This window comes from Trifolium pratense, linkage group LG5, assembly GCF_020283565.1.
Source record: "Trifolium pratense cultivar HEN17-A07 linkage group LG5, ARS_RC_1.1, whole genome shotgun sequence".
Taxonomy (NCBI): domain Eukaryota; kingdom Viridiplantae; phylum Streptophyta; class Magnoliopsida; order Fabales; family Fabaceae; genus Trifolium; species Trifolium pratense.
The window spans coordinates 51,053,394-51,120,848 of NC_060063.1; the positions used below are offsets into that span (position 1 = coordinate 51,053,394).

A 67,455-nucleotide genomic window follows, 5' to 3' on the forward strand; every position below is an offset into this window, starting at 1 on the left:
TTACATCAGCGACATTTTATTTTTTCCATCAGTGTCATGCTATTTTTCCATCGGGTCATTCTATTTCATAGAATTTAAAACAAAGTAGGCAGCAGGCTTTCTATTTTCATTCGAATAAGAGTCTCAATATCATCATCCAATTTATCGAACTGTATAGGTTCAAATACCATATATTTACCATCAGGTACATTCAATTTTTTCCATCTGGGTCATTCAATTTTTTCTATCAGGGACATTCTATTTTTTCCATCGGTCATTCTATTTCATAGAATTTATAACAAAGTAGGCTTTCTATTTTCATACGATTAAGGGTCACAGCAACACCATCCTCCCATTTATCGAACCGTATAGGTTCATATACCATATATTTTCCATCCATAACATTTTATTTTTTGCATCAGGGTTATGCTATTTTTCCAACGGGTCATTCTATTTCATAGAATTTAAAACAAAGTAAGCAGCAGGCTTTCTATTTTCATTCGATTAAGAGTCACAGTACCATCATCATCCCATTGATTGAACCGTATAGGTTCAAATACCATATATATTCCATCAACTACATTCTATTTTTTCCATCATGGTCATTCTTATTTTTCAATCGGGTCATTCTATTATATAGAATTTAAAACAATGTAGTCTTTCTATTTTTATTCGATTAAGGGTCACAGTACCATCATCCTACCGTTTATCGAACCATATAGGTTCTAATACCATATATTTTCCATCAGGGGCATTCTATATTTCCATCGGGTGATTCAATGTTATAGAATTTACGACAAAGTAGGCTTTCAATTTTCATTTCATTAAGGGTCACAGTATCATCATCCTCCAATTTATGGAACCGTATAGGTTCAAATACCATATATTTTCTATCAGGGACATCCTATTTTTTCCATCCGGTCATTCTATTATATAGAATTTAAAACAAAGTAGTCTTTATGTTTTCATTCGATTAAGGGTCACAGTACTATCATCGTACCATTTATCGAACCGTATAGGTTCAAATACCATATATTTTCCATCAGGGACATTCTATTTTTTCCATCAGGGTCATTCTATTTCATAGAATTTACAACAAAGTAGGCTTTCTATTTTCATTTGATTAAGGGTCACAACAACATCATCCTCCCATTTATCGAACCGTATAGGTTCACATACCATATATTTTACATCAGCGACATTTTATTTTTTCAATCAGGGTCATGCTATTTTTCCATCGGGTCATTCTATTTCATAGAATTTAAAACAAAGTAGGCAGCAGGCTTTCTATTTTTATTCGAATAAGAGTCACAGTACCATCATCCCATTTATCGAACCGTATAGGTTCAAATACCATATATATTCCATCAGGTACATTCTATTTTTTCTATCAGGGTCATTCTATTTTTTCCATCAGGTTCATTCTATTATATAGAATTTAAAACAATATAGTCTTTCTATTTTCATTCGATTAAGGGTCACAGTATCATAATCCTCCCATTTATCGAACCGTATAGGTTCAAATACCAAATATTTTCCATCAGCGACGTTCTATTTTTTCCATTAGGGTCATTCTATTTATTCCATTGGGTCATTCTATTTCATACAATTAAAAACAAAGTAGGCTTTCTATTTTCATTCGATCAAGTGTCACATTACAATCATATATTTTCCATCAGGGTCATTTTATTTTTTCCATCGGGTCATTCTAATTTATATAATTTAAAACAAAGTAGTCTTTCTATTTTCATTCGATTAAGGGTCACAGTACAATCATCCTACAATTTATCGAACCGTATAGGTTCAAATACCATATATTTTCCATCAGGGACATTGTTATTCTATTTTTTCCATCGGGTCGTTCTATATCATAGAATTTATAACAAAGTAGGCTTTCTATTTTCATTCGATTAAGGGTCACAGCAACATCATCCTCCAATTTATCGAACCGTATAGGTTCACATACCATATATTTTACATCAGCGACATTATATTTTTTCCATCAGTGTCATGCTATTTTTCCATCGGGTCATTCTATTTCATAGAATTTAAAACAAAGTAGGCAGCAGGCTTTCTATTTTCATTCGAATAAGAGTCACAATACCATCATCCTATTTATCGAACCGTATAGGTTCAAATACCATATTTTTTCCATCAGGTACATTCTATTTTTTCCATCAGGGTCATTTTATTTTTTCCATCAGGGACATTCTATTTTTTCCATCGGTCATTCGATTTCATAGAATTTATAACAAAGTAGGGTTTCTATTTTCATACGATTAAGGGTCACAGCAACATCATCCTCCCATTTATCGAACCGTATAGGTTCATATACCATATATTTTTCATCCATGACATTTTATTTTTTCCATCAGGGTTATGCTATTTTTCCAACGGGTCATTCTATTTCATAGAATTTAAAACAAAGTAAGCAGCAGGCTTTCTATTTTCATTCGATTAAGAGTCACAGTACCATCATCATCCCATTGATCGAACCATATAGGTTCAAATACCATATATATTCCATCAGCTACATTCTATTTTTTCCATCAAGGTCATTCTTCTTTTTCAATCGTGTCATTCTATTATATAGAATTTAAAACAAAGTAGTCTTTCTATTTTTATTCGATTAAGGGTCACAGTACCATCATCCTACCGTTTATCGAACCGTATAGGTTCTAATACCATATATTTTCCATCAGGGGCATTCTATTTTTTCCATCGGGTGATTCTATGTTATAGAATTTACAACAAAGTAGGGTTTCAATTTTCATTCCATTAAGGGTCACAATATCATCATCTTCCCATTTATCGAACCGTATAGGTTCAAATACCATATATTTTCCATCAGGGACATCCTATTTTTTCCATCCGGTCATTCTATTTTATAGAATTTAAAACAAAGTAGGCTTTCTTTTTTCATTCCATTAAGGGTCACGGTATCATCATCTTCCTATTTATCGAACCATATAGGTTCAAATACCATAGATTTTCCATCAGGGACATTCTATTTTTTCAATCAGGGTCATTCTATTTTTTCCATCAGGTCAGTCTATTTCATAGAATTTAAAACAAAGTAGGCTTTCTATTTTCATTTAAAAAAAATAAAAAATCATTTTCTTCAAATACCATTTCTTCATATATATGGAGCATGAGACACAATGTCAAGTTAAATAAATAGTGCTAACTTAACATTCATACCTGGTATAGATACGTCCGCAATTTCTTCGAGAGTCCTGCATACAGACGTTGCAGTACCATCCTCGCATTAGGCATCATAGGCAGCAAAGAAGGAAGATGCTGATTTTCTACATTTACATAAAGGTTCTCAATCAAAAAGTTATACTATTATATATACATTACTATATACAAAAAAAAGCTGATCTCACAGACCAGAAATCTCTAAGAACTTAATAAATAGAATACCAATCCATCAGATTTTAATCACATAATAATTACACATTTCATAAAACAATAGGTATTTAGTGTTTCTAAATCTAATGTAACACTAATTAATTTCAGTATATCAAATTATTTGAAGATAGCAGTTGTAAAAGAAATGATATCATACGTGAGTCATTTATAGAAGTTGAATAATAAAGAACACCTATTTAAATACTAAGTGTTCACCTTGTTGAGAACAACCACACGTGATTTGTTGGTAATCGCCATTTTATGCAAAAAGAGATTATCACGAGTAGAATAGAACTTTGGCTTTCCATTGCCCAATTCAGTAAATGCTGTAGCCAGTAATGAGTAATGAAGGAGAGAAAGAGATTATAAGTATATGCAATTCCAAAGCTTGCAAATTAAATTTCATTATTAAAATAACTAATAAATATCGATGATGTCATGATGATGTACTTTCCAACTAAACAGCAGCTTAGTAATATTATCACTCTTCCATCATTGAAGCTGTTCTGCTTTTTGATTGAATTGACGCTTAAAAGTAAAACTATAACTTTCTAACCATAATAATGCTGACCTGAAGGTGAATCACCACCAGGTCTCGCATTTGGCTGCACCCCAGGCCGAACCAATCCTTGAGCACCAAAGCTGGTTTGCATGTGAGGCGAGGAACCAGGACCGGAAGTTGAACCACCACTAGGCTGTAAATTTACATTGGGTGGAACCCCGGGATGGGATCTTTGAGCAAGAGGCCAGGAAGCGGTAGGCATAGCTGCGGACGCGTAGGCGGGCATAGTAGGATATGCACCATTTTGAACAGGATAAGCACCGGGAACAGGTACATAACCCGGTCTAACTGCATGCTGAGTTAGATCCCATGATGGCCCTTGTCCTCCAGGAACTTGAGTCTGAAAACCAGGGGAACTGGTTGGGTACATAGGTGCAGCCTGAGGATTTTGCCAAGATGTTACAGGAACTTGTGGTACTGTATAGTCTCTACTTTTGTCACTGAAAGCCTGAAACCAAAACATATTACAGTAAAATTAGAGTCAGTTTCATTCAATTGTCATAAACAAATTACCATAAAAGGTAAATCAAGTGTCAAGAAGCATACATCTAAGTATCAAATCTGTTTCCGATCAAGAAAGTGCCCACATTGCTTCTAAGAATATCTCTTAAATTTTTTTCCCTCATTAACATTAACCCAAAAACACATTTTTATACCTTTACATTGAGATCAGTATGACGAGAGTATGATAGATGAAACTTACAATAGCTACCATCATATATGCAATGCCCCTCTAAAGCTTCTCTAGCAGCTGCTGCCGTCGTAACATCTGCAAAAACAAAAAACAAAAACAATCTCAAAATCATAGAGAAATACCATAATTATTTCTATCCATCCATTAGCAACAAAAAAAACATCCACGTTCAACACTAAAGCAGAAGGAAAGCATTTGGTTAATGAAATAATCAATAAAAAGGACAAAATATGGAATAGAACTGATATAAAAAGGTCAAAACAACCGAAAAATAGACCATTGGTTATCAATCATTCAATCTAAACACTATTTTGCGAATACTAATTCTCGGCATTAAGCACACAAGGAACCACCAAATCGAAGGATAAGAAAATAGAGGAAAGAAAGTATGCATATATATATATACTAGAAATTGTATATAAAAATGGAACGTAGTGCACAAACTCAAGAACTAACAGACAAAAAGGATTGGTACCTGGGTACTGAATTAGTGCCTGAGTTTGACCATTCTTTTCGAACATGGCAATTTTCTGGACAGTACCAAATGCAGAAAAAACCTGTAAAGATAGACCAGCATTAGGGTATAATTCAAACACTAATTAGGAAGTTTTACTGAAATATATAAATTCTCACCGTGTTGATGACCTCAACAGTAACAGCATACTGCATATTTTCAATGGAAGCCAAAAGTACATTGCTCTCCGTTTCTCTCCTCTTTCCATCGGGACCAATAACTGGCTGAGGATTACAAATTGTTAACACATACTAAAATAGAAAAATCAAAAAGTTATTAAAGAATACAACAATAAAATACCTGTGCTGCCCCCTCAATAGCACTATGATTGACAGGAAGCATAGGATTTGTATAGTCCCTAAAAAATCATGGAAAAATTCAGTATTATTAACCATTGACAAGCTAACATCTAAAAGAGAAATATATAAATATAGCCATACACCTTAAAGGAAAAGATTATATTAAACAATCCAATCAAAGTTCGTCTAACTAGTATGCAGTTAATCGCAACAACAACAACAACAACAAAAAACTAGTTACAAAATTGTATGCAAATACAACACTACAACTACCATACCTCTAATGTAGCCAAACCTTTTGATACCAACTCAATCATCCTTGACCTTGTCTACAGGAACATAAAATACTGATAAGTAAAAGCTTCAAGAAGGTGTTGAAACAAACAATTATTAAATACACATATGTTTATTAGAAATGTTTCAAGAAACAAGAGATTTACAAAGAGTTAACCATCATCTATGTAAACAGGTTATTCAAAAAACAGAAAAAACACCCAATCTATTCTTAAGCTTCAACTTCAATCATCTTTAGATTTCAAGATATCATCAACAAGATTTAATTTTGCTAGATTATTATAACATGGCCATCTTATTTTCTCTTAATTTTTGGTTTTTTGAAACTACAAACAAACCAAACAAATTTGTGCTCGTACGTACCCAAGAAACAAGATGAACTTTTGGAACTACAAACACCCAAAGCTGTTGCCAAAAACCTAACATTTGAACAAGAAAATACACAGCAAAAAAAAAAAGGGTAAACATCCATGTTCGAAGAATTGATAATTGATTTTTCAAATTACCAAGAATTGATAGAAAAAGAAAAGGGGAAAAGGGATAATGACTTCACCAAAATTAAATTCGTCTGATTTCTTCACAAGCGGTGAGAGATTGAGCGATTTCTTTCGTGATTCGTGACGGTGGCAAGTTGATTCATTGAATCCTGTCCGTCACGGTGGAGAGGAGCTGAGTGTGACGGTGGGGAGAGGAGCTTGAGAGAGGCGGTGAATTGGAAACTATTGAGTTTCTCTCTCTTCTCTTAAAATTAAAACCAAGTCCCAACGGAAACTATTTTTTTGGATCGTATGCTACTAGTAAATATATGGAAAATATTATGTATACACATTTATTTGACAAAAATACAATAAATATATTTTTTTGATTTTTTTAATATTTTTTGCATATCTCATTTTGCGTGCTTGTGAGTGAAAAGAGAATTGTGTTAATTTTGTGTCTTAAAATTTGTGTTTGAATAACACACCTCTAAATATATACTACTAAGGGTCCCTTTTGCCTAATTTTTTTTTCCTTAAGTTTATGCAAATAGTTTATGCATTGTAAATTAAGTTTTATGAATTTATTTTATTTGTTCATACAAGTAAAAATTATAATTTTATAAGCTATTTTATCATAAATTACTTTGAAAAACTTATAATAATATATAAAAATTGCATATATTGTTTGTATAAGCTCAAAATAAGAGGAAAAAAGTCAGGTCAAATGGACCCTAAGTTGAATTTGATCGATATAAGTTGGTGTCTGAGATTAATTAAGTCATCTCAATTTAGTTAGTATTAGAAATAAAAACATCAATAAAAAAAAGAAATAAAAACATCAATTTGACAATTTAATCAACTAAATTTTGTTTATTAACCTCTAGTTTTTAAGGGAACAAGTCTCGTTAATCCAGAGTTCGATTACAAAGTAAGTAATATCTGGTCAAAAATTGTTATCACCAGAAATTGAACTCGAATTCTCCCAAACAATTCTTCTTAGAATGAATCCGTTAATCACTTAAACTCAAAATTTCTTGATTTAATGAACTCAACTTTGAATAATACAACTAGTGGCTTTGGCTTGCCAATAGAGAAAAATGACTTATTTAATCATTTCACACACTTTAAGAAAAATACATAAATAAAGGAGAGGAAATTGTACAATTACTAAATTGTCTTACCTTTTTCATTACTAGTAGTAATTATTCATTTGCTTGAGTATGCCACACATAAACAGAGGCTCACATAAAGGGTAAAATTGGGAAAAAAAATCAAAGTAAAAAAAATGTCATTACAAATTCACGTATTTGGTATCGACATGTGACACACGTGTTTTTTTTTAATCAAAAATAATAATCATTGGCCCATGCTGCGACCTTTGCGTTATTAGCACGACGCTCTAACCAACTGAGCTAATGGGTCACTCGTGTATATATTACATTTAATTATTGTATGTTCCTAAATTATTATTAGTTTCCACGTATCGTGATATTGAGATTATGTATCGTTGGAAATATAAATTCCGTGTAAATCTCAATGTAAAAATATAGACTCGTGTGTAAACTTTTTTTAAAAAAAAACCAAACAAACAAAAAAAAGTTAAATTCGATAGTAAAATAAATATGAAACAAAAATACCCCAAAGAAATTATCATAATATATCTTATATTAGTTAATTTTTACATCAATACTTCTTCAAAAAAAATTTCACATCAATATCCTCCGAATAAAATAAATATAGAACCTAGTATATATTATAAATAAAAAATATGTCTCTGTATTAATATAAGAACAAACATACGGTTCCTATAATAATATATTTTTTTGGTATTCGTTTATCAAAAATATATACTTTTTGGTATTTACCATCTTGTTCTTAGGGGGAGAATTCTCTGATAATTAATAGTTCGACCGCCATGTGCATATATATCCCCAAATAATACATGTGCAAAATTCTCACATAAATAAGAAAATAGATCATATATCTATATATATAAATCCTAGATAGTTGTCCAATTGTCTATCTAAACCCTAATCCACAAACCAATTAAAACCTTTCATTTAGCCACATCACTTACATCCATTTAATGTGTGGTACTAATTATAATTATAATTATAATTATTATAATAATAATAATAATAATAATAATAATAATAATTATTATTATTATTATTATTATTATTATTATTGTTTTGGGTTTTTATCCATTTTAATTTTTTTAAATTTTATTATTTTGTGTATTTTACTGTTTTTTTTTTCAAAATAGTTAATGTTCAAAATTTGTCTATTCTTTGTGTATTTAAGGAGTTGGTCGATTGTTAGGACTACTTCCTAATGTTAGTAAAAAAAAATACTAATGGTTGGTATGCACCGCATGATTTTTATCATATTCGATCTTGAGTATGAGTTAAGTTGGTTTATCGTTGCTCCAATGAGTTTCAAATTAATATAAATGACAAATTCAATAATAAAGTAGTTTATCCAACTCATAATCATGCCTTATTCAACGTCAATTATTTTTCATGGTCAATTATATGTTGTCATTTCCAAAGTTATTTTAAAGAATGAGTTAAAGATATTGCTGACAAATGTTAACGAAGAAAATACCAAAGTAACTTCAAATGTGATGTATAAATAAATAAGTTTTTTAAATGTATAAACACATATTTAACATCTATATCACATTTAGATAACTTTTAGTGTTACTATTACTTTAATAATACCAATTATTTCAATTTGAATTTTTTTTTGAATGATATTTCAATTTGAAATTACTACTTATACAAATAATTTTTTGACATTATAATATAAAATAGAGCATAAGACCCGTGCATCGCACGGGTAAGCGTCTAGTAAATAATAAAATAAAAAGAACACAGGCCACATAAAAATACAAAAAAAAAATAGGTCTATGTATTAATATATGAGTAAAAGTATAAAATCTCGTATAAATGTCTTAAAATAAAAGTATATAACCACGATAAAAAATATAACAAATAAAATAGATAAAAAAAATAGGGAAATTAATAAAAAATATGAGAATGTCTTAAAATCCCGTATAAATGTCTCAAAATAATTGGACAATTTTCCTCCTTTTTTTTTGAACAATTCTCTTCCTCCTCTTTATTATTGGTCTTCTCTTTTCTTTTTCTTTTTTGGTACAAATTATTGGTCTTCTCTAAATAAATAAAAAATTAATACAGAAAATAATCTTAAACTAATCAAATAAATTTAATCCACTCTAAGAAAAGAATATCATTAATCCCGTCAAGTTCTATCGCAACCAACTTGGTTTTAATTCATTCATTTCATAGTCTTTCTATACATCTGCAAATAAAATATAATAAATGATTAAATCCAATATAAAACATCGCTTTGGATATTTTTACGGTACAATAAATATAATAAAATTAATGTTTGCAATATAAAGAATATTCCTTAACGATGTGAATTTTTTGTACAACTATTAATAGAATGTTGCATCGCCTATTTCATTATAGAATGTTTTTTAATAACGTCCAATTTTGCATATTATTAGTATTAATGGTACAGCTATAAATTATCAATTGTCTATGTAGAATTTGAATTTTTGGTTTCTCATGTGAATTATGTGAATTAATTGTCAAAGCCATATGAGAAGAGAAACTTTTTGGACATGCCATGTGTACAAAATTCTTTGAAAAAAAGGACTCAAATCACGGGTATAAACGTGTTTGTAAACTCTTTTTCCCATGAAACTTATTTCAAGTAAAACACAAAAATTCATTTTTAAATTATTCTATTTTACTTTTCTTAATAAGTATGAATTTTTTTATTTATTTATAATATAAGACAGGGGAAAATTTCAATACTACTACGAATTCTTTTTCTCAAATTTAAGTTCTCGTTTTATTATTGGTTCCTCAAATTATTGGTCTGGACGACCCGTGGTTTTTTACTCTCACATCGAGGGTTTTCCACGTTAAAATTCCGGTGTCTTTATTTTGCTTTATTGTCTGCCATATTATTTGTTGTTGATCCTCAAGGTTCTTACAAGTTTGGGGAATTTTATTTCCGCTGCGTATTGCTCGTTATTATTATTATTGTGCTAATTCACCATCAGAGTGGTACCAGAGCTCTTGGTTAAGGGCAATTTTACTTGTTTGAAAGATGGAGTCAAATACAAATATAAAGATGGTATTGTTGAATGGTTCTAATTACCATTTGTGGAAGGGCAAGATGAAAGACTTGTTATTTGTGAAGAAATTGCACTTACCGGTATTTAGTTCCGCAAAGCCGAATTCTATGTCTGATGAAGAATGGGAGTTTGAACATCTACAGGTATGTGGTTTTATTCGGCAATATGTTGAAGATAATATTTATAATCATATTGCTAATGAGACACATGCAAAAACTTTGTGGGAGAAGTTAGAGTCCTTGTATGCCTCTAAATCAGGGAATAATAAACTGTTCTTGTTGAATAGCTTCATAAGTTTGAAGTATAAGGAGGGGACTTCTATTTCAGATCACTTGAGTGAATTTTAGGGGCTCCTTGATCAGATGTCAGGAATGGGTATTAAATTTGTGTTGAGGCAAAATCCATTTTAGTGTTTTAATGACAACAAACCTTATGGAATAAATGTTAAGTTTTATGAATGGTGATCTACTGATGTTTGCACTTGAGTTTTTGTTGAAAGATAGATATTAGCAAATGGATGAGCTAGAGGCCACTCACATCAACAAGTGCATTTATATACTCAAACAATGAAAGAAATTGGAGTATCATCATATAATTACAACAGTAGATCACACGCATCAAGAAGATTTTTAAAGACTGTTGTTTTGAATCATAAAAAGATTCATCGAAGAATCAAGCAAGGAAGTGAGCTTCATGTTTAATTGTCTTCCTCATCATCATCACTACAAGGTTCACAACAAGTATTGAATAATCAAGGAAGAATTTGAGGATCATAGTTGAAGAATCAGGATGGAAAAACCTACATCACAAGCTACTCAAGAATATATTGATATTATGTGACAAGGCTTACAATGAGTTTTTGAGTTATAAGCCTTGAGGATTTACTACTACAATTAACATCAATGGAAATGATGCAATCATTGAGGATCTTCAAAACCTACTCAAAGTATCATCTTACTAAAGCTTCTCAAGATGACAACGTTTGAGAATGATGATCCATAAGTTTTTCAAAGAAGCTTATGCACAAGGAATAAAAGTTTTAATCATTCTCAATGATGAGTACTCTCATGCATCTACTAAAGAATCTTAAAGATCATCAATGAGCAAGCAACCATGTGTGCAAAACATCAAAGAGGAATTGTGGGAAGTTTTGCAGCAGCAAGATTTCAAGTTAATTGATCAAGATCGCGTGTCTCACTATTGAGTTTCTCTCTCTTCTCTTCTCTTAAAATTAAAACCAAGTCCCAACGGAAACTATTTTTTGGATCGTATGCTACTAGTAAATATATACTACTAAGGGTCCCTTTTGCCTATTTTTTTTTTTTTTTTAAGATTATGCAAATAGCTTATGCATTAGTATAAATTAGGTTTTATGAATTTATTTTATTAGTTCATACTAGTAAAAATTATAATTTTATAAGCTATTTTATCATAAATTACCTTGACAAACTTATAATAATATATAAAAATTGCATATATTGTTTGTATAAGGAAGAAGAAAAAAGTCAGGCCAAACAGACCCTAAGTTGAATTTGATCGATATAAGTTGGTGTATGAGATTAATTAAGTCATCTCGATTTAGTTAGTAATAGAAATAAAAACATCAATAAAAAAAAGAAATAAAAACATCAATAAAAAAAAGAAATAAAAACATCAATTTGACAATTTAATCAACTCAATTTTGTTTATTAACCTCTAGTTTTTAAGGGAACAAGTCTCGTTAATCCAGAGTTCGACTACGAAATAAGTAATGTCTGGTCAAAAATTGTTATCACCAGAAATTGAACCCAAATTCTCCCAAACAATTCTTCTTAGAATGAATCCGTTAATCACTTAAACTCAAAATTTCTTGATTTAATGAACTCAACTTTGAATAATACAACTAGTAGCTTTGGCTTGCCAATAGAGAAAAATGACTTATTTGATCATTTCACACACTTTTAAGAAAAATGCATAAATAAAGGAGAGAAAGTTGTACAAATTATCCTTACCTTTTTCATTACTAGTAGTAATGATTAAATTGGTTGAGTATGCCACACATAAACAGGGGCCACATAAAGGGTAAGATTGAAAAAAAAAAAGACTTTGGAAGTTGTATAAATCATTTATTTTGGGACAAAATCAAAGTCAAAAAAATGTCATTACAAATTCACATATTTGGCATCGACATGTGACACTAGGGGTGAGCATGAACCCGAGACCCGACTCGAAATCGATATAACCGACAACATATTGAAGCATTCGGTCGGGTACGGGTCGGGTCTCAGGTCAACAAATTGCGAAAAACCGGGCATGACGGTTGCATACGGACGGGTGCGGGTCTCTAAAATTCTATCTCTCCCTCTCAATCATTAGATACAAATTAATTTTTTTCCTTCTCTCCCTCTCAATCTCATATACTCTTTGTTATTTTTATCCATCTTTGATATAAGATAAAAATGTTATATTTTACAAAGCTTATAATTAATAATATGGTGATGAAGAATGTGGGAAAAATATTCTAATATATATATATTCTAGATCTATTTTAATTTCTACGTCTCTTCTACTTGATATTTTATTGTCTTTAGATCTACATATTGAAAGAAAGTAACTACATCTAATCCTCTTTTTTTTTTAATTTACTTCGTCTATCTTTTGTTGCATTTTGTATGAGGTATTAAACTATTCGAAAAATAGGAATTTTTGGAGAATGGATGAGTTTTAGATGTAAACAAAGTTTCGATATAACCCGTAATAACCGACCTGTTCAACCCGTCACCCTATGACCCGAACCCGAACAAACCGAAGATATAGACGGTCGGAATTGGGTCCAAATTAAATTGTTGCGGTTTTTATCGATTTAGTGATTTTCGGCCCGAACCCGACCGAAACCGACCGATGCTCAGGCCTAAAATATAATAGACAAGTTTTTGTGTTGGGGTACGAAAGGTGATATGTTTGTTGATATGGTCAGTCTGAGAAATGATTCTTTCAAGTGAAAAAGAAAATTGAGAAAATATCGTGGATAATAGACTATTGAATTATAAATATAAAATAATATTTAAATTTAAAAGAAATCGAAAAAAATTGATTGATGGTTGAGATATAAAAATTGAGGGAAAAAAAAAGTTGAGAGGATTTATTTTGGGTCAGTCTATTTAAATTGGAGTTTGAATAGTATGTTAAAGGTTCTGGGTTCGATCTTCAGCTCATTGTAAATAAATAAAAAAACCTATCAGCGACAACAATGTGTGATCGTGATCGGTTTATACTTTATATCCAAATACAATGTATACCGAGGAATTCATTCATTTATAAAGAAAAAAAAAACTTCCACATGACACTATTTTTTTTTTGGTTTTACACCACCAGTTTAATCTGGTTCGGGGGTCAGTCAACGTGACAATATTTGCCACCGAAGGTAACATGGATAGTTGCCAAGTAATGATTTTCAAACTCCATATATATATATTATAGTGACTTACTCCGCTTAATTAATAACTCGATATCATCACTATAATCAGCAAAGTCTTCCTAATCCCATGGACTCATCTTTATCTTAGAAAACGTTTTATATTTAATCTTCTTTATCCCTTCTCCAAGTTTTGTTGTTGTCTTAGACGAGTATCAAATTTCACTAAAACTCACGTATTTACACAACAACTTCATGGCATAACAATATTTACTTTTTACTCTTAGTTTTGTTTGCAAGTTTAAAAGGGAACTTTATATGACTGAAATTATTTTTGACTCTCTTTGTTGTAAAATCAAATATACATACCGTGGCGGAACTGGCAAAAAAAGTTGGGGTGGGCCGAGAAAAAATTTATAATGTATAAATTAAAGAAAAAATAAAATTTACACTGATAATATAAAATAATTTTACACTAATAGTACCCGTTTATTCTGCCAAATCATCCCATTAGTCCCCATTAAACTCTAAGCAAAAATTTATATTTCATACAAAAAATTAAGTCGTAATAAGCACAAATTTGGTCATTAAAAAATTTAATTGTGTAACTCTAAATAAATATTTTTTGAAAAAAAGATAGAAATTGTACTTCTTTTATATAGAAATTGTGCTTTTTTTATATTGATATATCTATATAATTTTTGGAAGCTTGGAAAAAAATTATATAGATTATTCTTCTTTTTGTATTGATATATGCATATGGATATTAAAATTGTTTTTTTAAAAGAAAATCGAACAAACCGAAGAAAAGAGAAGAAAAAAAGAACAAAATGTTAAAAAACATGCTTTGCAGGATTTGAACTCACAACCTAAGTATGTCATGGCATGCTACAAGCCACTAGGCTAGCACTTACATTTTGCATTGGACGCGTAACTAAATATATATCTAGTATAATTGTTTATTTTATAATAAAATCAAGGGTATATTAGTAATTTCCTATTTTTCTAGGGGTGGCCGCGGCCCACCCCAGCCCCACCCTAGTTCCGCCAGTGTATACATAACCGGAAAAGTGATATAGTAGGTCTTAGTGTTACGACGCATACAATCTACAATATTATTTTACTATATGAGTGTTAAATTCCTTTTAAGTTAGTATCTAAAACAAATTGCTAAATCCAAACAAAATCATTAAAAGTATTTACTGTAAACGCTTGCCTAGTGCACTGCTAGGGTCTGTTATTACTTCTCTTTGTGAGAAGCTTGTTGTTTCTTATAATTCACCAATTCATTCATTCTAGATCTTCAGTATAACACTTTCGCATAGCTACCATCCAGTGTGTTACTATGGAACACCCTAATCTCGAAGGCCTATCACTGCATGAAGAGGAGGAGGGTTTTCGTTTTGACTTTGAAGCGGACGAAGACGAACAAGTGGATCTCCGATGGTGCCTTGTTGGACGCTTTATCTGTGAAAGAAGTATTCACTTCAATTCAATGAGTATAAGAATGGCAGATCTTTGGAAACCGGTGCGAGGAGTCACTATCAAGGAAGCATCAGCAGGAAAGATTTTATTTCACTTTGCCCATCCAATGGATATGGAGGCAGTACTTAACGGCGGCCCTTGGATATTTGATAACAATATGTTAATTTTAGAGCAGGTTCAATTAGGGATGCAGATTGAACATATACCGCTTTTTCATGTCAATATGTGGGTTCAAGTCCATGATCTCCCAATGGGACTAATGAAGGAAAGAGTCGGTATCCCATTGGCTAATTATATCGGATCCTTTGTGGAGTATGATAAGAAAAATAATTCCTCTTTCTGGAGAGAATTTATGCGGATTCGGGTGAAAATTGATGTCCGTTTGCCACTTAAGAAAGATACCAAGGTGATGAACAAGGAAGGAAAATGGTGTACGGTGAAATTCAAGTATGAAAAATTGGGAACCTTCTGTTTCGTTTGTGGAATCATGGGACATTCAGAAAATAAGTGTGAAGTTCGATTTTCCATGGAACAAGACGACGGAACCAGGGAGTGGTCAGCAGAACTTCGAGCGGACCCAAAAACAAGGGGTGGGAGATCTGTGTCACGGTGGTTGAGGGAGGATAGAGGCGGTCCGATGAGGCATGATGGTGGTGACGTGGCTGGGCAGTCAAATCCACCAGTAAGGAGTAATAGTGTGGACCCCACAATTGCTGAATTGGCTCTCAATGCTAAACAGTTTCAACAAAACCGTCCAAATCCTAATCAAGCTGCACTTATTATCACACAAGACCATTCATCATCCATCAATAATACCCAGGCCCACATGTCTAACCCTACCACAAATCAAAACAAAAAACCAGCCTATCAAACCATTACAAATTTGACCTTTAATGCTGCAGCTGCCACATCGAAAACTGAACCTATTCCTTCTATTTCCGTTACAGACAAAATTCCAAAAATATTCCCCAATATTAATTCCCCAATAACCAACCATTACTTCAGCCCCATCATAATCAACCAACCAGAAACGGAAACTCATAATCCCCAATCATTAACCCATCAAATTTTGCCCTTCAATAGCCAATCTATTACACGGGACCCACAACCAATTAAACCCCCATCAACCAAAAACTCACGCTACAAGGCCCAAAAAATTGCAACCAACCAACCCGGTTCTTTAACCTTAACCGACCCGAACTTAAACCGAACCGGACTAGACAAAAAACCCAAAACCTTATCTAACTCGACCCATAACCCATCTGAACCAACCCCGACCCAGGAAAACACAGAGGACATGGAGACTCAGAGCGAGAAAAAAAGGAGAAGAGAAGATAAAAACACAAACATCACAGACAACTTGAAGAATTCAGAGCATTTTTTAACGGCAGGTCCTGGCAGCCAGGCCTGCCGGGACCAATGAAGATCCTAAGTTGGAATTGCCGGGGATTGAGCACCCCGAGTGCAATTCCTAATCTCAATAATATTGCTCAAGGCTACCAACCCGACATCTTGTTCTTGGCTGAAACCTTATCTAAAAATCATACTATGGAGCGCATTCGAGTGAAGTTGAAATTCCAGTCTTGCTTGTCAATAGATGCTGAAGGACGTAGCGGTGGATTGTCTGTTATGTGGAGAGACTCTATAAGCTGTAGAGTAATGAATTACTCTAGGAATTTTATCAACCTGATTGTGAGGGAGAAGGAGGAGGAGGAATGGCGTCTTACTTGTTATTATGGATATCCAGAAAGAGGTAGAAGAAGACAGGCCTGGGATTTATTAAGAGAGCTGCGAGATATGTCGGAGCTTCCTTGGTGTATTGTAGGCGATTTCAACGACTTGTTGGCTCAAGAAGACAAAAAAGGGATTCATCATCATCCCAATTGGTTGTGCAATGGTTTTCGAAGTGCTGTATGTGATTGCGACCTTACAGATATTCATCTTGAAGGGTATCCGTATACTTGGGTTAAGAGCAGGGGTTCGCCGAATGTTATTGAAGAACGACTGGACAGAGCCATGGCTAATTCTAACTGGCTCATGATATATCCAAACGTCAAGCTAGTGAATCTTCTAACCTCTCATTCCGACCACAGTCCTATTCTGCTCCAAACTTCATCAGTGGCAAGAAATGGTAGAACTTACGCTTTCCGGTTTGAGAATAGCTGGTTGAAGGAGGATGATATTGATGAGGTAGTGGAGGATGGTTGGGGTAGGGGGAGGTGCGTAGACATTATTAGTAAAACTGTTAGGTGTGCGGATAAACTTAAGGGATGGGGGAGAAGGAAACGTATGAGATTCAAACAAGAAGTGTTAGAGTGTAGTGATGAGATGGAAAGATTGCGGGGGTGCCATGATTCGACAAATTCAGGACGTTTTAAAGAGCTGCAGGAGAAACATGCAAGACTATTAGTGCAGGAAGAAGCTTATTGGAAGCAAAGGGCAAAGATGCATTGGCTGAAAGAAGGGGATCTAAACACAAAATTTTTCCACATGTCAGCTTCATCTAGGCAACGGGCGAAAAAGATAGTAAAGCTTATGAATGAAGAGAATGTTGCAGTTACAACCCAACCTGAACTCTGTGAGGTAGCCTTAAACTATTTTAACCATCTCTTTAAATCAAATCCGTCAACACATGATCCGATACTATCCTTAATTGCACCGAAAATAACCCAAGAGGACAATGATAGATTGGTGATGCCTATCACAAGAGAGGAATTGAAGGAAGCCTTGTTCCAAATGCATCCAGATAAGGCGCCTGGCCCAGACGGATTTAATCCAGCTTTCTATCAACATTTCTGGGATTTATGTGGAAGTGATGTGTTTGAAGCAGCAACAGAATGGTTGGAAAGAGGATATTTCCCGTCATCATTGAATGAAACAAATATTTGTCTGATTCCTAAGTGTGACAACCCGTTGTCTATGAAGGACTTGCGACCAATATCCCTCTGCAATGTACTTTATAAAATGATATCCAAATTACTGGCGAACAGGTTGAAGGGCTGTCTTGACAAGTGTATTTCGGAGGAACAGTCGGCGTTTATTGAGGGGAGGTCGATTGTTGATAACGCCCTTATTGCTATTGAGGTCATTCATGCTCTCAAGAGAAGAACCCGTGGTACGAAAGGTGAACTTGCTCTTAAAATTGACATCAGCAAGGCCTATGATAAAGTTGATTGGGGATTCATGCGTGGTGTGCTTGAAAGATTGGGGTTTTCCACTAAGTGGATTCATTGGATGATGCTATGCGTTAGTTCTGTTAATTATTCAGTTCTGGTGAATTTTGAGAAAGTGGGTCCTATTTTTCCCGGTAGAGGGTTAAGGCAGGGAGACCCTCTCTCACCTTACCTCTTTATCTTGATCACTGAGGGACTGACAACCTTAATCAAAAGGTCATTAGCTTGTGGAGACTTACATGGCGTCAAGATTTGCAGAGGGGCACCGACGGTGTCCCACCTTCTTTTCGCTGATGATTGCTTCTTGTTTTGCAGGTCAACAGTAGCAGAAACTAATCATCTGATGAGTATACTAAAGACTTATGAGGAAGCGTCAGGGCAAGAAATTAACTTGGCAAAGTCGGAGGTTTTCTTTAGCAGAAATCTGAGTATAGAGGACCAGCAAGATCTTTCAAATATTATGGGAGTCAGACACGTACTCGGAACAGGAAACTATCTAGGTCTCCCTTCTATGATAGGCAGAAAGAAGAAGGATGTTTTTGCTTTCATCAAGGACAGAATTTGGAAGCGTATAAACTCGTGGAGAGGGAGAGCTTTGTCACGAGCAGGAAAGGAAGTGATGATTAAATCAGTGTTACAAGCAATCCCGACCTATGTTATGAGTGTTTATCTTCTTCCGGACTCCACGGTCAAGGACATTGAGAGGATGCTGAATTCATTTTGGTGGGGAGGTGGAGCTAATAATAAAGGAATTAGGTGGTTAGCTTGGGACCGTATGACATATCCTAAGACTCAAGGTGGTTTGGGGTTCCGCGACATACATATGTTCAATTTGGCGATGATAGCTAAGCAAGGCTGGAACATTATGACAAAACCTCATACACTTGTGTCTAGACTCTACAAAGCAAGGTACTTTCCGAATTCATCTTTATTTGAGTCAAAAATTGGTCATAACCCGAGCTATGCTTGGAGAGGTATTTGGAAAGCTCGGGAAATTCTTATGAATGGCTGTAGGTGGAGTATTGGAAGTGGAACTAGCATCAAGATCATGAGTGAACCATGGTTGAGAGGACAAGGCAGTGTGTGGCTTCCTTCACCTCAAATTCAAGGTGTGCATAATTTTACTACTAATGACCTTATGCTTCCTAATATGAAGGTGTGGGATAAGGAAAAAATTGAGTCCATCTTTCCTATGCATATTGCTAATTGTATTCTTGAGACTCCCTTACTTGACATTATTGAGAATGATAAGCTAATTTGGGCTGATGACATGCATGGCCAATATAGTGTTAAAAGTGGATATAAATTATTGTTGACTGGTACAGGTAAAGTAGATGTTGGCTCCCAGCAAAAAGATTGGAGCAGCCTTTGGTCAATCCTTGCTCCACCAAAAGCTAAACATCTTCTATGGAGGATAGTTAAAGGATGTTTACCTACTCGTATGAGATTACAAGAAAGACGTGTTCCTTGTTCGCTATTATGTCCACTTTGTAATCAACATAATGAAGACGATTGGCATGTGTTTTTCGGGTGTGCAACCAGTCATCAAGCTCGGCAGGCAGCAGGACTAGAACAGATCATCACGCCAAGATTGCAGCAGTTCTGCAGTGTAGCAGACATGATTTTTAGCATCTGTTTGACAGAAAACAAAGAAACAGCAGGTACTTTCGCAATGTTGGTATGGATACTTTGGAATAATAGGAATAATTGCGTTTGGAATGATAATAATGAACCGGGAACAAGCTTAGGAGTTAAGACTCGACACCTATGGAATGAGTGGTTCTCGGTTGCACAGGTACAGCAGAATAGGAGTCAAATTGCACAACAGCAGCAGGATACACGTTGGCAAAAACCAGTCCAAGGATGGTACAAGTGCAATGTTGATGCGGCTTTTCACAAAGAGCGAAACAGATCCAGTTTTGGTTGGTGTCTTCGTGATGATGAGGGACGCTTTGTTATGGCTGAAACAACGTGGTTGAACGGGAACTGCTCCATTATAGAAGGAGAATCCATAGCCTTACTTGAAGCATTGAAAGTATTGGAACAAAGAGGCATATCTCATGTTATATTTGAGACGGATTCCAAAAGTGTGGTGGATGCAATTCATAATTTACGCAGCGGTAGCTCTGAGTTTAGTTCTATTATTTGCCTTATTAAAAATACTCTCTTATGTAATCCAAACTTTAAGGTCAAGTTTATTAAGCGGCAAGCGAACATGGTTGCTCACACACTTGCTAGGGCGGCCATTTCTTGGTCTAGTCGTTGTACCTTTGAGTCGTTACCTACTTGTATTCTTCCTTTATTGAATAATGAAATGAGATAGTTTATTGTTTGTCAAAAAAAAAAGGCATGCACAATAGAGTTATCTATGTTAAATATGATTGGATCTCAACCCCAAAAACTAACTTTCATAGGGTGAGGTTTCCCTCACATATCTATACACTCAATAGTCCGGGAATCTAAGCAATGTGAGATTTCAAATAAACTCCAATAACAATCTATTTATGTTTCTGAATGGATCGCATAAATATACATCACTCATTATTTAATAAATATTCAATTTCAACATCTCTATGCCTTAAAAAAAATAATTAAATTAAATTGGTTCACCAATAACTTCGTGGCATAACAATATTTCTGTGAGTGTGTGCGTGTAAGGGTCATATATGATCGGTTGTAATCTAAAAAATGGCTATGGTTACTACTTAGGTGCATTGGATGCACTGATAGAACATATCTATTAATCTATACTCTATATATAAGAAAAGTTTTCCTATATATAAAAACATATCTATTATAGAATTGATGTATCTAGACAATAATCTACTTTAGATACATTAGTTTTTTAATGAATCTAAAAAATAAAGTTTTTTGTATATATAGGACTAGATGGAGTATATTTCTTATACATGACCTATAAGTATTATCTTATTGAAATATTTAATAAAAATATATATTTAATCCTAATTCCTATCACTTTAATTTCTCCCTCCATTTTTTATTGCTAGTCATTATCATTTTCAAAGTTATGCCATAAGTCCACAAAGACATCCTCTAATTTGTTTATACATTGATTTTTTTTGTTCATTTGTTTTTCTAATTCCCACATGATCACTTCTTCAAGTCACTTGCACCATGCAGCCGCCGGTGGCATCATTCAGAGCACTTGCATATAATTTTATGATTCAATCGAAAAACTAGTGGCTTAGTATAATATCATTGTTTTTATTTTATGTTTGTGGGGACATTTATATATATATATATATATATATATATGAGTCAGGATCCGTTGACACCAACTAGTTTGACACCAAATGTTACACCTCTCAATAACGTTTTAACCGATATAAATTTTATAAAATCCACCGTTGGATTTACATCATATAGATCATTTGTGTAAAATTTCAAATAAATCCAAAATCATTTGATATGTTATTGAGATACATCAAAATTAACGGTTTTTGTATTTTTTTAAATGCCGTTAATCTTTATGTGTCTCAATAGCATATCAAATGATTTTGGATTTGTTTGAAATTTTACACAAATGATCTATATGATGTAAACTTTCAATCCAACGGTGGATTTTATAAAATTTATATCGGTTAAAACGTTATTGAGAGGTGTAACATTTGGTGTCAAACTAGTTGGTGTCAACGGATCCTGACTATATATATATATATATATATATATATATATATATATATATATATATATATATATATATATATGAAAATAATTACACAAAATTGTCACCCGAGAGAGACTTTAACATCATATTTCAATTTTAAGATATTGAATAAATGGGTCGTGTTTCTTATATATCATTTGTTTAAGCTATTTTTAAACATCAGAAATTAATCACTCACCTGAATTTCAACATGTATGCGACAAGAAATATCATTTACACCAAATAATTGGGCTTAAGTGGGGTTAATGTGCTCTCTCTACGATGAATCGTTCTAGAGAATTCGATTTCGATCAATGGTGGAAATAATTCTTGGTCAGTTTTACTTACTTTACAATCAAACTCTGGATTACTAAAATCTCATTCTTCTAAGAATCAGAAGATTAATACCAAAAAAAATATCATTTCATTAAATTTGTATATTAATTTACAAAATTATTATAGAGTATAATGGAGAACAAGCATCATTGGGGAAAAACCATTTTAAATTGACATATCTAATAACAATTCAATGTATTGCCACTTAAACTCATTTTACAACTACATTTAAAAAATGTCAAAATCTTGATTTTTATTAGATGTTTACACTTACTTTATGCGTATATTCAATTTTTCTCTTAATACATACCATACATCGGAATCGGGTTACATATGCATTCGAGATGCATTCAGTATTTCTATATCGTTCGATCAAAATTTGATGTTATAAATCTTAAGACTTTTTTTTTGGTTTTTAGACACTTTTTTATTTGATGTAAAATTTTCATGTTAAAATTTAAACCGTCTAATATTTATTAAATGACCATAAAATCATTGATTACATGCCTGCATGCTTCAGTAATTACTCAACCTTAGGTCCCCATATAATCCAAGTTGAACAATAAAATATTTGTTATACTTTCTTCTTTATTTTTCTTTCTAAGTTTATCGTACAACTTTTCAAAAATAAAGAAGAAAGAAAAATGAAAAACCACCTTTCATGGAATTATTTGGCAATGTGGACCCCTAAATAATTATACCATGTAGATGTAGTTGATATACGATAAACTTAGACTAATTATTTTGAAAATGTATCATGCTTACATTGGAAGCACTTTCTAAGTGCATGCATTCAAATGCAATGAGTTGATTTTCTACCTAAAACTCCTATGGCAATATAGGCCGTAAAGTCAATATTACATGTATATTTAAGGGGGTATGGGTTCGAACTTTGATCCTTCATTTTTCATTTCATGTATATGAATTTTTTAATAATTTATTATTTTGTCCATATATAAAAAATAAAAATAAAAAAATTAATATTATCTCAACAAAATTTAAGCATTGATCTTACTATCAATTTAAAAAGAAATATTAACAGTTAGGTTAATTTAATAAAGAATTTTATGTGTTTTAAAATGTCTAAAAAAAAAATTACACGAGTTTACACGTAACTTATTTCTAGAATCCAAATATAAATTACTTTACTTTAAATTTAAATTTTATTCGAGTCATCAAATTTTATATTTTGATCGTCCTACTTTAAATTTACTTGTTTTCTTTTTAAATGACAAAAATATATTAGATAAAAGGAATAAAAAAGTATAAGAAATATTTTAGGAGTTATTACAACCACGCGATAAAAGAGATCGATAAATATAAAAATAATTAGAACTGTGGAAGAAAATAGACAAAAGAAGGTACAACCTATGAAGCACGGACTCCGACACGGACACCGCGACACGACATGGACACGGCGACACCGTTATTGTGAAAAATATATGACACTGACACCGCTACATATTTATAAAAGATATAAGTTGAAAATCAAAATATATACATGTAAATCTAAGTTGAGCAAGTTATTTCTTAAAAAAAGTTTTAAAACAAGATATAATAATATTTTACTTTTATTTATCTATCTACTATCGAAAAAACTCAAGTTACTGTAATCAAAATGCAATGTCTTTAATTCCTCATTGATCAATATTGTTGTTTCGACGCATCTTTAACTCTTGTAGATATGTCTGATATGTGCGTAAGGAGACCATACGTAAAGAAAAAACAATTTTTTTGGGACACTTGTCCGACACGTCTCGTGTGAGTCTCTTACATGTGTCGGACACCGATCAAAGGAGTGTCAAAGTTAAGAAAAAATTGACTTTTTTTGGACACCGATCTGACCTATCAGACACGTGTCGTACGAGTGTCATACGAGTGTCGGAAAACGACACGTGTCGAACACCGTGACACGCTCAATCATAGAGGTGTCATGCTTCTCAGGGTACAACTAAAAAATCGCAACTCAGCACAAGTCATGTATAAGTGTTGGTCCTTGTATGTATGAGTTGTATCGAAACGACAAAACTCTTGTGATTGTGACCTTCGATTTAACTTCTATAAACTTGATCTTCTTATAGTTGTACATATTGTAGGGTTGGTAGATTTGTTTGGTGTTTTCTTTAATAACACGACGGATATTCATGGATTATTATGTAAAAACTTAATTTATAATATAGAATAGTTTACTTTTACTAAATTTTAAGTGATTAAGTTTCTTTTTTTCTTTTTTTTTTGGTTAAGTGATTAAGTTTCTTTTATAATGTATTAAGCAAATAAAAAAAAACACTTAGATACATTTTCGTCCTCCCTTTTTTTTAAAAAAAAATAAAGTTTTGGTCTCTATTCTGAAAACCAGTTTGCTATACCACATTTTATTATATTTTTGGAATTTTGGTAATTATGTTCTCATTTTTAGATCATGTTTTAATTATTGACATATTCACTTATGATGTGACGATGTTTGTTATGTTTTTAGGAAAAGAGATATCCCTGTGATTTAGAGTACGATCACAAAGTAAATAAAATCTGATCAAGATAATTTCCATCAAGAATCGAACTTAGACTCGAATTTTTTCTAGTCTATGAATATTCAATATGGTCTAATAATCATTATTACGTCATAAATAAATAAACTACATCGCATAAATAAATAGACTACATAAAAAATAACCTAAAAAAACATTTTTTTTTTATCAAACTAAAAAAAAAACATATAAGAAAAGGATCCTAATTCAAAAAATAATTAAATCGAGGACCAAAAATTTGTTTTTTAAAAATTAAATACTAAAAGTGTATTTTAGCATAAATTGAATACTAAAAGTGTATTTAAGTCCTTTAAAAAAAAGTGTATTTAAACATAAAAGATTTTCCTTCCAAAGGATTTATGATACACACTATAGCAACGAATAGGGATTTCATTTTGAAGTTAACAGTCTTTATAGACAAAGTAAAAGTGGGAGACTTTTTGCCAATCTAAGTTAGAAAACAAAAATGATGACTTGCCTAATAAACCGACAAAAAAAGATAAGCATTGAATTTTTTTAGGTGGAAGCCTAAGGCTGCTGAATATATTTTATTTAGATTAATTATATATAAAATAATACAAATTAATTGTGAAGTATGGTCATCAAGATGTATATATATACACATCATTTGTATGAGATGTCAATCCAATGCCTTGTAGGGCAAAATCCTTCTTTCATTCATAATTTATAGTGTATATTTTATTTTGCAACATGGCTTCTTTCATTGCTAGAACCAAGAGGTTCTCTTTGGCCACTCCACTATTTCTATTGGGATTATTCACAATAAACCTTATTCCCATGGCAGGTTTGGTCTCCTCTATAGAGATGATAATTTTCTACCATTTTCATTAGTTTTATAAGAATTTAATTTATTTGATTTTTTCAATAAATTTATTTGTTAGTTAGTCATATATGCCTATATATTAGTAAGATCTTACCATTTAGAAACTTGAATACTTGAGTTTAATTTGTATATTGTTCATGCAAAATCACAATATGTGCGACTTTAGAAATAATATGATTAAATATTTTTAATAATTTTCCGATTATAACTTATTGACGGTGTAATTAACAAAAATTTACACATACATATTTTTAAAATTTGAATGTGTTTTAAAACCAATATAAAAATATTCAATGACATGTGCGGGGGAGCACTCGTCAAGCGGGTATTGTGCAGCTGACATGCTGATATAAGTGGTATCTCAACCTCGATATCTATAGGCTCTTAATTTATCAAAACAAAAAAAAAATTGAATTATGGATACATATTAAACTAAATCCTGCAATATCGGACTGTTTACTTTTTTATTCTTCCATTTTTTTCGTCAAGTAACCGTAATTAGAAATTTTATCCATAAGATGAATAAATGGGATGACCGTGATTTGACATCAAACTCCCTACATATATATAATGCAATGTCTCTGTCAACTGAGCTAAGCTCACTTTTTCTTCCATTTTACTATCAATGTTTTATTTCTCTTTTCGTTTGTTTTTCTTTTATTTTTTTATTGTTTTCTTTAATAAGAGTCCCACATCGATTGCGAGATGACTTGAACATGTGTTTATATACTAGAGGCAATCATCACCTTACAAGCCGGATTTGTAGGGTTGAATTAGGCACAATACCCATTTCTAAGAAATAACAAATTTTTTTTTCTTTTCTTTCTTTAATAGCAAGTTGATCGGGGCATTATCATTCAGATTGCTAGCGGATATTACAAAATATCCTATCAACAAAATTTCATGATTAATTAATTTTCAATCTTAATCAGTGATGGTGGCCGGTTTTCTATAATTTGATTATATACTATATATACATTGCTTAATACGACTCAATTATAGCATATGGTTGAGTAGATTCGTGTTAAATTAATCATGATGATCTCTTATAAGAAAAACTTATCATGTTCATGTAAATAAAATGTGTATCGAAAAATTTACTTTGAAAATATACTTAACATGCCTTTTTATTGTACCAGATGCTCAAATAGGCGTATGTTATGGTAGAGATTGAAGTCAAACAATTTTAATAATTTAATTGTTATGGAGTACAACTTACAATTGATTGACACCGTAAAAAATCATACATGTGACATTTAATATATTTAAAATATCATTACTAGTACATAGGTGACACGTTGACAATGACGTGAATAAGCAGAGAATTTCAAGTTTAGAATTTCAATTTTTACGTATTGAAATGTTTTTACGAACTTAATTATGTCCATGGAGATTTTCAAACCCTAATATTGATTATTAGAATATATATCTCTATATAATTTGCGTAAGAAAATATATTGACTCTGAAAATAAGTGAACACTTCGGTACACATCTTATTTAGACATGTATCAGTACACTACTAACGTGTATTTAATAGGTCTACAAATAATATTTAATATAAAAAAATTAATAAGCATCATTTATGAACTTATCACAATTGTCCACATCAGCAAATGTATCGGTACACATTAAATAAAATGTGTACCGAAGAATTTAGCATGAAAATATAGTTAACATGCCTTTTTATTGTACCAGATGCTCAAATAGGCGTATGTTATGGTATGATGGGAAACAATTTACCACCAGCAAATGAAGTAATAGACCTCTATAAAGCAAATAACATCAAGAGAATGAGACTATATGATCCTAATCAAAATGCTCTAAATGCATTAAGAAATTCAGGCATTGAAGTCCTTCTTGGTGTGCCAAATTCTGATCTTCAAAGCTTAGCTACAAATGCTGATAATGCACGTCAATGGGTACAAAAAAATGTATTGAATTTTTGGCCTAGTGTGAAATTCAAGATAATTGCAGTCGGTAATGAAGTGAGTCCAGTTGGAGGGTCAGCCCAATATGTTTTACCTGCCACCCAAAACATATATCAAGCAATAAGAGCACAAGGTCTTCATGATCAAATCAAGGTTTCAACTGCTATTGACACAACCCTTATTGGAACCTCTTTCCCACCATCTAAAGGTTCTTTCAGGGGTGATGTGAGGTCATACCTAGACCCTATTATAGGGTACTTGGTATATGCAGGTGCACCGTTACTTGTCAATATTTATCCCTATTTTAGTTATGCAGGTAACCCGCGTGACATATCACTTCCTTATGCTCTTTTTACCTCCCCGAATGTTATGGTACAAGATGGTCAATATGGGTACCAAAATTTGTTTGATGCTATGTTGGATTCAGTGTTTGCAGCCTTAGATAACACCGGGATTGGTTGGGTGAATATTGTTGTATCTGAGACCGGTTGGCCCTCGGACGGAGGGGCTGGTACTTCATATGATAATGCGCGTATTTACCTCGATAATTTGATTCGTCATGTTGGTAAGGGTACTCCAAGAAGGCCTTGGGCTGTAGACACTTATATTTTTGCTATGTTTGATGAGAATCAAAAGAGTCCTGAATTGGAGAAACATTTTGGAGTGTTTTATCCCAATAAACAAAAGAAGTACCCATTTGGATTTGGAGGAGAAAGAAAAATTGCGGATGGTACCTTCAATGCAACAACTTCTCTTAAGAGTGACATGTAAGAGGTTTTCAAGGTTTGAGTTATTTTATGTGTAAAATAAGAGAATATCTCGTTTCCTTTTTGGATGTAAAAGGATTGGAATTAATATTGAAGCTTGTATTACATATCTATCTATATTATTTATTTGAGTTGGTAAATAAACTTCTATCATTCTCAGGAAAGTATATCATGCCAAGTAAAACATTTTTTCAACCAACGAAAATCACAATTTCTGAGTAATATTGATTTCGATACATACATTTTTAAACTTTCTAAGAGTTTGATGGTCGTTTTCTGCAAGTGCACAGAATCCCTACCATGTAATAAAGTGATAAGAGATTGTGCCAAAATTACTAGTTTCGCTTAGGAATTTAGAAGGTAAATTGGTTTGCATTCGCTTTGTTGGTTTGACAGAGTTTTGCAAATAAAAAGTAAAGAACAATAATTTAAATGACAGAGAAATAAATAGCAATTAAAATAGATAGGTGTGTGAGTAGACACACGAGGTGGTTAAGTGTTTCAAATTCCTCCCTTATTCCTGTTTGGTAACCGACGTTATACTTTACTTCATTATTAGTTATTATCCGACTGATTAATTTCTATTAAAACAAGTTCAGTTTTACCTTTCCTTATTTCTATTGCAATTTGAATAAAGTTTAATCAACGGTTGATAGGTTTCCCCTGGTTTTATAGTATCCTCACCTTTAACAAGTTCAGCCTTTAAAAAGGTGTCCTTACCTTTACAAGTTCAACGTTTGACAAGTTCTCTCTACCTTGATTGATTAACCCTAAACATGCAGAATTTAACTAAGCGTAAATCTTAATCCTACCCCCTTCCTCGGGTACTGAATTTAATGGTCTCATGTTGGTCGGTTGATTTGTCTTTAGATTCAGGCCTATTAGTCTGTTGTCACGATATCAGCTAATTCCTATGGGTTTGTTCTATAACGTGATCAAGATTAAGAACAAAGAATTAAAGCAAGACAATTATAGAAAATAACCGAATAACAAACAAATATAAACTTGTTCGAACCAAATTACATGTCTCAACTCAAGCATACATAAAGGAGTTCATCTACTTGACCTAACTTAGGAAAATAAAATTACAAAGACAATAAAAGAAAGGAACCTTGTTGCCTCGGAGTTCCTTGGCCCTCCTTGCCTCGTCCTTAGAGTTCTCCTAACTCTACTTGAGCTATCACTATTGTTGAGTTATTTTTGAATGAATAATTGTGAAGGAGGAAAGCTCTATTTATAGTTTTTTCGTGGATTTGGGTTTTTCCATCGTGCGCATCGTACCCACGATGGCTTGCAAATCTGCTCATCGTGGCCACGATGCGATCCATCGCGCTACGATGAATTTATTTGTTTTATTTTTTTAACCGCCTTCAAATCGTGTTGCGATAGTCCTCATCGTGGTGCGATGAATTCTTCAATTTCTTTCTTTTTTGCCCTTTTTTGATGTTTTTTCCACTTTTCTTGCTTCTTGGCCAAGTAACTTCATTTCTCTAGGTTTTTGCTTGCTTTTGGTCTTCAATTGCTACTAAAACTACTCTAAAATAGTACTAAAAACATCATATAATTGACTGTCATCATAGTTCAAGATGATAAAAGTAGGTTAAGTGTTTTCGAATTCCTCCCTTATTCTTGTTGGGTAACTGGCGTTATACCTACTTTACTATTTATTTATTCTTCTGACGATTAATTTCTATTAGATAAGTTCAGTGCTACCATTCCTTATCCTATTGCAACTGAAGAAAGTATAGTCAACCGCTGGTAGTGTCCCCTTGTTTGTCACGTTTTCTACTTTTAGCAAGTTGTCACTTGTTATCCTACCTTGTTTGTCTAACCGTAATCATGCAGAATTTAACTATGTGTGATTCTTAATCCTACCCCCAACCACAAATACTGAATTTAATGGTCTCATATTGGTTGGTTGTATTGTCTTTAGGTTCGGGCTTATTAGTCTGTTGTCACAGGATCAACTAATTCATATGGGTTCGTTCTATAATGTGATCAATATTAAGAACAAAGCATTAAAACAAGACAATAGTAGATAATAACTGAATAACAATTGAATATAATCTTTTTCGAACCAAATTACATGTCTCAAGCATTCATAAGGTAGTTCATCTACTCGACCTAACCTAAAGGTACTTAGCTACTATTAAGCATATTGAACAACAAAGAAAACATGCATAAAAATAACCTCGCTTCCTTGCGGAGGAAGTTTCGTCTCCCTATGATGGGGGAGAGTCTCCTTCCCTTGAGAGATCCTTAGCCCTCCTTGCCCCTCCTCCTTTGCTCCTTAGAGGCTTATAGTTCTATGAACTTCTGAATGAATAATTGTGAAGGAGGGGAGCTCTATTTATAGTTTTTTTTAGCGGTTTTGAGGTTTTTCATCATATCCATCGTAGCCCATCGTGGCCACGATAATCCCAACGTTGGTATCATCGTGGCTACGATAATCCCAACGTTGGTATCATCTTGGCTATGATAATCCCAACGTTGGTACGATGAGTCTGTTTTTTTGCTTAGGCAACACGCTGACTTTGTGGTCTTCACTTGGCTAATCACTACTCTATTTCCATCCGTCTCTTTATTTTTATCTAATTATCAAGTTGTTCCCTTATCAGTTGTCTTCTTGCAAATTCCCACTGTCATCGTCGCACACATATGGTGGTAATGGAGAGATAGATTAATTTGAATGATAAAAATCTCATAAACCTTATTCTCTTCATCCGGCAATAGAACCACCGGTCTTAACTTCAGTGATTCTGCTCAATCAACACTCTGGCTTCTAAGACTTCAATCAGATTAAGTCCAATGACCGTTCCACACGATGTCCAAAGTTCAACATTATCTCTCACTCACCATTTCACTCAATTTGACAAGGTATTCACTCCATCAACATGCAAATGTTATTTTACCATAAGCTTGAAAAAATTCTAAACGTCAATCAAAGTAAATACATCACACACATTTTTGAGGTCTTAAGGGTTATAACTTGGCTTGGGTAAATGGTGGGATAATTTTGGGAAAAGTAGGCTAAATTGGAGTTAGGTATCCACTACTATTTCTTGTTGAAAAATTACCAATATTGGGACTCAATTCATTGTTAATTAGGTACTTAGAGAACTTATCCTTCAATTTTTTTTCTTTCTTTTTGAAGATGCCAATATTTTTCATGTTTAATGACTCTTTATTTTTTTTCTAAGAAACTCCATTATTTTTGTGAGTCTTTATTATTCTCTTTTTTTTTTCTTTTTTTTCAAGTTCTCTAGTACCTCTACCCCAAACTTAAGATTATGCTAATTCCAGAAGCAACCCCAAACTTAAAATGATGTCATGACAAGAAAATTTAAAGCTTCTACCTAACTCCAAGGAGGGCAAACAGATAAAAAATTTCAGGTCTAAAAGGCTTATAATTTGGTATGTCACCGAAAGAAAAGGGAATTTTTTTTTTTGGCTCAAAATGGTTTAGCAACGGATAAATAATAAACAGGGTAGCTTGAAAAGGCTCAGAGTACCAAACAAATGTGCCTCTATGTGTGAAAATGTAAAACCAATCAAAAGTAGAGAATAATCGCAAGTTCTAGAAAATATACAAAGCATGGATACACTCATAAGATGTGAAAGAAAAAGTATACCGTGGAATTTATTTGGCTCAATATGCTCACCAGCTGAGGTATCTGAAAGTTGAACTAGTACACCGTGCAAAACTCCATCTTTCCTATTCATCTCTTTGTCTCTTTAATCATCGCACTTTCATGAGCAGTCACACGTCTGTTATTCTTTTATGTGCAAGTCTAAGAGATTTTCATAATGCAAATTCAGGTGTTAACACACTGACAATTCTGAAAAGACATAAAAACATTCAACTTGATAATAAACAAAGTAACATAAGGATGAAACATAGGGGATTGTCAGCAAACAACAACCATGACTGACTCTTTTTTTTTTTTTTTGAAAAATTAAAGACCGAAAAAAAATAAAAACATATCTGATGGGTTGTCTCCCATTAAGCGCTTCTTTACAGTCATTAGCTTGACTCATCACCAATCGTTAGGGTGGCATATATGACAAAAAGTGTTGGGAAATCGTTTCATAAAACACTTTTATAAACGCAGCGGAATTTTAAATTAAAATTTCCCATCAATGGATTCTTGTGAATGAGCATGATCAGGTCTAGAATATTACCTTTGTAGAACAAAGTTGTGGTCGCCTTTCTTGATCACAAGCACCGCACTTGCAGCACCTCCACTTAGTCCACACGAACAGGAACCTTCGATCTCACAGTGCTAGCTGTTCTTGGATGAAGGCTGAGGGAATTTTGTGCGGTTTAGGGTTTAGAGAAATTCAGAATTTTTCTAAACTTAGTTAGGGTTTCAAAAACGTAACTACTGAACTTCATAAGGCTCTATTTATAGAGTTTCTTATGAGGTCTTTAGTTTACACGAAATTGGGCTTCTCAAGCCCAATAACCGTTTTTCACTAACTGCACCCCCACAATAAGTCTTACTTATTTTTCCCTTCTTAACTGTCCTTATGTGTGTGACCCTGTAGGTTCTTATGACGTTGGCAATAATATTAATCGTAATATTATAAACAGTGAGCGGTATCTAGCAACACATCACTGTTACCCAAGTCACAGGAATGTCACGTGATCTGACTAACCTTTCCGTGATAAATATCTTGTGCACAATTACCCTTTTGTCCTCATGTCTATATTGAACACAAGGCATAGTATGTCATCCTTGTCTAGTTCAATATTGGGCCCATAGACATATCTCCCGTTATGTAGGAGGGACAAATTCTATCTAGGTCACTCATGTCCCTCAGCATGATTCGTGAGATACCCATCAACCAACTTTATAATTATCCAGTTACGGATAACGTTTGAATGGCAACAAGGTATTACACTCCTGCATCTAGGGTACATAGTGGTTTCAGGTCGAAGGGTGGAATACACCTTTTATCACTATGAGAAAACTTATGACATTTCATAACATTCTATGTAGTATTCTCATGGTGGGTCAATCCGATATAAAGTTACCCTTAACATTTATATCTATGTGAAGACTTGATAACTCATTATCCATGATCAGTGAGATATGATCATCAGTCTACCAACATAATAGTCTTTATGCTTTAACGTTATCCCATTTCACAATAAAGCTTGACTATGGATATGTTTAAGAATAGTGTTCTTATATTCAATGGAATCTCACGATTAAGTCATACTTAACGTTCCATAAATGAACTGACTATTCTAGGGACTTTATCATTTTAACATATATAAAATTAATAAAGAAAAACCTTTTATTTGATAAGTAAATTATTCAATACATTTATTATGCAATTATAAATAATTGGCCTCTAGGGCTTACACCAACAAAAAGAACACATCATCCTTCTCTTTCCTCTTGTTTGGTAGGAATTCCATGAACTTGACATAAAGAGTCAAGTGCTCCCATCCTCTAACAGTCAAGCCTTGGTAATATGTGCTCTTCCACTTTAGAGAAGAATAATGCTCCTTTTTCAAGTGACATTTCTTTTTACTTTCCATTGGTGGAGACTCATATGTCGCATAGAGATCAACATTCTCCACTCTTGAATTCTCTTTCATGCCATTATTTTTGTTTTTCGAATTTTCTTCTTCTACCACAATGGCATGATGTTTCATCTCCATCTCAACCAACTTCTCACACTTATTTGCCTTTTCAACAAGATTACCACATTCAATTTCAAATCGATTAAATGAACCTTGATTTGACCTCAAAAATTCATCCAAAATCTTTTCGAGTTGAGAGTTGAAATCAACCTTAATCTCTTGATGTTCTTTTTCCTTTAAACAAGTTTTCTCACAATAGTCATTGTGATTATTCTCCCCGCAAAAGTCACTTCTCGCCTTCAATCTTGAAATCCTTGCATCCAGCCTCTCTTGCTCATAAGATAGTAAACATAGTTGATAACAAATGATACCTATTTCTTCACTGTCAACCAATCTATTATCAATCCATTTCATTGCTACAAACCTTGGAGAAAATTTTCAGTAGCAAAACAAACTAAAGAAGACATAAAGAGAAAATTTTATATATACAAGAATAAAATGAAAATAACAAGAAAAAAAAATCCTAAGTAAAATAAATTGCCTTGTCAAAATTAATCAACAATCCCCGGCAACGGCGCCAAAAACTTGATGACACGTGGTTTAGGAGATACTAAAGTTGATGATGTCACGCGTGTCCCTAGGTGGCGTGTGCAGATCTCACATGCATGTGGGAACATAAAATTGTGCCCCTATGAAAGTTTTTCCGCGACGCGAAATAAACAGAGAATGCTGGGCAAAGTTATGTCTCAAAACATAGAATTTTTTCCATGTCTTTTCTTCTTTTGGTCTTTAGTCTTCAAATTCTTTTATATGTCAATTTCTTCAAATATTCTTCTCTTTGACCATGAATTACTACTAAAAACTAATTAAAAAAAACTAAAATTGAAATTAAAATTAGCAAATGACTAACTGTCATCATAGATATGGAAAGCCGAAGCAGCTTGTGGAGAAGAAACCACTTGTTAAAGGGTGTGTTTAAAGGAGGGTGTTAAAGGGTGTGACCCTATCACTACTTAAAAGATTAATGTTCAACGTGGTCTTAAACAAGGTGATCATCTTACTCCTTTTCTCTATCTTCTGGTGGCGAAAAGGTTTAGGTGGTTAATGACAGTAAATTATACGATGTTTTTAGTATTATTTTAGGGTAGTTTTTAGTAATATTAATAGAAATTAAAGACCAAATGCAAGCAAAAACCTAGAGAAATGAAGTTAATTGGCCAAGAAGCAAGAAAAGTGGAAAAAACATAAAAATGGAAGAAATTGACAAATTCATCGTACCACACGATGAGCCATCGCAGCACGATGAGAAAGGCGGTTTAAAACGAAGAAAATCTGTAACAAATATATTCATCGTGGCACGATGGGATCTATCGTGGCCCCGATGTGTGCGATGAACACGATGGAAAAGCCCAAAAAAAACAATAAATAGAGTCCTACTCCTTCACAATTATTCATTCATAAATATTTAGAGCTATTCCAATATTCAAAGCTCCATGCAGAGTTAGGAGAACTCTAAGGAGGAGGCAAAGAGGGCTAAGGAACTCCGAGGGAATAAGGTTCTTTTCTATTAATTGTCTTTGTAATTTAATTTTTCTAGGTTAAGTCGAGTAGATGAACTCCCTTATAAATGCTTGGGACATGTAATTTGGTTTGATATTCAATTGTTATTTGTTATTATCTATAATTGTCTTGTTTTAATGCTTTGTTCTAAATCTTGATCAAATTATATAATGAACCCATAGGAATTAGCTGATCCCGTGACAACAGGCTAATAGGCCCAAACCTAAAGACAATTCAACCAACCTATATGAGACCATTAAATTCAGTATCTGCGGTTTGGGGGTAGGATTTAGATGTTGGAACAAAATTGGTTCTAAAGCCCCAAGTATAATCTATAAGTTTTGATGATAACAATAAGTATTAAATGCGTAATTGGTAGTACTAATATTTACTTTAAGTGTGTAGGATCTTATAAGCAAATTCTTATAACTTTTAAGTTCTTAAGAAAAGAAACAAGTTCTGAAAGGTCTTCAGAAGCAAAGATGAATCAAGAGGCTCTTTTCCATTCAGAAGACTCTGAAGCAAGCATCTATCAGAGACAAACGCACGTCAGAGGCTTGTGTCCTTCAGAAGCAAGAAGCCATCAGAAGATGACCAACACATAATGCGTTAACTCTCATGCCAAATGTTTTCAGAGAACGTTGGGATTAAGCTAAAAGGATCTTTCTCTGATTTGGCAAAAGGAAAATAAAAGGAAAATCAAGCTTATCAACCCTATTCTTAGTTTGGAGGAGCGTTAGAGTCAAACTGTATTTGTTTCTCTGTTTGGTACATACACATTCTCAAGAAACAAAGTAGTGGAAACTCATTACCACTTTTGTGTGACATGTTGTTTTCACCACCAAACTGCTCAGTCCAACTCAGCTGGCTACATCATCTTTGTACAACGGTCATTTACAACGAAGCGTATCACTTGTCTATATATACAACACTCATTTGTGAAGACAAATTAACGAATACGTTCTCAATCATTTGCACACTCACTTTGATATTACAAGCACTCAAGTTTTGAACCTTTGAATCTCATTCACATAAAAAATACTTTGAAGTCTGTATCAACTCATTGTATTTTAGCTCTAAGGTTTAAATTGTGCTTTGTATTATCACAACAAGCTTTAGTTACCTTTAAGATTTAGAAGTATATTGCTTAGTGTTTGAGCATTGTTGAGAAGTCTCTTGCTAGGTGCTTGAGCATTGTGTAGAAGTCTTGTTGAGACAAAATCCTATTTTGATGTTTTAAAGATAACAACCCTTAATTAAATTTTAATTTGATTCTGATCATTTTGTGATCTAACAAGTGCTCTTGAGTGATTTAATTTAAGAACATATGCAATGGATTAAATTAACCTTGTTTCACTCATAAGAAAAGAATCAAACACGTTTTAGACAAATCTGCCTCAAAGAATGATCTCAGATTGGTCTCCAGACTCACGTGTTCAAAAGCATAAGCACTTATTCAAGTCAACTTGGTACAAGACAAGAATGAACTTTTAAGTTGGACTTATTAAAGGATCATAACAGTGCAAATAAGTCATTTAAGGCAAGGAATTGATTTTGGTTCTTGAGCTTACTCGAATAAGCTTCTTTAAGGAATAATAACTTCACATCTTGCAACAAGGCTTTATGTTCTCCAAGAACATCATTAAAGAAGTTAATCTAGACCAATGAGAACTCAACAACAAGTACATATAGCTTGCAAGGAAGCTTCACATCTGATCCAAGTACAAGTTTATGACATGGGTGGCTACACTCTCCCATAAAAGAGTACTCATTTCACTATTCATGTGTCCTTTGAAGGACAAGTGAACAGTTGCTACTCTATGCCTTTGATGAAGAGTTTACAGCTGTTTGACAACTTGCAACAACTTGCAACAACTCTATTTTCGTTGGACCTTATCCACACCATTTCAGAGAATGGTCTCCAACGTCCTGGAGAATGATCTCCCAGGTTTCTGCACTTAGGTGGCAATCTTATCCAAAGGAATTCAAATCTTATTTTCTCACATGGGAAATACATTTGCAAAGGATATACACTCAGAGACAACTCATTGACAGTTGGTTAAAGAATATTTCTGACCAACAAGTACAATGTGACAGTCAGAGACCATTAGAAGAATGATCTCCTGGAGCATCTCAAAGACAAAATCACATGGGCTGTTTTGTTTCTCTCACAACGGCTAGTTCTTCACTCACAACGTATATGTGTGATGTCCAAGCAACAAAGGAGCATCTCCATCTATAAATAACACGTTGGTTTAATTGGAAGAGCAAGAACTTGAAGCACACAAAGCAATCTAATACATTCCATCTCAAGCAATCAAGCTCTCCTTTTCACTCTTACTCTAAAGCTCTTTAGAAATCTAGGATCATATATTTGTAGAGTACTTTGAGTGTATCAATTTGTATGCTTCACATCCGGTTAGGTGTATAAGCTTAGATCCAAAGAAATCATTGAAAAATCCTTAGGATTCTCTTAAGTCAATTGGGTATAATTGATTGAGGTTACCTTGTAAAGGTAGAGCAGCTGGTTATAGCTGGGTACTTTGTGATCTTGGTTTAGATCATAAAGGGTCTTTGATCTGGGCTTAGATCAAAGGGAAGTTTCTGTAATCTTGGTCTAGATTATAGTGGATAATCTCACGCAAGTGGGGACTGGAGTAGCCCATACTATTAAGGGGTGAACCAGGATAAATTCTTTGTGTGATTCTCTCTTCCCTTACTCTTTTTATTTGTGCAAACACTAACTCGTTTTACTGCACTTATATTCCAGGAGAACGTTCTCCAGTTAGTCTAACCATTTACTGTCATAGTGTGTGTTGTGCTTAAATTGATTTGCAGTTAAAATTTTAAAGGGTCATAATTCAAACCCCCCTTTCTTGTGACAAACATTGTTACTTCAAGTCTCTCACTGTGTGCTTGAGCATTTGTAATCTTGCGTGATTATAGTGGAAATCCCTTGGAAGTGCAAGGGGACTGGACTACTCTCGGTTTGTGAGAGGAACCAGTATAAATTGTTTGTGTCTTTTCTCTCTCCCTTGATCTTTTTACCCTTGATATTGTGTTGTGTTGTCCGCTGCATTCAAGAATCAAGCTTAAAGTTGAAAAAGTTTTAGTTTATCTTAAAACACAATTCAACCCCCTTCTTGTGTTTTCACACTTTCAATTGGTATCTAGAGATCTGGTCTATTACTTTCACTTAACAGTGACACGGTAAAGATCTTGAAAACACATCATGTTTGGATCTGATGAAACACCAGCTGCTAGAGCATCTAAAGTTGTGCCATTCAACTATGACAGTATGAATTCCACTCCACATCACTCTAAAATATAGTGGTAGAAAATCACCTATCTTTAATGGTGATGCTTCTGCTTTTGAATGGTGGAAGGAAAGACTCTACAATCATATTACTGACATTGATCATGAGTTATGGGATCTTGTTGAGCTAGGAGTAACTTTTCAAAACTTGAATGAAAATGGAAGACTATCTATTACTGATAGAAAGTTACTCTCTACTGCTGATATGAAGATTTACATGAATCATCATAAAGTGAAGGATATAATTGTTGGAGCTATCAAACATGAAGATTATGTACATAGGAGATAAATCAAGCGCCTAATCTATCTTTGATTCTCTATGTGCTACTTATGATGGAAATGAAAAGGTACAAGAAGCAAAAGCAAGTCTCCTGATAAAACAATATGAACTCTATACCATGGAAAAAGATGAAGATATTGAAACCATGTTCACAAAGGAGTTACACTACCTATGGCCATGTTCAGAAGATTATAAGAAGCTTACCTCTAGTGTGGAGACCTAAGATAACTGTTATTGAGGAAGCTCAAAATCTCAAGAATATGAGCCTTGAGGTTCTGATCAGTAATCTCAGAAGCCATGAGATGGTTCTAAACGCTGATGCAGCAACTCAGAAGAAGTTTAAGTCAGTGGCTTTACAACCAACAAAGACTTCTCCTAAAGCTCTTAAGGCTAAGCTTGTTGAGATTGAAGAAGAATCTTCTGCAGATGACCACTTTAGGGCTAATCCTTGAGTGATAGTGAGACATTCATTATTTTAATAGCATTGAGTTGCCTCCCAAATGAGAAACTCTAACAAATATGATATATACTTTCTACACTATGGCATCATACTTACACACTTCATCATTTTGATTCCCATAAATATACACGAATATAATTAACGTTGATGAGATAAAATTAGAATTTTATACATTAATAAAACAATACAAATTGTAGAATAATAAATCATAGTATAAAAATACTTGTAGATAAAACAAATGCTAGCAAGACAAATATACACCAAAGCACAATATCGCAAACCCAATGTGGAGCCCGGAACCAAATTGCAAAAAAAAAAAACTAGATGTGTAAAATGCCGTAAACATCAAAACAAACTAGAGATGAGCTTGACAAAATTGATTTCATCTCTTGTGGAACGACGAACACGGTAACATATGCACTAACCGACAACTTGCTGCAACACAAACAACAAACAAAAAGGCCCTTTCAAACGAAATTTGAACCAAACAAAGCGACAATAGCGAAAACCAAATAATTACTGCTGGAAACGGAGGACAACCAACAATGAAAACCTGATGAGCACAAAGATCTAAAACTAAAGAGGAGGTCAAACCGTGACTGATATTGAAACTAAAAACTCAACAAAGGCTGGATAGGAGAAGACAATCCAACTGAACAACTACCACCGCCGGAGAAGACGTGAGATTTGCTTACGAAACCATATCCGAAACACCAGATCGAAGCACTCTAGCACATAAGCAAGAGAAAACGACCACCGGGATGGTGCCGACGAGGGTTGAACGAACCAAAACAGGTTTAGCAACCCCAACGAGGGTTAGAAGGTGGTGCGGCCGTTAGCGGCTAATGCACCACCAATTTGAACTTCTACATGGTGAAAAAACAGTTGAATTTAAGTGAGGTGATGATGAATGTTGGTATTGAACGGTGGAGAGTTTAGAGAGAGAGAGAGGAGAGAACTTTCTGATTTCTCTTTATCCATAGAGGATAGTATTTCATAATAGCATAAAAAAAGTTTATCAATAAAAATAAAAGGGTCTTGTTAACATGTGCCCTAAGGGCACATGTTAAGATATATCAAAATAGAAATTCAACATTTAATGATACAAGAAATTTAATGTTTCAAAAGTCAAAATACACAAATTAGCATTTAATAATTTCTATTTTTGCTTCCTTAACATGTGCCTTGGGCACAAGTTAACATTCTCCAAAATAAAAATACACCAATTCTAATATTTCATAATAACTTGAGATGAGTTAAAATCAAATCAAATATAAATAAAAACCCAAAATAAAAAATCAAATAGAATTAAATAAAATAAACTATATATATATATATATATATATATATATATATATATATATATATATATATATTATATATCAAGGGCCCGTTTGGTGCACAGGATAAGAGACAGGATAGGATAACCATATCATATCCTGTCTCAATCCAGTGTTTGGTGACACAACAGGATATGATAAGTTAACCTGAAGCTTATCCTATCCTGTTTCTCTAGTTAAAATCCTTATCCTGAATTTGAGCTGGGTTACCAGCAGGATAGGGTAAGAAAAAAAAATCGTTGATTTATTCTATAAAATATATTTTAAAATAAAAAATTGAAAATTAATAAAATAATTTGATAGTAAATTAATAATAAAATAATTAATTTTTAAATATATATGTGATTTTCTCACAAGGGTAATTTTGTAATTTATATAATCTAAAAAATCAAAATTCTCCTAAAATTACAATATTTTAAATTAAAATAATTATTAAAAAATTGCAAAATAAGAATATTAATTTAAATTTAATAACAACTTAAATATAATTCTTTTGCAATGATAATTTTATTATTTACATATTTCATATGTTTATTTAGCTTATCTAACGTGTATAATTGATTTATTTATTTGATCATGATTCATATAAAAAACTTAATTTGTTTATTTTCTCATGATTTGTATTTAAAATTTAAAGTTATTTGATTACTTTTTCTTTTTGTACAATTACTTATTTATATTTTTATTTATAAAATTCAAAGTATTACAATATAATTTTTAACAAATAACAATTGTTTTACGAGGGTAATTTTGTCATTTAAATATGTTATGTATCTTATCATATTGGTATGAACAAATATGTATTAAAAATATGATATAATAGTTATCATGTTTGTTATCCTGTGTGCACCAAACACAGGATATGATAACTGAGGATAACTGTTATCCTGCTGATATCCTATCCTATCACTATCCTGTTGTATATCCTATCATGTCACTATCCTATCCTGCGCACCAAACGGGCCCCAAATGATTTTTTATTTTTTTTGACAAATATATCAAATGATTATCCCTTAACATGTTGCTACTACTTATATTTGTTCGCAAAACCTCCACGGATCTCATTAGCGCGTGGGGAACCAACTCAAGAAATATTTACATTAATCTTTTTATTTCTAAAATAGAAATTATAGATACTTTTCTTTTATATACTTAAGCATATTTTGCATAACCATACAACAAAGCCCAAAACGCATCGTTTTATTCAATCCCTTGTTTCGTTCTTGTTTCTTTTTCTTCATCGTTCTGTGCCTCCTCATATTTTTTTATTCCTATAATAAAATAAAAAAACACCGAATTTTTTATTTTATTTTTTCAAAAATAGACTCATATCACTGCACAAAACCTTCTTTCTTGATTCTATAATCGCATTGTAGCGCGTGAATATCACTCACCCGTTCTTCACAAATTCGAATTGCACACTCTATCTTTGAAATTCCAATCCAAAAACCCAACCATATCGCTGTTTACACTTCTGAAAACTCAATCCTATCCATGGCACTTGTATGTATAATAATAATGTTCTTTAATTTTAGAAATTTGATTATTTTTTGTTTTTATTTGAATTTTCATTGATTGCTGTTGTTTTTTTTGTTTTGAAGCATGTGTTTGATTTTGATTTATTGGTTTGTATTATTGGAAATTTCACTGTTTGTTATGGTTATGGTTATAGTTAGTTAATTTGGTTGTGGAATTTGGAATATTGAATTTAGGGTTATGATTTTTGAATGTTTGCAGATGAATGTGTGATGGATTCTCAGGGTTTCAGTTTTGCAGAGGAGAGTTTTGAAGTGTTATTGGAAACTGCTTCTCTGGTTCAATCTTTCATTCATTGATGAGGTTTTTATTTTTTGTTTAATTAGTTATTACTATATGTTCTTTGAATTTGAATTTAACAATGTTTTAATGTTTTACATGATTTGAGAATCTGAGTATATTTTTTATTTTATCAATGCATTAGTAGTATATTACAATTTACATGTAATGATGCAGATATTTTGTGTGAGCCATTTTTGGAATGTAAATGCAGGACTGAGTGGTTAACATTGTTCTTTGTTGCTTAATTGCTTATTATGTTTGGTGATGTTTTTTCTTGATAGTTTATTTTGATGGTCTATTTCAAATATATCATGGTGTTTTAAGAGAGACACTGAATATGTTTTCTTTTCGGAGATATTTTGGAATAGATTAGATTAGATGGGGCAATATGCAGCTGGGTGATATTTGTGTTGTTTAATATGAATAGTTGAAGGATTTACTAGTGTACTATAGTTTGAGGTTCTACGTTATTTGGAAAAGTTAGGTTTTATTGGGCTGTCGTATTAGGTCATGCTCAATGGAATTTCCTAGTATTTAAGAATCGGTTCTTAACTATTAAAAAATTAACCGAGGTAACTCATAAGACTTGTTTTAAAGAAATAGTATAAAGATGTGAGATATTTATGGGACCTATTTTAAGTTCTTGAAAGATTTGCATAGTTGGAGGGAAAAGTTGCTAATTTTTTTGAAACTGATGTGATATATTGGAAGCTTAAAAAGAAGGTGCTTGGTGGTTCATCTCATTGGAAGTTAGGGTCTGTTTGGTAAAAATAAGCTATAAGCTAGCTGATAGCTGATAAGCTAGCTGATAGCTGAAAACCTAGCTTATAGCTAATAGCTGAAAAACTAGCTAATTGAAATTAAAGTGTTTGGTAAAATTAGCTTTTGAAGTGGTTAATAAATATCAAATGACATAATTGGTAGTGGGTAGTTTATTTTTTAGAGTGGGTAGTTATTAAATTAAAGGGTAAAAATGGAATAAAGTGTAAAAAGCTATAAGCTATAAGCTCAAACGCTACTTGAAATAGCATCTGGAAAAAAGCTACAAGCTACTAAAAAAAGCTTGTTACCAAACACCTCTAATTTTTTGAAACAAGCTTATAAGCTCATAGAATAAGCTATAAGCTAGCTTATTTGTGTTATCAAACACACCCTTAATAGTGATTAGTGAATTTTGATACCTTAATCATATTATTGAGTTACTTATGTCTTGGACTTGAAGAGATGACAGAGGATTACTGAATCATGTATCCCATAGAACCTGTGATGCTTATACTAGGTGGTAATGGTATGGTATAAAGAAAACAAAATGATGGACAAAAAGAAAAGTTGAGCTGCAATTTAACTGAAAGTGCAGACTTTCGAAAGCGGGCATATTTTTATAGACGAATCATATACTTATTCTGAAGGACTTTTTGGTGATTTTAGGGGTAAATATGAAAAGAAGGGGGAGGGGGGGATGTTGTTTTGTTTCTGTCTTTTTTGATTCATGCTTATTTCATTAATGTCATTGCATTCACCAAAAGTCCAAACTCAACAGGGGGATATTCAATAGGCATGAATTCTACCCAGGTTTTTGATACGGTTTCTGAAATATAGTTGTGCTTTGGGGATAGATCTTAAATACCCGTTCCTTGACAAAAAGACCTGGTGTGACTTGATTCAAAAAATGAATGGGTCTTTTTTAATTGTTTTTAAATTTTTTTTGACTGTTGTGTTATGTTCTACTTAGTGTTGGTTTGGGCCGAGTGTTATCAGTGAAGGCCCAATAATAAATTAAATAAAGAATGGTAAATTAATTTCAACTATTCCCTAACTATATTGAATAAATTAAGGGTCATGCTAACGAGTGCCCCTGGGGCACTTATTAAGCATACAAAAAAAGGAAATCAAAGAAAAAATTAATGTCGACAAGATAACTTTTTTCATTTTTAAGGTATTGAATGCACAAGTTTCAAGGTGAAATTTCCTTATTAATATGCTTAACAAGTGTTGTGCACTTGTTAACATTTCCCATAAATTAAATAGGGAAATACTTTATGTTACGAAGGCCGTATCCATGAAAAATGCGAATAACACTATGTTGACAGTGTTTTCCGCTAAATAACATTTTTTATTGTTTTTTATTAAAAAATAATACTCGTGATAGTCATGTACTGTGTATGTCGTGAGTTTTATTTTTTGTGATGTCGTGAGTTTTGTTTTTTGTGATGTCGTGGTAAATAGCATGGCTCAATTAAATATAGTCTTTACAAAATCAATCAGTAAAATATTTCTTAACTTCAAATAAATGTTTTTTATTTCCTTATGTCAACTATATTTAAATGGCAAAAGGGTTAATTTAGTTTATATAATGTGCTTTTGCAAGCTTATAATCCTGCCTGCGTTTTACAATTGTAGCTTACAATCCTGCATTTTCGATCATAGCATACAATCCTGTGTTCTTCGATCGTAGCTTATAGTCTTGTGTTTTTCGATCGTGCAACGCCGTCGCAATCCTAGGTAATCATTTTGGTAGATTCTTATGATCGTTGTTACGATCAATCATCATACGTTTTACAATCTATTTACCCTCCTCCCCCGATCCTTGGCAAAATTTTGATCTTGACATCATTGAATAAAAGCCTTGCTTTCCTTTGAAAGATTATTTTTTATTTTTATAATTATTACTATGTTGTTATTTATCTTTAGGATAAACAGCTGGGGTTTTTAAATCTAAGCAGCTAGGGTTTTTAAATGCTCATCAGTCACATCTCTCTGTCAATTGATTAATTTTAGAATAAATTAAAATTTGTGGAGTGGGTTGGGGCGAGTGCGATGGGAATGGGATGGAAAAGTGGTAATTATCATCTTGTTTTTCTGTTGTCGTTGGAATCATGATAAACCAAAAAGTCAAAAATAAAATTGCTTTTGTTTTATATGGTATGGTATCCTCTCTTGATAAATGAATTCAAGGTCAGAGTATTGGCTATTTGTTGGTTGTTTCTTCTCTGTCTAATAATTTATGCAATAATTACTTTTTTATTTTACTATCACTATTTTGTAAACTATCGGGTGCCATTTTGAGATCTGTGCCTTACATTTTCCTCTGATGTTTTGTAGGGTTTTGACTTTTTGTGAATCTTTATCTAACCTTGTAAATTTCGTTGCTGTCATTTCATCTGACACTTACAATTGAATCTTGAACTTGAAATTTTGATTTTGTGTCATAAGTCACAACTGTAAGGTTAACATAATGAAATAAATAAGGTTAGAATATTGGCTATTTGCTGGTTGTTTGTTTGCTGTCTAATCATTTATTCAATAATAATTACATTTTTATTTTACTATCACTATTTTGTAAACTATAGGGCGCTGTTTTGAGATTGGTGCTTTACATGTTCCTCTGATGTTTTGTAGGGATATGGCTTTGCAGAAGTATGCTCCTTCTGGCGATGCACCTACTGTTAATCTGAAACATTTGAGTTTCTCTAGTAAGGTCCCTGAGAAAACTCAGTCTGATGTGGCAAATCAGAATCATGAGATGGATGTGGATGTTGACCTTGGGGAAGTTTATTTTCTCATTATGCACTTCCTTTCTGGCGGGCCATGTCAAAAAACTTATTTACAGTTTAAGAATGAGCTTCTGGAGAATCAACTATTGCCTAGAAGATATCATGCTTGGTATTCAAGGAGTGGGGCATGCAGTGGTGTTATACAAGATGATGGTCAATCATTCCCTTTAGGTTACAATAAGTTGGTGGAGAGGTATTTGCAATGCTTTACTTTAGTATGTGCCGCCTGTGCTGTGTTTTCCCCTTAGCCTCCATCTATTGATGATTGTGTTTTTACCTTGTTAAGGTCTTGAAAGTTCATCAGCACAGATCCATTTTCTAATTCATTTTTATCACCTTTTTTCTAGTTGTGTTAACAGTATGGTTGTTTGACTTCTAGTTACGGGCTGCAAGTAGTGAACAAATGAGGATGCAACTATTTTTATGTATTGTTTTCCATTGTGATATTTTCATTGATGTCGTCATTTACTATTATATAGGTATCCTCATATTGAAAAGGATCACTTGGTAAAGCTTTTGAAGCAATTGTTATTAAACAAAGCCTCCTTGTCACCAGGCTTGAGTACTGGAAATGCTCCAAATGCAGCTGATGTACCCACTCTTCTGGGAACGGGATCATTTTCACTTCTGAGCTGTACGTGTAATTTCTATATGCTTTAATTACATTTACTATGACTTTGAACTCTTTGCGCTGTCCTTATTACTTTGCTTTTAATTAAATTACCTTTGCCTTTCTCTAACTGTAATTATTGTATTTTTTCTCTACTATAGATGACAGGGAGAAAGTGAATGAAGAAGTCAAACCGCCACCTCCTTATATGCGCTGGCCTCATATGAAAGCAAATCAGGTTCACGGGCTTGGTTTGAGGGAAATCGGGGGCGGTTTTCCAAGACATCACCGTGCACCATCTATACGTGCTGCATGCTATGCCATTGCAAAACCTTCTACTATGGTGCAGAAGATGCAAAATATCAAGAGAGTTAGAGGACACCGTAATGCTGTTTATTGTGGTAGGCTATTCTGTATAATACCAGAAAGTACTTAACTTTTGTATAATTTTGGTTCACCTTGTTTACTTGTTTATCTTCAATGGTTATAGTAGACAATTATTGGGCTGGGGCCTATTACTTCTTACATTAAACATATTATTAGCTTTATTACATCCTTATTCCTCCTGTATCCTATTTTATTTTTGCAAAAACCTCAGAGGTTAAAATCCCCACTGTCTCTGCCTACAACAAATTTGTAGTTTTCCTGTGCATAACAGAGAACGTGGATCATATTTTACCCACGTCCATTAGGTCTGGTTAGCTAAAGTGTCCTTGCTTTTGTTTCAATTATATTCCATAAGTGCTTTTTTTAATAATCATGAATTGTCCACTTCCTCTGTTTTGAAAAGTCAATTACTGTACTTTTCCATGATAACATAAATTCATGTTGTGAGCATTATTTCCCTTGCCGTTTTTCTTGAAATTTTCTGTGTTTTTGAAGTTTGGCTGTTTATTAGTGTCATGCAATGCAACTGAGTTTATTTTATACTACAGCTATATTAGATCGGTCTGGAAGATATGTTATTACTGGTTCAGATGACCGACTTGTTAAAATTTGGTCAATGGAAACTGCATATAGTTTGGCCAGTTGCCGTGGACACGATGTGAGTGTTTTCTTTTGTACTTTAACATGTTTTGTCCTATTCGTATAGATTTGCATTGCTTTCATATTTGCTGACCATTAGATTGAATTATATTATATACTATATTTGATAGGGTGACATTACTGACTTGGCTGTGAGCTCAAACAATGCTGCAGTTGCTTCCTCATCAAATGACTGCATTATTCGAGTTGTAAGCTATCATGTGACGAAGTCAGCAATTTTTTTTTTTGTATTTTGTCTCCCTTCTATCTGGATTTTTTGGAACTTATATTTGACAATTTGGTTTTCATAGTGGCGCTTGCCAGATGGCTTACCAATATCAGTTTTGCGGGGGCATTCTGGAGCTGTTACAGCCATAGCCTTTAGTCCCCGGCCTAATGCTGTTTACCAGCTTTTATCGTAAGTCTGTTGTTTATTTATGAAAGCAAAGGAGTTTATAATTGTCTTCTAGTTGGTTTTTGCAAAAAAAAAAAAAAAGAGTCCTATACTTGCCAGTGTGGATGCATGTTGAATCCGCAATTGCAAATTATGCCATAGGTGTATCCCCAATTGGTAATCACGACCATCATCTAAATATATATAGTTTACTGGATTTAACATGTGAGCTTTCTCAAACTGAGAGATTGGCTAATATGCATTCTCTATGTCATCCAGATATTATTGCATGCAGTTATGTTTGTATCGAACTCTTGATAATTAATTCTTCTGATTTTCTGTTAAATTTATGAATGAGTGAAATAAGCTTGTCTATTGGGCTTAGGCCCTCCTTAATATAAAAAAATAGAAGAAAGAAAATACTTCCAATGTTGTTAAACAGCCGCTGTAGTGGCGCTATAGCGTTACTGCATAGCGGAATTTTAACAATCCTCTATTTTCCGCTATCCGCAATGGACAACACTGGTTACTTCAATTATTTTATGAGAGATAATCTGTGAAAGTTGGATTGGTGCATAAATTCATTAAGTGGCCATTTGCTTTCTTCTATTGTTGATTTCTTGAACCGATGCTATGCTGCATGATTATGGCACTAAGAAAATATCCCTTATTGATGGATTTTTGACGCAATAGGTTTTGCATGCATTTAACCTTTTAAAGTGGTTTATGTAGATCTCCCTTTTGCTTACACATTAACCTAACTTTTATTTTTTATTTTTTATGCAGTTCCTCTGACGATGGAACTTGTAGGATATGGGATGCAAGAAATACCCAGTCAAGTCCAAGATTATATATTCCAAAGCCTTCTGATTCTGTTGGTCAGTTGACTCTTTTGGTAGCTATAATTGTGATACTTCTTGGTGAAAAGAACTAACTTGGTATAACATATTGGCTTCAGGAAGGAGCAGCGGCCCATCCTCAAATACAATGCCACAAAGTCATCAAATTTTTTGCTGTGCATATAATGCTAATGGAACTGTCTTCGTCACTGGTAGCTCTGATAATCTTGCCAGGGTATATATAGTGTTTCTTCATAGTTATATAGATGCATTAGTATAATTATTTAAAGCAAATGTAGGTTCTATAAATAGCCATCTATTTTTAATTTTAGTTATTTCCTCTTTCTTTTGATCTTCTGGTGTGCTTGTGAATTGTGTTGATCTGATGAAAAAATAACCTCTCAAGAGATTGAATATGGATTACTCTTCTCCAAAGTCCAAAGCAAGATCAACTGTCATCTCTGTTCAAGCCTTTTTTAGGAAATCAATGTCCATATTCAATTACTTCAACCATTTGTTGTTTAGTACTTGTTGATATCTGGTGTCTTCATCATTTAATGGGTGTCTCCTGTCAGTTAGTGACAACCTTCTAGGCTCTAACCATTTTCTGACCACCCTGATATGGTTAATGACCATATTTTTGTTTGGTTATCAAATGCAAACAATACCCTTTATCAGTTATCAGCTATTAGATACTTTATGGACCCTAAAACTCTCTCTGTGAACCGTTTCTGAGATTTTAGAACCTTTTCAACATATAAGACTGTCCAGATGTAATGAGACATATTTGCTAGCTTCTAAATCAAAGTTATCAATAGCATGGCAGGGTAACAATTTGATATATTATATATGTTGCTAAAAAAAATATTTAATATATATAAAACAAATTTATATCCTGCAATAGCGTTTTTGGGGTCGGTGGTGACACTATTCTGAGATTGATAGCTACGATCTAAATGCATCTTTGGCTACGCTTATTAAATAGGTTTTAGAAAAACTTGATCAAAATGTTTAGAGAAGATATTTTTTCGTTTGAGGTTAATATAATGAAACCAAACATGCGCGAAATTTGTTCAAATGGATTTCTTGCATCACAATCTTCAGAGCTAACTAAAAAGGTTTTGCAGGTCTGGAATGCTTGTAAAGTTAATACGGAAGATGCTGACCAACCAAATCATGAGATAGATGTACTATCTGGTCATGAAAATGATGTAAACTATGTGCAATTTAGGTTAGTATTTTCAGCACGATTTAATAATAGATAAATTTTTTGCATGCTTATGTTTTCAATACCTTTTTTGCAGTGGATGTGCTGCAGCATCTCGATTTTCCACAACAGAAACTTGGAAGGAGGATAATATTCCCAAATTTAAGAATTCCTGGTGTGTGAAGTAGCATCTGGAATGATCTAATTTCCTAGCATGCTCCTCCTTTCCTTTGCTTCTCAGGAAACATGTCATATACATTGTTCTCAACACTTCTGCTATCTGATATATCTAAATGGCTATATTTCCAGGTTGAATCATGACAACATTGTTACCTGCTCTCGTGATGGTAGTGCCATTATATGGATTCCAAAATCACGCAGGTCACATGTAAGTCTGTCAATTATATTCTCCTTCTACAGACGCTTTTAACTCCATTACCCCCCAAAAAAAAGGGAGAGTTGTTTTGTTCAATTTGCATAATATTAATTTGGTTATTTAATTGATTCTATTTAGGGGAAAATTGGTCGCTGGACTCGGGCATATCATCTCAGAGTTCCACCTCCACCTATGCCTCCACAACCTCAGAGAGGTGGTCCACGCCAGAGAATTCTACCAACTCCACGTGGTGTAAATATGATTGTTTGGAGCCTAGACAACCGCTTTGTCCTTGCAGCCATTATGGGTAATTTGGCTGTTTTCTCCGTCTTGATTCCCTCCTTTTCTTCATTGTGTGTCTTGAGATGAGATGGTGAATACTGTATACATTAAGCAGAAGTCCTTCTGCGGTTATTCAACTCCTACACTGAAATTCCTAACCAAATCAGAAGTGACTTGAGACTTGACTCATTCTCCCTCTTCCCTATTCATTTCATGTATTATCTGTTGTAATTTACTGTCTACTAGACTGTTGCTAAACCTTCCTATTATCTATTTATTCCCACCTCTGTTGTTACGGTCAACTAGGCAGTTACTGTTATTACCAATTCATATGGTTCTAATCTTCTGCTTCGTTAGTCTTCCGCATTGGATGAGTTATGCTGGAAATATGTTTATAAGTGGTGGACATTCCTCACCTTACAATCCAGTTTTGTAAGGGTTGAGTTAGACCCAATCCAAATTTAAGAGTTCCCACACAAGAATGTGCAATATCCTGAAGTGGGGCCTTCTATCACTCACTGAGCCTGCCTAATGTGCATCAGTAATTCAGTATAAGACTCTAGAGTCAAGCTCCCACCTCTTTTAAACAAGATAAAGCATTGTATTTGTACATTGATTTTTATGAACTGCATTTGTCATCATGCCACTCCTGTACATGCGGCATGATAATGCAGTGACCATTTTATTCTTGTTTTACAATTTTGAAGCCAATAGTTATTATTTATCGGATCACAACTTGCAGATTGCAGAATCTGTGTTTGGAATGCTTCTGATGGCAGCTTAGTGCACTCATTGACTGGGCATACTGAATCTGTAAGTGTTTAATTTCTTGATTTAGACATATCTCCCATTCTCCCTACTCTTCGACCATTTTACTGTCTTTTTGCAAATATAATAATGTATGTGGTGTGACTCCCACTATTTGACATTATTTAACGAACTGGACACCTGATGCTTAATGTTGTGTTTATTGCTTTTTGTTTCAAACACTTGTATCAGAACATACAATTCTATTTGATTAATCTTTGAGGGAATTGGTTTTTTTGTTTTATGATCTCAATATGATGTCCGTTGAAAATATATTATGACCTATGTATTTATTGTATCATTTCTTATCATGTAAATAGAGATAGTATCTCCTATATTTATATTTTGTATTTATTATCTTGGGCCTATATAAAATCGACTCTGCTGTGCAGTTCAAACACACAATTTCACTACATTTTCCCTCTTTCAAAAATGTCTATCGTTATATATTTTCGAGAATTCATATACAAATAAAATCTTTTGCATCATGAGGATGCTCGGCACTTTCTTTATTCTAATAAATACACACTATAATTAATTCTCCAGTGTATGTATAATCATAGTATGTTGAGGATAAAAAAACTCAAGTAATTGATGGATTACATTCCTGGTTTATTCTCAAGATTTTGAAAAGTAGAGAGCACTTACTTTAGGGATATAATAAAAACCATTAATGTCTATTCACCATACAGCATCACCTTTTCGGATAGCTAGTTTGTTACATAATGTCTAGGACCAAGTGGTTTAGAGTTTGATTCTTAATACCCCCACTTTTCTAATAAATTATCTGAATTTCAGCACCCGATAACTAGGCTATTTGCATTATCTCCACAGCCTAAAGGACTGTGTGAGAGAGCATGCTAGAGATATATAAAACCATTCATATATTTACCTAATAGCTTCTTAAGCTTTTGGGCTAGTTGGTTGTGTCAGATAACCGATTATCCCAAAAGCTTAAGCTGTTAGGATAGAGCCACATCAATGGTTTTATATTATTTCTAACACGCCCCCTCACGCAAGAGCCCACTTGGACTTGAAGCATGGATAATGCATAGGCCCACCTACCATATGCTTAAATTCCACATTTTAATTAGAAAGTGAGGGGAGCGGGGATCGAACTCTAGACCACTTAGTACTTTTTTGCTGTGAAGGAAAAATTTTATTGAAGTGATTTTATATCCTCACCTTACAAGCCGGTTTTGTAGGGTTGAGTTAGGCCCAATACCCGATTTTAAGAATACCCATTAGATTACTTTGCCTGCTCTTGATTGGCCATGCTCATCACTTTGCTGTTGCTTAGTTGCTGGCTTTCTTTCTGATTATACGCTAATTTATTCTCTCGGTTTAATTCAAGTGTTGAAGGGAAAAAAACGTGTAATTTTGATGGTTCATTTTTCTCCAATTTTTTTTAGTTTAACTTTTTTTTTTCTGCTCACTTTAGACATATGTTCTGGATGTTCATCCTTTTAATCCGCGGATAGCAATGAGTGCTGGATATGATGGAAGAACTATTGTATGGGATGTGAGTCTCCAGTTTCTTTTATCTCACTTATTTGTAGGCATTGGCATTCCTCTTTTAGATGATTTTCATGTCTTTTTGGTTTCAGATATGGGAAGGTGTGCCTATCAGGATATATGAAATATCACGTTTCAAGTTGGTGGATGGAAAATTTTCTCCGTAAGTACAAAATGAATGTGCTAGCTCAGAAATTTATTTGCATCAAGTTGGTTGTGTGTATATTTTCCTGAAGTTATTCTCATTATCTCGTATCATTGTTATAAAATAAAATAATATCTCATAATACTAATATCTTAATATGATGCTAGAATATCACGGTTTAGCTCCTACAATAAGTTTTCAAACATCTCTTATTATTTTTCTGTTTTTATTTATTTGTTTTCCTATTTATTTAAGATCGAGTCTATGTATCCCATACATAGGGATTTGTGTTTATTCTTTTGTATCTAGTCAGTATCAAGTTATCATCAATAATATTGAAGTGTTATTATTTCCTCTCCTCCTTATATCTAAAATCTCACAACTTCAACATGATATCTAGAGCACGGTTCGGTCCCCCGTGATCTGTCCTGTCACTACTCAGCTACTCAGTCCTCAAAAGTTTGAGAATGTAATAATAGTTTCATCTTTTTTGGCATGGTCTCCTCCTTTTTACGGCTGCTGTCTCTTCCAGCTACCATCTCTGCTTCTGCAGCCACTCTTTCCAGTGCCATTCTGGAAAATGACACCGCCGTTGTGACCGCCTCCTCAAGACCGGCCAAACCCTAGAATATCACCTACAACAGGTGCTGAACGCATTCTCACACATGGTAAATAGCAGCTCCGGCGATCCCTACATCCACCTCGTCGACGTTGTGTGTGTCGGCATGGCTGGGCAATCTTCCTGCCGACCTTTTGATGCTGCAGTCGCCGTCTTGTCAGTTCTAGGTCTGGTCTTAATTTTCTGCTTCAGCCCACGGGCATCTATGTTCCAGTGTTAGCAGCTCCTCATCGCTCCTGTATTGCGCACATTTTTCCTCTCCTTTGACCTATCGTGCTTCCTGTTGTTACAACCTCAATTTAGTGCTCCTTTTTGTCATTGCAACTTTGTCTTCTTCACATTTTCTGAGTGCTTTGTCTTTGCTTCCCCTTATCAGTGCTTTCTAGACGTAACTTGTCTGCTTCTGCGATGCACTGGCCTTGTCTTCGTCTCAGATGTATTGGCCTCGTTTTCGTGTCAGATGCATTGGCCTCGTCTTCGTCCTAGATTCAGTGGTCTGACCCCATTTTTGTCTAGATGATCTAGCCTCAGCTTTCATCGCAGATGCACTGGCCCATCTTCGTCCCAGACGAACTGGCCTCACCTTTGTCACAGAAACAATTCTCAGACTTATTTTCAAGTTAAAAATTTGGGTTTCCATACGATTGGTTTGAAGCCTCCAAATGCGGTTTGAGAAGACCAGATATCGCTTTGTTCGATTTCTTTCCATGAATTTCTCTTATGTTGATGATCATTCCAGCTATCTGGCCAGGCCATCTTTATTGCAGTTCTCTCCAACTTAACTTGTATCCCTAAGTTGCCTTTCCATCCTTTTTATTTATTTGCAGAGTAATACATTGTCTTGTAGCAAAGCTCTAGCTAGAGGAGGACTGTTGGGAAATAAAATAATATATCTGAATATCTTGATAGTATGCTAGAATATCTTGGTTTATCTCCTGGGATCAGTTTTCAATCTTAGCATATCTTAAATTATCTCCTAGGATCACTTATTGAGAATATATATCGACCGAGGCAACGGCCTGAGGTGCATTCTTCTCACAAGTTTTTAACCTTCTATCTTCTTCTAGCATCACCATGACACTTGTTTTATTTTGTTTGTGTTGCGTTTTGATCACAAAACAATACGCAAACAGAGATTTGTGTTGGGACTTAAGTGTTTCACCTATATTGTTTTGCTCGTTCCGTGTCTCAACATGCATCAAATGCACCATATTTGGGTTTAATGTTGTTCTCTAGTAAAATTCACTTGGTGAAGACATCATGATTAGCTTGAAGAAAACATTTTTTTATTCTTACGCTTTGTGATTTCGGTAATAAGCGCATGGAATATAGCTATTTTATGTGGACTTTTTGATTTATGATGTGCTGTGAATTCATATGCACACTGCATTATGACATAGGGATGGGACATCAATTATACTATCTGATGATGTTGGTCAACTATATATATTAAACACTGGTCAAGGTGAATCCCAGAAAGATGCCAAATATGATCAGGTAGATACAACATTAAGTATTAACTGTTGTGTTTCCCTCTTTCATTTCCTACTGTTTTGGTACTAATTTTGTCTGCAAATCTGACAGTTCTTTCTTGGTGATTATCGGCCTCTCATTCAAGACACACATGGTAATGTACTTGACCAGGTTAGTTGATCGCTCATTTGCTTCCCTTTATTTTCATTTATGATGCTCTTAGAACATCTTTTTTTTGCTTGTTGGTATGGGGGAAATGGGAGTGAGGCTTTTCTATTGACATTTCTATATTTTTCTTTTTAGCCCAAGGGTAAAATTTTGCACCAGAATACTCCTGGCCAAAACTGGCTTTTCAATGCCTTTAATAAAATAAGTATTTTGGTAAGAAGTGTAAAAATAAGAAAAGGAATATCAATACAAAAAATCCTAATGTTGACATGTAGTGAAATATTTAATTCACTCTAGCACATTAACTGATGCAATTTGTCGCAAACCATCCACTGCTTCTGTATTAGATTTTTTAGTTACACAAATTTCAATCGCAAAGAATGAAACCTGTTTTTTAAAAAATGTCTTTCTTTGATGTTTTGAGTTTTTATTTAGAATGCCTGTTTAACTTTCAATCTTATATCATATGTTTTCCTAATTTAAATAATATTAAATGAGTCAGGAAACTCAGATGATTCCTTATCGACGTAATATGCAAGATTTGCTTTGTGATTCAGGTCAGTTTCGCTTCTTGTTTCTAATCTTTACATCCTCACACACACATAATATTAACATATTGTTTCTCCCCACATTTATTCATAAGTTGTTTGTTGTATGCTGTCAAACTTCAGCAATGATACCATACCCGGAACCTTATCAGAGTGAATTTCAGCGTAGACGACTTGGAGCTTTCGGCCAGGAATGGCGCCCGTCATCGCTAAAGTTTGCTGTTGGCCCTGATTTCAGTCTGGACCCAGAGTATCATATGGTTCCATTGGCTGACTTGGACATGCTTATAGAACCACCACCAGAGTTTATAGATGTTATGGATTGGGAGCCAGAAATTGATGTGTTTGCTAATGATACCGATTCAGAATATAATTTAACTGATGATAGTTCTTCCCGGGGTGAGAAAGGATGTTCAAGCTCCAATGCCTCTGGTGATCCTAGTTGCAGCACAGATAACAGTGACAATGAGGACATTCACATGGATTCCATTCGTAGATCGAAGAGGAAAAAACAGAAGACTGGAGTAAGTACACAATTAGGAAATATACAGTGAATACTTGTTATGTTTGAAATAAATATAAATTATTCCCATTTTATTTTCTGCAGATTGATATTACGACTTCTTCTGGGAGACGTGTTAAAAGGAGGAATTTGGATGAGTGTGATGGCAATGTTCACAGTAGTAGCCGAAGTAGGAAGGGTAAAGGTGGACAAAAATCATCACGGAGGAAATCTTCTAAATCAAAATCTTCCAGACCTCAAAGAGCTGCTGCACGCAATGCTCTGAATCTATTCTCAAAAATTACAGGTGGACCAATTGAAGAAGAAGAAGAAGAAGAAGATAGTTTGGTTGGTGATTCTTCAGATAGTGACTCAACATTGCAAGAGTCTAATATAGACAGTGAAGAATCTGGTAGAGCTTCCCAAAATGACCAACGGAATAATTCCAAGGGAAAGGAAGTGTTACTGTATGAATCAGAGGACACAAAATCTCATGAATTGACCGAGAGTCATGTAAACAGAAGGAGGTTGGTCCTCAAATTGCCAATTCGGGGTTCATCTAAACCCGCACATGAGTTTGAGAACCAGGCTGGGTTGGTTGGCTCATCGTCAAAAACTGCTCAAGAATCCCATGATTTTAATGGGAACAACAGACCAAGTTCTACAGAGCAAGGATATCGTTTTGGCAATGGAAGTTACTCTTCAATTGAAAGAAAAGATCAAGTAAATGTAGACTTACTAGAGAAAATTAGATGGGGGGAGGTTAGGGCTCGTTCATCTAAACCTCTCAGAGTGAGAGAAGCTGTGCAACAAGTTGCAAATCCCAACTCTTTGAAATGTCCTAACCATCTCAATGAAAATGAAAATGTCAGTACTGGGCAAGAGAAAGAGGACAAGGACTTCACTAGTACATCAACCCCTGCTTTAGAAATCCAAAATGATGATAAGGTAGATAGTTTGACAGAAATAAATGAAAATTGTGCTGGTACTACCTCTCAGCCATTTAATACTACTGGGAATGGTGAACCAGTCGCAGCTTCCAGCAATTACAGGGATCAAGATGAATCACTAGTTTCTGCAGGCATGACTCTGCAGGATACTATTCTTGTATCTGTCGGCCATAGTGGTGTTGACCAACTACCTGAACCAAATATTGGTTTTCCTTCTGTTTCAACAAAGCTGAGGTCTAAAAGGGGTACGAGGAATCCTGAAAGTCCATGTAAGCATGAAACAAAATCATCAGTGCTAAAGAATATTGCATCTAGCTGCAATGCTGATAATAATTTGAACAATGAAGAGCATTTGGTTGTGGTTAAGGATGAGAACAATACTAGACTAACATCTAATCAGAGAGAAAATGATTCTCAAGAAGTTGATGCTCAGGTTAAACAAGTTACTACTTCACATGATTCACTAGAACCACATTCAAATAGAGATAAAATGTTCAAAGCTGTTTATAGAAGATCAAGATCACATAGGGCAGTGGCTAATTTAGCTGATGGTAGTGGCATGGGAGAATCCACTTCAAATGGGAGCAACAGTAATCTTAATGTGGCAGTGGACAGTAATGGCACAAATGAAGCTCTTCATACCAATGGTTCCCTAGAGTTGGAACTAGGTACTCGTGTCCCAAATAATGAGCAGAGTAATCTTAGAGTGCAACAAAGAAATGGATCTTGTATGGTTAGAATTCCTCAGAATGTTTCCCCAAATAAAGGAAAGCTCACAGAAGAAAGGGGTTCTAATTCAAATTTGACTGTTGGTTTGAGGTCCACTAGGAATCGGAGGTCTACTTATAATATCCGTGATACTAGTCCTGTAAATAGAAGGAAATCACTACAATCAACTTTGAAGGGATCCTGGTTGCTGTTATCCACACATGAGGAAGGATGTAGATATATTCCTCAACAGGGTGATGAAGTGGTGTATTTAAGACAGGTTAGTTATGATAGACTACAAGTTACACATTTTGTTTCCTTATAGCATTTTTATAATTTTTGCATGTCACGTCTTTTCTGTTTTTTAGTTTTTATTTTGAAGTTTGCCTTTGAAAATGTCACTTTTTCAGGGACACCAGGAATATATAGATTATAGCCATAAAAGAGAATCGGGGCCTTGGGTGTCACTTAAGGGACATCTAAGAGCTGTAGAATATTGTAGAGTTCAAAGCCTTGAGTATTCTCATGTTCCAGGGTCGGGTGATAGCTGCTGCAAAATGACCCTCCAGTTTGTAGATTCAAATTCAAGTGTTGTTGGCAAAACTTTTAAATTAACCCTACCTGAAGTGACCAGTTTCCCTGATTTTCTTGTTGAAAGAACTAGATTTGATGCTGCTATCCAAAGAAATTGGACACGCAGGGATAAATGCAGGGTTTGGTGGAAGAATGAGGATAATTCCTCTGGTAATTGGTGGGAGGGTCGAATTCAGTTTGTGAAAGCCAAATCTTCTGAATTTCCAGACAGTCCATGGGAGAGATATAGTGTTCGGTACAAGAGTGACCTCTCTGATGAACATTTGCATAGTCCTTGGGAGCTTTTTGACGCTGATACTCAATGGGAACAGCCACATATTGATGATCACGCAAGAAATAAACTGCTATCTGCTCTCGCCAAATTACAGCAGTCAGGCAACACCCTTCAGGTATCTGTCTAAAATCCATAGCATACGGTTGTCCTTTTCTTTTGCAGGTGAATGTAAATATTGACTTCTATGTTACTAATATCCAGGACCGTTATGGACTGCATGAACTGACGAAAATTTCAAATAAGTCAAAATTTACGAACAGGTATTCAATCCATCCTTTTTGAAGCAGAACTATGTAAATGTATCTATATTTTGCCTTAAATATTTCTGGTAAATTCGCAGATTTCCTGTTCCTCTGTCTATTGAATTGATGGAATCAAGGTTGGAGAATAATTACTACCGAAGTTTGGAGGCACTGAAGCACGATGCCTCAATTCTACTGTCCAATGCCACCTCGTTTTTTGAAAAGGATGCCGAGATGACTACCAAAATTAAACGCCTATCAGACTGGTTCACTCGGACATTATCATCTTTATAGCTCTTTGCTTCCTTAGGACATGGGCCATAAAAAGATTAAGGCAGCCCAAGCTGCTATTTTTCCCCCCATAATTTTATTTTTCTGTAGATAGATTCTTTATGTACTTTTTGGATTAGTTTTTTTATCTTGTTTAGTGAATTAGATTCTGAGGTTAGAGATAGCAATATCGGGATAAAGTAGCATTTTTGCTGTGGAAAATTCTGCAGCTTCATTATTTGTACAGGGCACCTTATTGATAGCAAATGCGAAATTCACATTCAGAATTTCTTTTGCTATTATCTTCTGGTTAGGGTAGTTTATACCAATGCATTTTATTCTTGAGCTATAATTCTGAATAGAATATGCTTTTGGTTTCAACATTTTTTTTTAAATAAAACTTCAAGTGAAAAATTGGTTTATAACTTATTAAAATTATTTAATATTTCATTATTTTGCAGCTACAACTTTTTTGGATCATAAAATGTTAAAATGCTTATTTTGATTAGTTTTTCATAAAAATCATTTTCAAGAACTGTCCTTGTGTACTTTTTATTATTATATGAAATTTTTTAACAATGAATATTTAAGTTGTTGATCGTCAAAATTATTCTTTTAATTTATAACATAAGTTTCAAATAGCTTTTACAAAGTAAAAATGAGCTCATGTCACTATGCCGCGGGGGTTGTAGAAAATGTGTATATGGATTTGGTAGGGTTGGTGTGTGGGGATTTTTTTTTAATTCGTTCCGTCTGAAAATAATTGACAAAAATGTATAAATGAAATGTTTTTAAAATGCAAGGACTAAAATTCAAATGACTCGTAAGTGCAGGGACCTTTTACATATTTAATCAAAAAAAATAATAAAATTCAATGAAGTACCTGTATCATGTATTGATGTATTCACTTTTATTACAAATCTAAAGTGAAAAATATTAAGCCACTTGTATAGTGGTGAGGGATTTTGGTTGTTATAGGTTCTGTGTTCGATTCCCAGCTCATTGTAAACCAAAAAAAAATTGAATTGAAAATGTCAATTACTATTTTCTTTTTTTGAAGAAAAAAAAAATGACAATTAGTACTCCATCCGTTATAAATTACTTGATTTTTTAGAAAATTTTACTTTTTTCAAATTACTTGTCTTTTCGATAATTTATGTTATATTTTGTCTATTATACTCTCGTTATTTTAAATCTTTTTATTGTAATTTTTTTTTACTAAACTTCTTTGTATAATTTGTTTAAAAAAAATTGATACAAAACATATTAAATTTATTGTTAAGAGAAAGTGTGTGCAAAAAAAAAATGATGAATTAAAATAAAGGTATAATAGGAAAATAAGGTGCAAAAATACACTTTCTTACTTTTTTATTTGTTTTCCTAAAAAATCAAGTAATTTGAAACGGAAGAAGTATTAATTAGAGGGTAAGATTGAAAAAGTAATTAATATTGTATTAAAAATTAAAATAAATCGATTTATTTTGAGACAACTTTTTTCTTATGCAAAAATGTCTATTTTGAGACAACTATTTTCTTATGCAAAAATGTCAATTATTTTGAAACAGATAGTACAAAAAAATCTCACTCGTAATGTGTGTAATACATAACAATGAATAGAGCCCTACAAAAAAAATGTCAAGTATATTCTCTCTAAGAACATCAAACTCAATTTCAATTTCTAATACAATTCAAATTATCAAGAGCCCCTTCTGATTTTGTCTATTTCTTTCATTTTGAAAATATAAATATAATATTACACTGCGTCCAAATATCCGCTCTAATACACCTTAAATTACCCCCAAAACTCTGATGAAAACTTGAAAAAAGATAAAAGAGAGAAAATGGAGATCCATTCAACAATACTATGAAGATTTTAGTTGGTAGAATTTGTCCATCAATCAAACTAACACAAGGATTTGTTGATCAATCATTTGATCAACAACTATATTTAAAACAGGTAGCACACGTGCCGTGTTTTCATATTAACTACAAAATTCTCTCTTCTATCTTAAGAGTGCACTACAAAATGTGTTAGATTTCCCCAACAGTTAAACCTTGATTTGAGCAGGCTAGAATCTCAGTCTCTCCAACGGTGTCCACAGTTTGGATTGCAGCAAACAAAGAAAAGAGTCATTCCCTCTTCCCCTCTTGCAGTTGCCTGCATACATAAAAAATATTCCGATGATCCATATGTAATTAAAAATAAGGTTCATGATCAACATGTTGTTTGACATTTGCCAAAAATGCATTCAAAAAATTTCACAGATACTTCTTTCGTCTACACAACATATCGGCATTACTTTTGGTGTGTAGATAGAAATGTATGTAGTATATAAAGGCTAGAGTGTAGAGATGTCGTTGAGGAACTTGGCCAGTGTTTAGTGTTCTTATAACAAACTAATTTGGCTTCTTTTTTCGGGTGAAGAAATAATTTAGCATTTAACAAGAAAAGAACAAATAATGACAGTACTGCATGTCAAGAATATTTTGCCACTAGAAAGAAAATAACATAATTTTATGCATTGCAACAATCTGCCTAGAACTGTGAACACTGCAATGATGGAAACCGCAGCTTCCGGATAGGCAAAGCTGAACAAGAGTCAAAATTGTTCAAACTTTATCTTCATTCTACTATTAAGGTAGCAGGCCGATACTCCAGTAATGAATGTCATCGCACCAAAACAAGATAAAGAATATATAAAGGTTTTCAAGCTTGTGCGATCTATACAACAACTCATGTGCCACCTAGCATATGCAATTGCACGAGTCATTACACTATAACCCTACACAGTTCATCTCAGGATTTGATAACTTAAGCAGCACAAAGCATAATATCATCACATTTTTCACACTATCAAATTGTCAAGACTCAAACACATGCTATAATCTATAACTTTCAGACTGGGGATTGAGTTAGAAACATTTCATATTTTCATTGCTTATTCCTAAGCATGAAAATGCTTTACTTCAATACAAACACTTTTTTTTCTTGCCTTCCTTCTACACAACACAACTCACTTCTTCACAAACTAAGGGAGCAAAAGCTGATAGATGAGTACTAATGCTAAACAAAGTCTTACATCCACAAAATATATAAACTCACTCAATAGTCATGATTGTCATTCAAATCCCTATGACTCTAGCACTCTAATTCAAAAACAAAATCAAGATTGCAACCTCTCTTACCTTTAATCATCTGAATACCAAAAATACAAAATGAAAATAAAAGCAACTCTTTGAGTGCCATAGAATGGCGACTTTACCTGGAAAAACACAGCTTCACCATGGCTGCATTGACCACAGCGAACAGCCTTGGTGCGAGGAAGAGTTGGATCCGCAGCTACATCCTGCAACACTTGAGTGCGCTCAGCAACAGAGTGATGAATTTCATTTCTGTACACACAGAAGTTATCAGCAGCCTCCTGAAAAACAACAACACAACCAGTAAACAACTAATCAAACAAGCATATACCATCTAAGTTAATCACATTATTACAAGAAAATGGTCTTCCCTCTCAACACCAACTTCAAAACAAAGACCAATTTCACTCATGTTTGGCTACACCCTAATTCCATAAGATAATCCTTTTTTCATTCCAAAAGCTCTACCACTAAGCTATCCAAAAGAGGAAAAAAGTTTTTTCCACCCAAAATAAGCTAATAATGCTGAAAAACACTTACAATAGCAAAAACATGCACAAAATTTCTATATTTCAAAAGAAACACAAAATTGTTGGTTTTTTACAACAACCGGTAAACAATTAATCAAACAAGCATATACCATCCAATTTAATCACATTTTTACAACAAAATCATCCCTCTAAACCCCACATTCAAAACAAATTTGACACATGTTGGTCTACACCCTAATTCTACAAAATAATCCCTTTTTCCTACAAAACCCTCTATAACTAAGCTACCCAAAATGAAAAAAACTAAAAAATTCTACAAACAAGCACAAAAATTCTAAATTTCAAAACAAATTAAAAAAAAAAAACAGAAAATGGTTGGGGTTTTATTTTTCTTTCTAAAACAATAATTTGGGAATTTGAAAAGGGATATGAAAAGAAGAAGAAATAAAGAACCTGATGATCACAATTGCGGCAAGCATAGAGGAGAATCTTCTGTTCTCTGTCTTCCTTAGGGTAAAGAATGTTGTTACTGAATCAAACAAACAAAAGCTATTAATTTGTGAAGAAAATAAGGGGTAAAAGGGAAGAAGATGAAGAAGAAAGGAACGAACCATTCACGGCAAAACTTCATGGTACTCATCTTGGAAGAAGAAGAAGAAAACCTAATTCACAGTTTCTCTCTCGCTGCTGCTTACTACTTTCTCTTCTCTTCTTTTCCCTCCCACTTCTCTCTATTTTGCCTTTATTGTTTATATATTTATTTTTGTTTTATTTTATGTGCTTTAATCTCAAATTTATACCAGTGTGACTTTTTAAATATTCCTAAAGTTATGACTTATTTGAGTGTGGTGTCTTACAAATTTAGAGATAGATGAATTTGGTGGTTTATGTAACACCCTAACCCATACTACTCTTAAAAACGTAATTTTAAAAATTTTTCAACAAGTGTAAAGGCAGAGTGCCACGCGGTAATTAAAACACAAGCATACACACAGAGCGTCATGAAATTTAACATGAAAAGCAACAGCGGATTCAAACTAACGAAGCATGCATATATATACATATATATATATACATAAGCCATATTCATCCCTAAGGATGTCACTTATACAAAAACTAGCATATCAAGAGGTAACACCGATATACGATGAAAATCCAAGCGTAATCCCCGACTCGATGTTACATTACCAGAGCATTTACTATTTACAAACTCTAGTCAAAAGCTAGTACTAAGAGGAGTAATCTATGCTAAGTCTCCTCACCAAAAGATACTTCAACCCCAAGCTATAACAGCAGTCTAAACGTCGGCACAGTCCTCAGCCTGAATATCTGAACCCCCAAAGGTCCAGCAAATAACACAAAGCAGAGAGTTAGAAAACATAATCGCATATCATACGAGTATAAGAAAGGTCTTACACTTTCGAACTACATCATGCATATTCTAACTCACGCCAAAACATCTCACTAAACAATTATCAATTAATAAAGTTCAACACATTTTAACCAAATAATGTCACATACCATTTATCAAATATATGCGCATTTACCCTAAGGTATCTAATGCCAATTAATTCACTGTCATGCCATCCCTAGACATAACTAAATGCATGTGGTACCAAGGTGTCTCACCAACGGTGGACCAAGAACAGTTTTATATCTTGCTGGATATGTCGGAACTTACCGAACCATCTTATCTCCCTTGGATAAGCCAAAACAGTTTTATATCCTGTTGGATAGCAACTCCGGACTCATGGATTCATCTAATCCGATCCTCGGCTTCATTATGGACACATAATCCATTTTCGTTATTGGAACCCAAGTTTCCAATGTTCACATACAATCATGAATGCATGTATGCATACACATATCAACCATATGATATTCTCTAGCTCGAAGCTACTCTTTTATGAATGCGGGAACACAATCCTAACACATTCACTTAACATTGCAAATTAATGCCAAAAACATAACATTGCTCACTTTAAGCTACAACTTATTGCATACACGTTTATCAATCATATAACGATTAACAATAAGCATTAACAGTATCAACATGTATCAACAATCATGTAAGGATACCCTTAAACCATGTTACAAGTGCCTAATTACACTTACAAACATTAACAAAAATTGCTGTCACAGAGGCCTTCGCTAAGCGAAGCCACAGCGAGACATAGCGAACCACGATCCAGGAAGTCACCTGCTCATGGCGAGCATTGGCGAGCTTCAACGAACTATTCGCTGAGCGAAGGCTTAGCGAGCCTACGCGAACATCACCAGGGAATCACCTGCTCATGGCGAGCATTGGCGAACATGTTCGCTACAGCGAACTCCTGGTCGCTTAGCGAACTATACCAGAAAAATATCTGTTCTTGAGTTTCAATAAGGCGGTTTAACATTAAATCAACTCAAAAATTCATCCAAACATGTTATAAATTCATATAAACAGCCATTTCAAACATATATGGTATCAAGGAACATTAATCATCCCTTCCAAACATCCAAATACCTCTAACAATCAAAATCATGCCAATTTCTTGGGTTTTAAGTAACTTTCATAAACTTTTTCAACATGATCCAAACACATACATATTTTTCATGAAATCAAGCTAGTGATTAACACATACAAAGTAATGATGAAGAACATCACACTCACATACAAAAGCTTAATCAAAAGTCTAAAAGAAATTGAGTGGGAGAGTTCGGGAATGGAGACATAGACAATCTCCCCTCTCCTTGCCACTCAAGAATCATGAATTCTAATCTCTTACCTTAAGTTTGGTGATGATCCAAGCTTTCTCTTGCTCAAGCTTTCTCTCTTGATCAAACCCTAGCTCTTGCTCTATCTCTAGCTCACTCAAAGAAATGAAGTTATGATACTATTCATGTGTTTGACTTGCTACTTATACTACTTCTCATTGTCATGAACCAAGCCCAAATGGCTTAGGCCCATATGGCCTCTCACGCCCTTCAAGCCCAAAACAAAGGTTCTCGCGTCTAATAACTTACGCTCGGCTAAATAATTATTCGTCGCTCACTAAAATAATAAAAGCCAATTAATAAATAAAATACATTTAATAAAATATACGAATACGAAAAATGGGTCGTTACAATCCTACCCCCCTTAAAAGAATTTCGCCCTCGAAATTACCTAGAAACAGATCGGGATAAGAATCTCTCATCTTGCTTTCTAGCTCCCACGTTGCATTCTCACCAGCCGGTCCTCCCCACACGACTTTCACTGATGCAATCTCTTTGTTTCTCAACCTCTTCACTTCTCTTCCTTCGATTCTCAAAGGCACAGTCTCGATGGTCAAGTCATCCCTCACTTGAACATCGTCCGATTCAATCACGTGTGTCGGATCAGACACATACTTGCGCAACTGTGATACATGGAAAACATCGTGCAAATTCGCCAATGATGGCGGTAATGCAATCCTATACGCAACTTTCCCAACTCGCTTCAAAATCTCAAACGGCCCAATAAACCTCGACGTCAACTTCCTTGACTTCAACGCACGTCCTACTCCGGTAGTCGATGTAACTCGTAGGAATACATGATCCCTCTCTTGGAATTCAATGTCCTTCCTCCTCTTATCATGATAACTCTTCTGTCGACTCTGAGACGCTTTCATCTTCTCTCGAATCATCTGAATCTTCTCTGTTGTTTCTTGTACAATCTCTGGTCCAAGAATTGCACCTTCTCCATTTTCATACCAACACAGAGGTGTCCTACACCTTCTCCCATACAAAGCCTCAAACGGTGCCATTCCGATACTAGAATGGTAACTGTTGTTGTATGTAAACTCTACCAA

At 33.8% G+C, this 67,455-nt stretch overlaps 4 protein-coding genes across 4 annotated transcripts; 2 read left to right on the forward strand and 2 right to left on the reverse strand.

The window, feature by feature from the left end:
* Positions 1-3,781: 3,781 nt before the first annotated feature.
* Positions 3,782-6,491, reverse strand: LOC123885875 (polypyrimidine tract-binding protein homolog 1-like). Its single transcript, XM_045935215.1, has 8 exons — positions 6,310-6,491; positions 6,120-6,175; positions 5,741-5,791; positions 5,464-5,521; positions 5,283-5,387; positions 5,125-5,206; positions 4,612-4,724; positions 3,782-4,403 (listed from the first exon to the last, which is right to left on the reverse strand). The coding sequence occupies exons 4-8, from the start codon at positions 5,503-5,505 to the stop codon at positions 3,945-3,947; spliced, it is 801 nt and encodes a 266-aa protein (XP_045791171.1). The 5' UTR covers positions 5,506-5,521; positions 5,741-5,791; positions 6,120-6,175; positions 6,310-6,491; the 3' UTR covers positions 3,782-3,944.
* A 19,142-nt stretch (positions 6,492-25,633) lies between these two features.
* LOC123885431 (glucan endo-1,3-beta-glucosidase) lies at positions 25,634-28,699 on the forward strand. The gene is made up of 2 exons (XM_045934714.1): positions 25,634-25,800; positions 27,536-28,699. The coding sequence occupies exons 1-2, from the start codon at positions 25,707-25,709 to the stop codon at positions 28,537-28,539; spliced, it is 1,098 nt and encodes a 365-aa protein (XP_045790670.1). The 5' UTR covers positions 25,634-25,706; the 3' UTR covers positions 28,540-28,699.
* Positions 28,700-42,158: 13,459 nt separating this feature from the next.
* LOC123883907 (PH-interacting protein-like) lies at positions 42,159-60,292 on the forward strand. The gene is made up of 25 exons (XM_045932864.1): positions 42,159-42,590; positions 42,825-42,926; positions 46,305-46,652; positions 46,939-47,093; positions 47,231-47,470; positions 48,005-48,114; positions 48,227-48,304; positions 48,407-48,513; positions 49,276-49,367; positions 49,448-49,563; positions 50,456-50,559; positions 50,633-50,710; positions 50,845-50,923; positions 51,050-51,218; positions 51,936-52,006; positions 53,442-53,522; positions 53,608-53,678; positions 55,680-55,776; positions 55,864-55,923; positions 56,423-56,477; positions 56,592-56,992; positions 57,076-58,908; positions 59,039-59,611; positions 59,698-59,756; positions 59,837-60,292. The coding sequence occupies exons 2-25, from the start codon at positions 42,922-42,924 to the stop codon at positions 60,030-60,032; spliced, it is 5,178 nt and encodes a 1,725-aa protein (XP_045788820.1). The 5' UTR covers positions 42,159-42,590; positions 42,825-42,921; the 3' UTR covers positions 60,033-60,292.
* Positions 60,293-61,838: 1,546 nt separating this feature from the next.
* LOC123884701 (DNA-directed RNA polymerases II, IV and V subunit 9A) lies at positions 61,839-64,386 on the reverse strand. Its single transcript, XM_045933865.1, has 4 exons — positions 64,252-64,386; positions 64,094-64,169; positions 63,272-63,430; positions 61,839-62,166 (listed from the first exon to the last, which is right to left on the reverse strand). The coding sequence occupies exons 1-4, from the start codon at positions 64,278-64,280 to the stop codon at positions 62,086-62,088; spliced, it is 345 nt and encodes a 114-aa protein (XP_045789821.1). The 5' UTR covers positions 64,281-64,386; the 3' UTR covers positions 61,839-62,085.
* Positions 64,387-67,455: the final 3,069 nt, after the last annotated feature.

Bases quoted from the DNA above. Each gene is read 5' to 3' on its own strand.
- LOC123885875 (XM_045935215.1), bottom strand. From the start codon at position 5,505: ATGCTTCCTGTCAATCATAGTGCTATTGAGGGGGCAGCACAG. The intron at 5,388-5,463 runs GTATTTTATTGT...TGTAATCCTCAG, and splicing joins CTATTGAGGGGGCAGCACAG to CCAGTTATTGGTCCCGATGG. The intron at 5,207-5,282 runs GTGAGAATTTAT...CTATCTTTACAG, and splicing joins CTGTTGAGGTCATCAACACG to GTTTTTTCTGCATTTGGTAC.
- LOC123885431 (XM_045934714.1), top strand. From the start codon at position 25,707: ATGGCTTCTTTCATTGCTAGAACCAAGAGGTTCTCTTTGGCCACTCCA. The intron at 25,801-27,535 runs GTTTGGTCTCCT...TTATTGTACCAG, and splicing joins AAACCTTATTCCCATGGCAG to ATGCTCAAATAGGCGTATGT.
- LOC123883907 (XM_045932864.1), top strand. The intron at 50,924-51,049 runs GTAAGTCTGTCA...GATTCTATTTAG, and splicing joins CAAAATCACGCAGGTCACAT to GGGAAAATTGGTCGCTGGAC. The intron at 51,219-51,935 runs GTAATTTGGCTG...CACAACTTGCAG, and splicing joins TGTCCTTGCAGCCATTATGG to ATTGCAGAATCTGTGTTTGG.
- LOC123884701 (XM_045933865.1), bottom strand. From the start codon at position 64,280: ATGAGTACCATGAAGTTTTGCCGTGAATG. The intron at 63,431-64,093 runs GTTCTTTATTTC...GTTGTTTTTCAG, and splicing joins GCCGCAATTGTGATCATCAG to GAGGCTGCTGATAACTTCTG. The intron at 62,167-63,271 runs GTAAAGTCGCCA...TTATGTATGCAG, and splicing joins GTGAAGCTGTGTTTTTCCAG to GCAACTGCAAGAGGGGAAGA.